Source organism: Lissotriton helveticus, chromosome 3_2 (genome assembly GCF_964261635.1).
Source record: "Lissotriton helveticus chromosome 3_2, aLisHel1.1, whole genome shotgun sequence".
Classification (NCBI taxonomy): Eukaryota; Metazoa; Chordata; class Amphibia; order Caudata; family Salamandridae; genus Lissotriton; species Lissotriton helveticus.
Window position 1 is genome coordinate 295,237,426 of NC_136062.1, and position 72,089 is coordinate 295,309,514.

A 72,089-nucleotide genomic window follows, 5' to 3' on the forward strand; every position below is an offset into this window, starting at 1 on the left:
AAATCCCAAATAAACAATGAAGGGTGCACTAGGAGGCATTATGGTCCCTACATGCAGTCACTGTTGCAGTGCAATCTAGTGTAAATGTTATTTATCCGAATTTTGTCCCTGTTTTGTAGGACTCTAGTTTCCTCTTAATTTGCAACCCTTGGATGAGTTCTCTGCAGGTTCGGGACAAATTTATTTGGGTTGGCTCCACAGAGGTTGCTCTCAATGCAGACAAGCTTAGAAGGCCCAGTCGCTGTTGCTCAAGGTCATACGATTTAGCTCCCACAAAACCCTCCAACTATCTTCTGTGTCTGTAGCTACATACGTATGCCGGATGGGCCTCATATTTGGCATTGTTCCACCCTCTATCAGGAGCGGGCATTCATTAGCTGTGCACTCGTATGATGTTCAAAAACAAAGGTAAGTGAAGTTGCAGAAACATGCACTCACACTGGCTCCTAAGGCCACAGAAATACATCATACAGGAAGCTCAACTCAGTTATAAAATGTGTTCATATATGAGGATAAGTTATATAAACAACTAACTGCCACAGAACACTAAAAGTTTTCATTTTGCCAAAAATGTTCACAAAACAAGGCCCGCCATTGCAGTACTACTGATCGGGATAGTTTGAGACAGGGACCCAAGCTGTATTAAAATATACCAATATGCCATTGACTATGCATGGACAGTGGGTGATGCAACTGCTAATGCACTATTAAAAGAGCCATTTTTCCAGGCTGCAAGCTGCAGAGGACGGCGGCCGGCAGAAGACGGCACAAGTAACTTCCCCTCCAACAGCCAGAGCTGCGTATGTCTAATCGTATGCCAGTAATGGAGACTACCTCCGAAGCCTGTAAAGCACACGTATATGTACGCAACTATGGCGGCAATGCGTCCTTGGGACAAACCATGTCCCCGGTTTTTGCAGGTGGGACGTATTTTGGCGGAGCTGCTTCACTTTTCCCCACTGTGGTCGTGGGCCCCTGGTTCCTCATTACGGCGCACCGGGGTGCTGCGGCGCACAGTTTGGGAACCACGGGCCTAGTGGTAGCATCATTCATATGACAACATTTTTATGAGGACATTTGCAAACAGAGTGCCACAAGCCATCATATGTTGCCTCTAGGTGAGCCAAGGTACGGAGGGCAGCTGCAAATTGTAGATTAAACATGGAGTAAAACCTATAGACCTAAAACATGATAGGCATGTGAATGTAGATGAGCATTTACAGTTCAGTAGGTCTTGCAATTGCGAATTTGAGCTAATGGCAATGCCTTTAATATTAAAAGGCATTTTCATTTACAATACTAATAGTTCAAAGTTTTGCAAATACAATACCTATTGTATTGCAGAGCGCTGTGTCCCTGTAGCGTGTGCCACGCTCAGCATGCAAGTTATAGCAGCATAGCGCTCTATCAGAGAAGCTGCCGCCATTGTCCCCATCAGTGTCATTAAACAAAATAGTGTTCACACACTTATAATGCAGGCCATGTAACAAGCCAAGTAAAAGGTTGTCGTTAGGGGCAACAACAAATGCAGACAAGGCGGTACCAAAGCGGGAACAACAAGCCTATTTACAAATCAGATGCCAGCTTTCAGAAAGAATAGTGACACAAGCCAATGACAAACGTGGGCGGAGAGTGGGCAGGGCTTACAGTGCATACTCTAAAGACAGCATGCCTAGCAGAGTGAGCAGAGTATGCGCGCTGCCGCTAGGCTCGACCTAAATAAACTTGTTTCAACCATAGGCTCTACTCTTTGATTTGGTTACAATACAGGGAAACAAATATCAGCCAGAATTTAGAAAATTGCATAAGTGTGCATATTTATTCCATATCATTGTACAACGTATACATGTTTGCTTCTAAAACAAGTGTCAATTAAAGTGAGGTCATACCAATTTACTATCCCCAAACACCAATAAAATACACTTTAATGATCTCTCCAAATTCTAGACCCTCCCAAATGTAACGGAACACTTCTTTTCACTGGTTAAAACACAATGGAATGCAAATTCACGCTCGAACATGGTCCTACAAATTTTAATGAGGTGCAGGTACACTTTGCAGGAATTTAGACCTTTAAGAATTCGGTGGCAACAAATTCCTTTTTTTGTACCTACAGTCACAGATCAAGTTCACAGCTGAATAAAACCCATAAAAACATCTCTGCTGAAGAAAACTATTTTATGAAGCTCTTGTCATTGTACAATATCAAAAGGTTTTACGACAATCTTGTCTTCCGTCTGAAGTAGCACCAATCCATGATTGATCTGGTTTCCTAAATCAACGCCGCCCCACATTTATCTGGTGAAAGGAAAATGCTGGAGCCGGGGATTACAACCGTTGCCTCTTGATTCCTGAACGCAGTCTGCAAGGATTCCGTTGCAACACTCTAAACAAGCATTAGGCAACATCTCTCAAAAGGGCACATTCAATCTGGAGCGGCTGAACTCCGACTGCTTGCCTTTCAGGGCTCGCCCAGCATCCCGCAAACTGGACGATTGGCAGATGCTCGTGAGAACTAACTTGCTTTTCTTTAATAAAAAAAAACAAAAACGTACTGGGACTTTTGGCAAGCAGGTGTAACAAAAAAAACAAGTGTGGCGGTAGTAAGGGCAGTTTTTTCACAAGTTATTTAACTCCAGTAAAGTCTGGTCCAGCATCTGGTGCATGCCAAGGTTCTCTTCTTTGGCATGCGCCACTTTCTCTGTGAAGGAATTAAAAAAAAAAAATCCATGAATATTGCATTCTTCTTTTACTTCCAAGAACGCCTATTCTGACGACCAAAAGCATGCAATGGTTATTTTCAAGTGCGTGCGCATGACATTTCTCAATTCCACACAGTCATGCATCTACTAAACCCACCATCATTAGTATGATCTAAAAAACTGCTGGAGGCTTCTTGGAACTGCTGTCCCCCCAAAAAATCTCACGTCGGAAAGTACACCAACTAGCAACTGAGAAGGCTTTTGGCGACATCCAATTTCAGGAATAAGGCAAACCTCCAGAGAGCAATTTCTATAGGAGGACACATCTTTCAGAAGACTTCAAGCTTTGGAAACTTTAAACAAACTTTCTGAAAAGTGAGATCTTTTAGGGAGTGTGCAGCTGTACCAAACCAACCCCCCCCCCCCCCCAAAAACAAAATTACACAACACAAAATGCATGCACAATTCATTTCAATAGCAACATTGGATTAAGTAATTAAACAAGCCCAATTAAGGCCTTTGTACACAGTAGCAGAAACACCGCTCAGACGTGCAAGTTTGCCTTACATTTAACAATAATTTGTTTTTAAAAATGACCCCCACATCATAAACCACCATCATTCATATTCAAGAAGCAAGTATTTGGGAACCTGTTTAAAGTCATTGTAAAAAGTAACTTCTAGGACAATGAGAAATAAGTTACACATCCAAATAGGACAACCTGTTGAAATTATGTTTACCAGGACATAGCGCGTCATGAGGTACTGGACAAAAAAAAAAAAAAAAAAACTATCCTTATGGCAACTGCACTCCATTAACCTCCCACCCCCTCCATCATAGGGCCTGCATCCCAAAGTTCCAGCAAAGCACCGCACATGCCTTAGTACATCTCGCTAAGATAAACTCTAGGCAAGTCGAGCAGGTTATGCATTACAGTCACAACTCATTGACACTGCAGTTTAATCCTCATTCAAGGCCAGTTTTAGTTCATTAGTCAGACTCCTGTTTTGCTCAAGTTGCTGGTAGAGTTGGTCTGTACAGTCAGCAAGCAGGTTAAAGGAAAAAAGAAAGAAAGGCAGGAGCAATGATTAGATAGCAGAAACCAGACCAACAGGAAGTGTAATAAAGACAGGGAATTCAGATTACAGAAAGATGCAAAAGACCACACAGCAGGAAAAAAGATGTTACCATGGTTCCAATTTGGCCACCAGACTTCCCTGTACAGATGGAAAAACGCCTACAGAGCAGCTAAGAGTTTGCACAGTTAGAAGTTGTCAAGATACAAGTGGGAAGAAGGCGAAAAGGGTTACAGTAAAGTGAATAAATGTAAACCAATACTTACCGCTGGTGCTCATTCACTTTATGCAGATTGCAAACCAATGGCACCAGGCTCATGGGTAAGATGGGTAAGATGACCCCCAGAATAAGCTATTAACTGGTTTTACATTTAGCCTTATCTGCCCACTCCCCATTGATGATCATTGCTATTTTGGTCAAAAGCTTTCTAATTCTTGGCAAAGCCTCTGCTAAAAAAAAATAAAAAAAAAAAATGGGCATAATAGGTCGAAAGCATGGGCTAATATCAACTGATGCATGGACAGACTTACGATTAAACACTCATGGCACAGCTATAAAGCAATCGAACTTCTAATCAGACAATGGAGAATTTACAGGATCAGGAGATCACGGAGGAAAGGCCAACTAAAATACCCCCACCTTCCAATGCACTAAGTACGCAACGGAACACTTAGGACAAGTTCCATTTACACCAGAATAAACATGGATCAAGCAGATTTCATAGGGTCTGATGGGCTTCCATAAAAAGCAAGCACAATTACTTCACTTTTAAAAGATGAACGCAGACCAAGCCAGAGGCAAGACTCAGCTTCAACAGGGTTACACAAACAGTAGAAGTACTGCAAGTTATTCATGAAGCAAGACTCGTTAAGACTATTAAACAAAATTTAGAGGAGGAAAGCGGTTGTTAACTAAATTAAGCAATAGTCTTTTATTCCACTTCAGCTGAGGTGCAGATGGATTTCTACAAAAAGGAATTGGGCAACTTGTGTTTCTTTTCTGTATTACATAGGTAGCAAAATGAAGCATTATTTTGTACTGGTTTAAGGATAAAGCATCCGATCTTCCGAAAGGATAATAAATAAATTAAAAGACGGTTGCATCCGGTACGGAAGGCACTGTCAGTTTGAATATGAAATCTCAGAGTTCCAGACCAAAGTATTTTGCTGCAAATTCTCAGTCTTGTGAAATAATTGCTGGCCTGTTCTGTGCATTAGTGAACTGAGGAAGAACCATTTATAGATCAAACAAAGACAGAATAAGAGGCAAAATTACTCAGATTGTACATGCAGAGTAACCTTACGCACTGAATAAGTCTGTGAGGAAGGGGGGCAGGGCAGGGGAGAGGGCGAAGAGGAAAAAAAAAACTGCATGAAAGAAGTCCCATTCCTGACACCGAAATCTACCTTAAATAGCCCACCCCGTAACACATGCCTAGACACAGCAGGACGTGTGGGTGTGTGTGTGTGTGTGAAGAGATTGAGGGCGGGGGGAGAGAAGTTTAGAACCCCAAAAACAGAACTGTACGTTAGGAAAGGGCATACATACCAAGACTCCTAAAGCTGGATGTGAGAATCCAGATTTAAAAAAAATATATAAGCTGCTGGTTTACTTTAATCCCATTCAAAACTTTTCACTTATATATTCATTAATAGGAAATTAAAATCCACCGTTTTGAAACCCCATAACAAATGTTGCCATAATGAAAAGCAAAAGTAAAATGCGTAAAGAGCATGGCAAAAATCTGATATACCTAAAAGACTGGGTCACAGGTGTTCTGAAGAGATAGTGGCGGACACAGATCGGGAAGAGTAACTAGGAGGGATTGGGACAATAGTGTTAGAAGAGATTACAAACCAAGCGTAGTTTGAGAGGATAAGGCGGCAGAAGCAGGCATTAAAGGAATGTTAAATTGTAAATCGAAGTGATTTCTGCAACAGGTCGTATCACACAGAGTTGGCTTCATAAAGTTCTCCAAAAACATACGACCTTTTATGTCATACAGTCTCACTCGTACCATACAAAGGCAAGAGGCTCACCTAGTGTGCCTGCAGACCTAAGCTCATATGAGCTTCTATGAGAAGTTTCCATGTCATATTACTTGGTCACATGGCAGCAAGCTCAACATCCAATTACAACTGAAGACTGTCAACGAAAATTGATGAAAGGCTGGGTCTTTATTAACCAACAAAGCCGCCATCTTGAAATGGGGGGGGGATCATTTAACACCATACAAGTAGGGAAACCAAATTAGGTTTATTCACTATACTTTTAATAAATTACATAGGTTTTAAAAACACGCTGGAATTTTAAGTTCTGGCAATAGCACAAAACATAGCTATGGGATTCTGGTCCCCAAACATATCTATGAAATTTTTTACTGCAACAGTTATATAGTGGCAGAAAAGTACATGCTCCAGTTAGATGAGCTAGTAGGTGGAGCAGACACTACTAGAAAACCAATATCCGTACCAGATACGAACACAGCCATTACCGTATGCCGTAATGTCCCATGTGAACGCCCTATAAACTTGATATTTGTTGTATATCACTTTGTACTCTAACATGTAAATACCAATAAAAATGTATTTTTTTAAAGTGATAGAGACAAACGCCGCAAAAAAATACCCTGGTTGGAGTAGGGGGTAAGCGGGTGGGGCAGAGGGAGAAAAAACTGGCACAAGCTTATTCTTTGGAAAACAAGGGACCTCTATAGTAACAGCTAGCTATAACATAGGGAAATTGAAATAGTGTAGAAAAATAGCTAAATGCTGATTTTAAACCGTACACCTATTAAATATTACCTCTTAAGCAAGAAAAGAACAAGAGAACCACCCTATTCTCACAGATAAACCACCTTACTCACAAATGTGTGCACACACAATTTAGTATCAAAACAGATTCTTATTTTATATCGCTCATGATTAACTTAGTAAATCAAATATTCATATAAGATATCAAATTCATAGTTATTTCAAGAAATTGATTTCAGACCAACAATATTGTACATAGATCATATACGATAGACGTGAAGTTGATGGAGGCAGTGCGGCAGCTGTCAACTACGTGAGTTTCGGCATACGTGCCTTCATCAGGTAGCAGTCTATTGCACATATAATTTTTGAGTATCGTCGATGGTGTACTGTAGTTTTGATGTATCTAAATTCTATTGGCTGGGTGTATAGATCTGAAAAATCGCACAGAAAATGTCTCCCACGTTATCGGTATAATGTCCAGGAGTATAAACTTAGAGCTATATCCGGTGAATAAGCACAATGCTATCCTTTAGCTAAGTTCCGATTATGTGTGGTTCGAAATGCGTTTGTACAATTAGTGGCGCCAGGATGGATTAATAAATTGTGTCGGCTGTGATGTGACTAAGATATTGCCCTGATGGGTCAGATCGATTTAGTCGTCTATCCCTCTAACCGGGGCGCCGCAGGCCGGGGACATGCGCGGATTCAAAACATGAGCCCTTGACTGGCCGAAATGACACAGGCTGTTGAATAGCGACCACCATCGATCGCTGCAAACCGGGACCATGTAGTGAGCGGAGGTAAGTTTAGTAGGTGGGTGAGCCACACAAAAGAAAGGCATTCAGCCTCCATGATTAAAGAATAAGTGTGGCATGCGGAACAGAAACATGCTAACGCTTATGATGTGCTAGTTTAGAAATTTTTATTTATTTTTAAGTGTCAGGAACTAAATGAGACAAGTGAAGGTTACAAGTAATGGGTGGCCTGCTCCATGGGAGGGAACAAACAAAAAGGAAGGACAAAAGTACTTGGAAGCAAGAATGTTTAAAGGACGAACAAATTTTAAAATCAGTGAGCGGGCTGTAAGCCCACAAAGTATTTATTTATTTTATTTATTCAAAGTTTTATATAGCGCGAACAAGATCCTTACAGATATCAGAGCGCTTCACAGAGACAGGGGCAAGGGCAACAGGAATGAACAAGATAATGGGAGCAATATAGTAGTCACTAAACATATAGGATAACAATAATGTACAGAAACATATCAAAACCTATCAAAATACAGTCAGGTAAACAAGTAATATAAATCCAACAAGGAGTAGCATATATTGGTCGATAGGGCGAGAGTAGCATAGTAGTGCCCCTCTAGGTAGTAGGATAGTGCCAAAGGGCAGGGTGATCAGAGATACAGCGCGATGCAGAGACTCAGTTCCAGTCTCTAATGTTCAGGAGATCTTGGCCAGAAGGATTCTCTTCACCTCTTTCTTGAAGAGTGCAGTGGAGGAGATAAGCCTCGTTTCCGGAGGGAGCGCATTCCAGATCCTGGGTGCCATTCCTGAGAAGGAGCGCTTGTATGTTTTTTCTTTCCGGAATCTACTAGGTTTCAGAAGTAGATTTTTTGTACTACGATTGGATCTCGACCCTCCTGATATAGACAACTTTTGCGCGAGGTAGTTGGGTGCTTTGTGGTGCACCGCCGAGTGTGTCATTATTGCAATTTTTAGTTGAATTCTGGCTTCAAAAGGCAGCCATTTTAGAGATTTTAGGTCTGGGGAAATATGCGAATGTTTTGAGCCAGTAATGAGTCTCGCGGCAGCGTTCGGGGAGGCTCTTAGGGGTGCTGTTGTGGATAGCGGGAGTCCGCTGAGGGCCACAATTCCGTAGTCTATGCGAGGGATGACTAAAGCTTGTACAGCAGTTTGGAAGTCTTTGGCAGGGAGGAAGGGTTTGAGTTTACTCAGTGTGTTGATTTGGAAATTAGCCCCTTTTGTGGCTATGCTAACGTGCTGTTGCATGTTGAGCTTGGCGTCAACTGTGATGCCTAGGGATTTCGCTGAGTCCACGATAGTAGGTTGGACATTGAGTGCTGTTAGGTTATTGAGCCACGTTTGGGTGGTGGAAGTTTGCCGGGGGTGAGATGAGTAGGAACTCAGTTTTCAGCGCATTTAGTTTGAGGTGATTAACGGCCAGCCAGGATTGAGTGTTGCTAAGTGTGGAATTCAGTAGTTTGATATCTTCCGGGGATTGTAGCTTTAGGTAAAGTTGTGTCATCGGCGTACATATGGAATTGAACATTGGATGCTTGGAGCAAGGTGGCGAGTGGTTAGAGCGGCAGACCCTGATGCAGAGGTCTAGCCCGGGACCAGGGTTCAATTGCCCGCCTCGGCGGGTCTTGAGCTCAAAAATTCCACGGACCTGATAATTCTCGCCTCGGTGCCTATTCCAATCATGGAGTCCCACTCTGCAACTCTGGGCATAGCTTGCTTAATCTCCACAACGGCCCCCACAACGCTAAGGATGCCTGGCCTCCACCTTGGGGGTGCCCAGGAGTGGACACCTCACAGGGAAAGCCAGGATGGGTTCCACAGCGGTATTCGTACAAGCGCCTTGAGACCCTTGCGGGTGAGTAGTGCGCTATACAAGTATCAATTTACATTACATTTACATGACGAGGTTGAACAGTGTGGGGGAGAGGCAGGATCCTTGTGGGACACCTAGGTCTGCAGGCACTGGTTTAGATAGCACATTGTCGATCTTGAACTTCTGCGACCGGTTATGAAGGAAAGAAGCAAACCATTTGAGAACAGTTCCCGAGAGACCCATTCTAGTGCTTAGCAGCTCCAATAAGTTCTCATGTTTGACCGTGTCAAAAGCTGACGATAGGTCAAGAAGGATGAGGAGACAGGAATCATTGCGGTCAAGGATTTGGAGGGCGTCATCAATTATGTGTGTCATAGCTGTTTCCGTGCTATGTTTCGCTCGGAAGCCTGATTGACCAATTTGACCTTCTCAACACTCACCAATGTGTTTTGTTAGTTGGACACATTTCTCCAGCAGTTTGGCCAGGGTGGGGATATTGGTGATAGGCCGGTAGTTGTTCAGGTCAGACGGATCAGCTGTGGGTTTCTTGAGTATAGGTGTGACTTGCCCCAACTTGAGGGAGTCTGGGATGAGACCTTGTTGAAGAGAGCTGTTGATGATTTTGGTCCAAAGAGGGAGGAGCAAGGGGGTGAAGTCTTTTACTGCATTAGCAGGTAGGGGGTCTGTGAGGTGATTAGAGGGCTTCAGAGTGCAGAGTAGTTTGTATAGATCTTCTTCCGTGTAGCTGTCGAAGTGCAGCCATGATGCATTGTTTTTAGGTTGAATGTTGGACATTCTGGTGTGATTGGGGAATCGGCTTAAATCCATGACGAGGTCATTTCTTATGTTGTCGGTCTTTTGCTTAAAGAAAGCAGAGAAGGCTTCACAGTGTGGGGTGTCGCTTGTTGCTTTGTTTGATTGTAAGGGTTGTGCCTTTGTTTGAGTCTTGATTAGTTCGAACAGTTTCCTTGGCATGTTTTTTGCTTGGTCCAGTAGACGGCTAAAGAAGTCCGACTTTGTGCGCTTTATTTTCCTGAAATAGTCATTTCTCTTTTTTTTAAGCGTCTTTAGATGCAGTGATGAGGGGTCAGATCTCCAGGTACGCTCTGCCATTCGCATAGTGCGCTTGTCGTCATTGAGTCTGCCATCGTACCAGGGGTTAGAAATTTTGTTGGACTCTCTTCAGTTGCAGTGGAGCGACTTCTTTGACTATTAGTTTCATAGAGTCAAGGTAGTGGTCGGTCAGTGCTTGGGCATCCGAGACACCTGGAGGGGGAAGGAGGAGATTGTCTAGGTGGGGAGGGAGTGTAGTGGGGTTAAGACTCTTCATGTCCCTTTTCCAGATTTTGGATTTGGTGGGCTGAACCGGGTTAGGTTTAACTTTTTCGTTAATAGAGAAGGTGATAATGTGGTGGTCTGACCAGTCACAGGGTTTGATCGGCTCCAGTTTGGTGGAGTCCTCCTTGGCGATGATGAGATCGAGTATTGCGCCTTTGTCGTGTGTTGGTCTATCACATATTTGGGTGAGGTCAAGCACATTAAGGAAAGTTTTGAGACTGTTCACCTCTGTGTCTTTCTGATCATTCCAGTGGAGGTTAAAGTCACCCAAGTAGATTTGGGTGATCTGCCGACCGGCATTGGAGGTGATCGTGTCCATGAGTTGTTGGGTGAATATGAGGTTGTCGCCAGGCGGGTGATAGATGAGATGTAAAGCACAAACTTGTTTGCCCTCGCTGGTGATCGAGGCAGAGGAGTTCACAGGAGGTGAGGGAGGGGGAGGCGGCTTTAGTGACGGAGAGGTTGCTCCTAAAAATGCATGCAATTCCCCCGCCCGTCTTGACAGGCCTATCCAGTCTAATGATGTGATAATTGGGGGGACTAATATGTCCATTATCGGGGTAGAGGCTTCAGTAAGCCACGTTTCCGTCAGAATGGCTAGGTCCAGTTCCATTGCTGAGACGAGATCAGCGATGTCGGAGGAGTGTCTTTGGGCCAATCTGCAGTTGAGTAGGATGCATTTGAGTTTGGGAGTGAGAAGGGTGGTCGAACCTTCTAGAGAGAGGGGGATTTTTCTGAGGTTGCTAGGGACGGAACCTCTGTTGCTATGGGTTGGGAGCCTCAGAGGGTTTGAGTGAGTTGTGGGTATGGGGATGCGTGTGTTGGATATGTGTTTTACAGGACCTGGGCCATAGGAGTGTAGGAGAGAGCATAGGTCGCGGTCAGACAGTGAGTTGAGGACACGGCGGGGGGAGTTATTGCGAACGGGGATAGTCGGCCATCTCGGGGATCGTTTGAGGCGAGTGTATGTAGGGAGGGTGCGTCGTTTGTAGGGTAGTGGGATGGTGGGAGGTAGGCTGGGCCGTGAGAGGAGGAGGTCTTTGATGTCGTGGACATCCTTTTTGACTTGTAGGAGATCCTCTTTGACTTGGAGGGTAGATAAGGTCGGGTCCAGAGGAGTAATGGAGATGGTGTTGGTGGTGAGAGCGATTGGTGAGTGGTTGAGTAGTGGGCTAGAGAGCGGGCAGGGTATCGGAGGGGGGGATATGCTGGCGTTGTTGAAGGGTTCTGCGGTGATAATGAGTGGGATGTTATTCGGAGTGTGGGCATATTTGTGGACGATGGGTGTTGGTGGAGTAGGTGGAGAGTGTGAGACATAAGTGGTGTCAACAGTGGGAGACGGTGCAGGTGAGTTAAAGAGAGAGTGAAGGCTGAAGACAGTGGGGGTGGCAGGAGGGTAGTGGGGGCTGAGAGTGGGAGGAGGGGGGGGATGTTAAGGTAAGAAAGGCGGTATGTTCTGTGGGGGTGTCGTGAGTGAGTGGGGAGGGAGCTGGGGGAAGGAGATGGATCTGCCTTGGGGGGGGAGGGAGAGGGAGGGGAGATAAACTCCGTACAGTGGCGTATTCAGAAGCGTTGAACAACATGTCACGAGGAGTGGGGGGGGGGGGGATGGGGGAGAAAGACCGGCCTGATCAGCGCATTATTAAAGCTGCCGTTTAAAAAAAAAACTAAATGAAACAACTTGCAGAAGAGATTTATATCAACATTTATTTCTTGCCTTCATGACGTAATTATAGTTAGAATCTTCACACATTCGGAGTTTAAAAAAAAAATAATAACTTGTAAACTGATGCTATCTTTTTGCAACAAATATCCAACTTCTTTGATTTGGGTAATTTTGCAGTAGGGATTCTATTTTTATTTTTCATGTTTGCAAGCCTGCTGTTTCGCACAAAAGACCTAGGTACCTAGAATGTAAGTGGTTTGTGGAAAAGGTGATGGGGGACCACGTATTATAAAGAAATAAAGTATCCACTGCCACAGATTAGGATACTGCAAGTCACATCGGAGCACAGAACCTTAAAAGAATTTGGTTTTCAGCCTAATTCCTTTATATGGAAAAGGATCGCCTCAGTGACTTGCAATAGGCTTATAATGTACGATGGAGGAATACTTAATACCATTCATCTCTCCTACTATGGTATGTTTGTCTCATGTACAACCTAGTGTAACACAAGGACATTCAGAGCAGGTTGAAAACCAAATGTTTCCAATTATGTTACGGTCGTGTTATGTAGTTGGCCAGGCAACTGGATACCACAGAGCTTGGGTATAAATTGACATGCAAATCTACCAACCAAAAGCTATGAAGAGACCACAGACCCATGGCACAGTTAGTGGCCTCTTCGGACTGAAGTAATCTACTCTAGAATAGATTGAAACAAGGAACATAGAACGTGATTCACATAACACCCTTTTATAAAGCTCAATTAGCGTCACTTTGGCCCTCACAGATTTTCTTCCTTACCAACTAGCTAAATACCTAGTACCTGCAACTAGGTCATGTGTTGCCCAGTGAACAAACAAAATGTTCGACCAGAGATGACTCCATTATGTAAAATTTAAGCTGCAATTACAGCTTCTCCAAATAGTGTCACTGCCATCAACTGACAAGTTAGTGCTAGACTCACATTTCGGGAACTATGGTTCATGCGCTGCACAAGTCTTAAAGTCTCTGCCAAGTGAACAAATAAAAAAAATTAAACTTGGGGCAGTGCGAGTTGTAAAGAGGAAGCACACTGAGCAATACAATTCGTTCCGCAAAACTTAGTCAATGGGTGATTTAAAGTTAAACAAAACCAAAAACTGAAGCATATTCTTCAAATGTGTGCTCTTTATTTCAAGCTTGGTGTATTGCGCAAGTGCAACTTGTTTAACTGCAGATGAAAGAGGACACATGCATAGTTCAACAAAGAAATATCCATCGATCCCTTGCATACATATTCAGTCCTCATCATTAACGTTTGGGATTTACAAGTGATGCATCAGAATACTATATTAATGACTGCAAACAGTCTATTTTTTAGAGTACTTTATAAAGCAAAGAATTGTATTTGTACTGTATGTGAGGAATCTTCAATTGCATAATTGAGTCTCTTGCTTGAGCCCCTCATTTGCTTAGCATTTTAGCATTGCCTTCTCCTGGCACAATGGTTTTCCAGCGATAGAACCGGCATCAGACTCTAAAAGATACATGGGTTCCATGCCCCATCTACTATGAGATTTGTGAAATATTTATGGATTAATGAACCCTCAACTGCTATTGACAGGTGCACAATCCGTTCTGATTTACATCCTGCTCGCTTTCTGGAGGTACTTAAGAAAAGCTGAAAGAACGGAGAAGAAATAATACCCATAAACACCACTTTGTGGGAAAGACACTTGCAGTTACATTACACGTGTTCAGGCCAGAGACTAGAGTGCCTCAATTTGGAGAGGATTTAATGGCCCAAAAAGCCAGATGTTGAGTTGCATCTATGCAGGCATCACAACATCATGTAACAGTATATAAGAGCCTATTTGGGCATGAGCTAGACGACTGACAAACATTACCTGGAAGCTACAACAGGGCCAAGATGTGATTGAGACTGGCCAAAGAGACGCAGGATATATGTAGGAACAATGTGGTTCAGAATTGTGGCAACCCTCAAGGCTTGTTTGACCAGAACAGTGCTGCGAATAAGGAGGTCTTTGAATCTAGAGTAAATTCTACTCAAAACACTTCTCTCCCTTTATTACGAAGTTCAGATCCTCCCAATAGGAATTTTGTAACAAGCGGCTAGACATCACCCTTCTTCGGATACAGCTTCTTTGAGCAACAGGGAGTACACAAAGAATACACTAGGAGCCAAGCATTAAAAAGGACAGCAGAGATACATTCACTTAAGAGGAGATAAAGTATAACCGTATTGGAACGTATGACAGTGTTATAAGATAGGAGTTACTCCAGGTGCCTGAAACATGCAAGCAGTCCTTAAGTGACAGACTAGCCCCAGTCATCGGGTTTCAATCAACAACATTGTATCCATAGGTCATTTGCATGCCTGGTCCTAGGCCGCAGATGGGTCATGGGAAAATTGAAAGCATGGCCGGAGTATCAGGAGTAAGATAAAATTCGAGTCTGCCTATCATATCCAGCAGGAGCTCGGTGCAGATTTGAACAAATACTGGTAGGAGGAAGACAAGCCCTCTTCACCCCCACCCCCCCCCAAAATACATACATAAAGGCATTATTGACTAGGCCGACCTACGGTGCAGAGGCGAAACAGGAATAGCATCTTTACAGCAGCAGGTTTTGCCTAAGAAGAGTAACGTGTCGAAGTCTGACATGCTACGGAACAGAGGACAGCTGAAGATCTAAGAGGAGGTGTGCGTGATTTGTATGTGAAAACCAATATTTTATGTATCGAATCATGCACTATAGGTAACCAAGAACGCTGCAGCCGAGAGCAGATACACCCAGCCCAACGCAGAACCATTTTAGACCTTCAATAATGTGAATTTTCCCATTGGGCACGTATTAACTACAACACTGCCTGAAGTACGTGGAACAAAGATCCGGCAAGACCAATCACAGCTCTGCGGATGCATTAAAAAAGGCTTAAGATTGCCAACGGGCTTCACATGATCAAACATTTTCTAAAGCTGCATACATCTCCCAACCAAAAGCATTTTTTTTGCCTTATTGCCGTACAACAGTAATAAACCATGTACAAAAAAAAAAATACAACACACCCTCTCAGTTAACCAAAACAACCCTCCAATTCAAAACCCGATATACACCAATGCAGTTACCCCCGCCCCACTAGATCGCAATAAACAAAACTTGATGTACACAATTGGTTTCCCTTGCAAACCAAGGAAAATAAAGTTTGGGGGATAAGCTAAAGACCTCGATCACTTTATCAGTCGATGTCCTTTAGGTTGGAGAAGGAAATCATCATCATAGAGGTATCAAGCAAAGATCAGATCAAGCATCTATAAAATCCAGCAACACATGTATACACGTGTGACAGGCAGACCTGCACCAGCAAACAAAGCAGAAACATTTAATGAGCCAAATCGTCTTGGTCCTTTTCAGATTAAGGAGTGCAAGGCTTCTGTCACAGCACAGAACAGAAGTCTCTTGGATAGTTGTTAGAGTAAGCACTTGCTGGGAGGGAGATACTCAATGGGCAGGATAGCTGGAATTTTAAAGAAAGATTTAGAACTACCATCTAAAATAGGCTTCCATTGCACAAATGGTAGAACCTGAAGGCCTATGCATCAGCCAAGTAATAAAATGGAGGATAAGGATGCCAATGACCCCACTCCTAGTTAACCGCATGCGGCGGTTATTTTTGCGCTGTGCGGATTTTTTCTAAAAGCCGCGTTACATGACAAGCTCAGCTCGTCATCAGCGTGCGAGCGGCACAACTCATGACAAGCTCAGCTCGTCATGAGCAGGCAAGGGGTTAATACTATTAGGTGCAAGAGTTTGTGGCCACGCAGAGGGTTGACTGGATGCAGAGATAAATTAGGCCAGCACGTGCCCAGCAAATTGCTCTGCTGATTACTTTGACGTTGTGGCCAAGGAAGAGAGGTTTGTACTGCTCATTTATTTTCCAGCCTGCCCCACGGAAAAGACCAGACTATGGGCTGATTTCTGGGAAGTAATCACCCATAAGCACTGGAAGGATCTTCAGATCTTCAAACAAATTGAGCTCTTCAGTTACCGCAAGGATATTATTTCTGTACTTGGGAATTCATTTGCACTCTAGAAGGATGTGCACAACATCACTCGACTTCCCAAGAGCATTATGGCTCAGAAGACTTATTCCATCTGTGACTTCTTTTGAGTATCCTAGACAACGTAATCTTGCTACGGTAAAGAATATGCATTTACCCGTACTTGACAAGGTCAAGAGATGTGGTTGCTGTTGGAGATGCAGTTCAGAAGCTTCAAGCCATGGGACATTTTCAACGGTTTCCTAATTTTCTTGCTATTGTTGATCCCTCTGAGTGCAGCACGACAGGCCACCCAACATGAATGTAGAAGAGAGGAACTGATGTAGGGGGTAAGTTTCATTTTCTTACTTCGGGTCACTTAGTCTTGCTTATTAACTTTCACGGGGGCAGATGTATACTTTCCAGCACAGATCTATCGGAGAGAATGAATATGCTGTGCGGTTTATCCCCATCACCTTTTTTGGACGTTTAAGCTAAACGGGGATGGGTATGCGGTCAGCATGCAACACAGATGTTGGGGTGGTATCGACTATGGTATCTGGAGCAAGGATTTCCAGTTTTGTGAGGATCTCAAGCCAGCCTTTCTCCACATCAGGTCTTTGTGCCTTAGGTAGAGATGTAGATCTTCCTTACCAAAAGCAAAGATGGCCTCCAAGCCCGAACACATCTAAAACCTCACGAGAAGCCAAGGATACATTAGCAATAGCTTCCATCTTACCAGATGACTTTCCCAAGGTGCAATTTCCTGGAAGTAGACAAAGCAAAGGTTTACCCAAAAAGGTGGCAACTACTTCTAGTGCTTCCCCTTAAAAAGGGTAGATAGTGCCGAGCTAGTCTTCTACAATAGCGGTCCCAAAACCATGATTTTGGGATAGTTTGTGGATTGAATTACCAATACCTTTACAACTATTTTCTGTATGTTGGAGAAATTGGAGGGTTTTCACTAAGCGCACCAGAAGCAATGAATTGTCAACATCTAGTAGCATAGGGACTTGGAGAGTTTGAATTTTTAATGTTATGGGATAAGCAGCTGAAATCTGCAACATATATGCCATTAGCTGGCCAGACAGTATGCAGATGTTAACTCAAAACTGCGCAGTATGACAAGCAAATCAGACTAGAAGATGTAGCCCAAAGGTGCACCACAAACTGGAGGTATGTGGGAGAGAAAAAAGCTGGGAAAGCAGTTTATATCGAATTAAGACTCGAGAGATTGTGGCATGTACACTCCATAACAATGGCTGTGTAACAAACTAGTTTCCTACAAAATGTGCTACAATTTACTGAACGTGGATTTTAAAGGGCTTTATTCATCAAATAAGCAGGCGAGTACACTAGCACTATGTGTGCCTTGTTTTATTGTGCCTTGCTTTTACTGTGCTGCTATTGTGATAGTTTTTCATTTTGTGCCATTTTCGCCCCTTGTGGGCTCCCCTTGCGGACACGTTGCTGGTGCTCTGGAGGCACGCCAGAGGCAAGCCCGTCTGCGCCTGTCCGCGCCCAGCGCCAGAACCCCTGGACCCCAAAGCCACCACAACACCAGACTGCACTACGACTCCAGCACCCTCCACACACTCAACCCCGGACGAGATCACTCCTGCTACCGGGCCACCCCGAAGCGCACCCAAGGGCCCTTCACCTGCCTGAACTTCAGCTTCACCAGCATCCGGCCTGCCAAACCATCAGCAAGAGAACCCAACCACCTCCGATGCATCCTCCTCAACACCCACTCTGCTCGCAAGCACGCCATCTAACTCTGGGACCTCTAAGACTCAACCAGCCCCGACGTCACCTTCCTGACTGAAACCTGGCTGACCACCACCTCAGAACCAGACATCGCCATAGCCATTCCAGAAGGCTACAAGACCTCCCGCAGAGACCGCACCAACGGAGTAGGAGGGGGAATCGCCATCATCCACAATGACACCCTCAGAGTCTCGACCAACACCGACGACATCCTCACCACCGCAGAGCACATGCACTTCCAGATCCACACCGACCCAAACACCCTCAGAGAAACACTAGTCTACAAATCACCCAGACCACAGTTCAGCGACTTCATGGCCGACCTCATCACGCAGGCACTCGCCTCCATGGACTACATCCTCCACGGGTACCTGAACTTCCACCTCGAGAACAACAACGACACCAACTCCACCACTGATCGACAACCTCGGACTCCAACAACTCGTGATGACACCCACCCATGCCGCTGGATACACACTGGACCCCATCTTCTCCGCAAGTCCCCCACGTCTCCTTCAACCACATCCCCGAATCCCACTGGACAGACCACAGGTGCGTCCACTTCACCTTCGGGAAACAAACCACACAGCACCGCACCCAACAGATGCCACGCCGCTGCTGGGTCAAGGTCACAGAGGATCAACCGCCGACCCCACCACCATCAACCTCAAACAGTGGATCAACGACTGCACCAACACCCTCGCCCCACTCAAGACCTTCGCCACCAATCACACCAACAAAAAAGCCGCCTGGTTCACTGAAGACCTCCGTACCTCCAAGCGCACCTGTCAGAAGCTGGAGAAGAGCTGGCTCCGCGACCGAACACCAGACAGCTACACAGCCCACAACACCACCAACTCATCAGGACGGCCTTCAAGTACCGCCTAGACGGCAACGCACACAACAGCAAAGAGCTCTTTAACATAGTGAAAGAACTCTCCAACACCAACAACATTCCACCATCACAAGACCTGTGCAAGTCACTGGTCACCATCTTTCACCGCAAGATCACCGACATCCACAACAGCTTCGACACAGCCACACCCACATCCACCGCCAAGACCACCCCACCTGCGACCGCCACCCGCACTAGTCGCCTGACCACTTGGTCCAACGTCAGCAACGAAGACACCATCAAGACCATGAACGCCATCTACTCTGGATCTCCATCTGACCCATGCCCACAGAGACCGCCCTCATCGCTGCAACCGACATCAGGATCCTTATGGACAAAGGAGAAACAGCAGCCCTCATCCTCCTGGACCTATCAGAAGCCTTCGACAAGGTCTGCCACCGCACCCTAACAGCATGCCTCCATGATGCCGGAATCTAAGAGAATGCCCTTGCCTGGACCACATCCTCTCTCTCTCTCCGGCAGAACCCAGACCATCCGCCTCCTGCTCCAAGACCACCGAGATCTGCTGCGTTCCACAGCGATCATCCCTCAGCCCGACGCTGTTCAATATCTACATGGCATCACTCACCCACGTTGCAACATAGCCTCAACATCAGCTCCTACGCCGACGACACCCAGCTGATCATGCCCCACACCGCCAAAGCCAACCTCCACAGAGAAATGTAGGCCGTCGCCGAATGGATGGCAGGCTGAAGCTGAATTCAGACAAGACGAGGTCCTCATCCTCTGCCCCACCCCCTCAGCCTGGGACGACTCCTGGTGGCCAACATCGCTAGGAACAGCCCCAGAACCCACTGACCACGCACGCAACATGGGGGGGGGGGGGGGGGAAGGGGGATGTTATCCTCGACTCCACCCTCTCCATGACCAAGCAGGTCAACGCCGTCACCGCTTCTTGCTTCAACACCCTCCGAATGCTCCGCAGGATCTTCAAATGCATCCCCTCCGACACGAGAAAAACAGTCACCCAGGCCCTCATCACCAGCAGACTGGACTACGGGAACGCCCTCTACGCAGGAAGAACCAAGCTCCTAAGACGGCTGCAACGCATCCAGGACACCGGCACAACTGATCCTAGACGTTCCCCGACGCAGCCACATCACACCTGAGGCCTGTATTGGCTCCCAGTCAACCGGATCACCTTCAAGCTCCTCATCCACACACACAAAGCCTTACACAACGCCGGACCAGCATACTCAACGACAGACTCCGCTTCTACACCCCCACCCGCAGCCTCCGCTCTACCCAACCTCGCCCCAGTCCCACGCATCCGGAAAACCACCGCTATCAGCAGATCCTTCTCCTCCCTCGCCGCCAAGACCTGGAACACTCCTTACCAGCCTTCGACAGACCCAGGACCTGCTGCCCTTCACAAGACCTCAAGACCTGGCTTTTTGATCAGTAGCAGCCCCCCCCCCCCCCCAGCACCGCGAGACCCTCACGGGTACGTAGCGCGCTCTACTACTGAATGATTGAGTGTTGAAAACGTTACATGTAGCATGACCGGTTTAGAGGACTGTCCAGGAGCCTGAGGAAAGGAGTCTTAGACAGCCAGGCAAAACAGCTGAAAGAGGTGCTGACCTCTGTAGAACTCTGCCAAATGGTGGTAGGGTCTACGCATGAGATGGGCCACAGTAGATTTAATTATTTTAGAGGTTTTATATAGCGCTGGCTGGACCCAGGGGTATCAGAGCGCTTTACATTTTTGAGACAAGGTCAGTAAGACATGGGTCATACATAGCATAAATGAGTATAAACATAAGTCTCCGCCATACATATTTCAAAATGATAAATATGGGAAATAAGAACACCGAAAAGTGGGAGATGTGATAATCAAAAATAACCAGGCATACATTGAAAATTGCAGAGGAGGATAGGGAGGTTGGTGGTCAGAATTGGGTTTGTAAGGGCGAGAGCTGTAGGGTCAGAAATGAGGGCAGACGGAGGACAAGGGAAGGGGGGTGAAGGGTGGAGTGAAGGTGGTAAACAGGGAGGTGGAAGTGACGAGGAGGAAGGGCGAAGTAAGGCTGAAAAGAAGGGAGGCAGATGTATCTGAGGTCGGACAGAAGTGGCCAGTGGAAGATGGCAGATAAGGATTATGGTCCCCAATATTTATTGAGGAGATGTAGTTTGAGTTCTTTTTTGAAGCAAGGGTAGGAAGGGTTGTAACGAAGGTCAGTTGGAAGGGCATTCCAAATGTATGGAGCGTTGCCGGAAAAGGACCGAGACTGGGTGGTTTTCTTTTTTTGAAGGGGGGGGATAAGAAGGAAGGTGTTTGTGCTTCTCAAGGAACGGGAGCAACCGGCTTTTGTGAGTTTGTTAGCGAGGTAGGTCGGTGTATTCTGATGGAGAATTGTGTGTAATGCAGGCTGTTTTGTACGTGGATCTACCTTCAATGGGGAGCCATTTAAGGATTTTAAGGGTATGGGAGATGTGGTCGAATCGCTTGCAGTCAGAGGTAAGCCTAGCTGCAAGGTACAGCACAGATTTAAGCGGTGCGAGGTGGATCTTGGGAATTCCGGTGAGAATGGCATTGCCATAGTCGATGCGAGAAAGAACAAGGGATTGGACTGCTAGTTTGAAATCATCGATAGGGATGAAGGGCTGGATTTTCTTAAGGTGGCGGAGAGTGAAGAGGGCTCCTTTGGCAGAATTATTGATGTGTGTCTTGAGGGTTAGGAGGTCGTCAAGTGAGATACCTAGTGATTTGACCGAGGACAAAGATAAGGAGCAGTTGAGGGCATTAAGGTCAGAGATCCAATTCTGAATAGGGAGCTGGTTCTTTTTAGGGGAAAAAAGAATTATTTCAGTTTTTTTAGGGTTGAGTTTGAGGTGGTTAGTGTGGAACCAGGCTTGAATCTTGATGAGTGTTGTTGAGGTGAAGGATGTCAGCATGGGTTTTAATCTTATAATAGAGTTGGGTGTCATCGGCATAGAGATGGTAGTTGATCCCGGCTTGTTTAAGAATGAGTGTGAGGGGTTCCATGAAAAGGTTAAAGAGAGAGGGAGAGAGGATGGATCCTTGCGGAACTCCTAAGGAGATGAAGGTAGGGTTAGATTGGGTCGTCTCACCCGTTGTCCAGCCCTATTGTCGTCTCCCCTTGCTCCTGGTCGGACCATCATCTAATCCAGGCCCGACTCTCCCTTCCCAAACGAACGGCAAACGCTCTGCCAGAGTGGAAAGTACTGCGGAGTTGGAACAAGATTAATGCAGACGACTTTGTAACCACCCTACTTCACTCCGATCCATCATTGACATTAAAGGGAAACTTGGAGGCGGATTGTGTCCTTAAGCCTCAACGATAGGGTGGCAGCATCGACGTTGTGGCACCAGCTCACAGGGTTAGAATCCTGGACAAGGGAAAAGGGCACCTTGGTATAACGATGCACTTAGAAAAATGAAACAATCACTACACCAGTGTGAGAGAGCCCAGACAGCCTATGTATCAATGTTCGCCTCCTACAAAAAGGCCATCATATTACGGAGGCTGAATTTTACGAGACTAAGATTGCTGCAGCCGTCAATGCCCAGAAAGACCTTCAGGGTCTTGAATGAAGAAAGGACAAGGGGCAAACTCCCTCCTTTAGCCTGGAAGACTAATAAATGCCAGTCCTTTTTCTCCGGGAAAATAAAGGAGCATTTGACGGAAATTCATCGCACTATGACTCTACCCTGTTTTACAGGCCCTACCATCACACCCCCTCTAACCACCCTGCCACCACTCACCAAGTAGTTCCTGACCATCCTGGGCGGGTGAAATCAGGCTCACCAGTAAACCCCTGTCTACCTAAGATTTTCAATATGGCCTTTCTGGGAATTGATTAGGTGCTCTCTCTCCTCAATCATTCCCTGGAATTGGGGTTTGTCCCTGCTAGTTTCAAGGAGGCCCGTGTTAACCTGCTTTAAAAAAATGGGCTCAGACTCCAGGAATTAAAAAAAAAAAAAAGTTTGCCAATCTCACAGCTGCCTTTTCTGGCCAAACTACTGAACAGCACGTTCTACAATCCCTCTCCCGCCATCTTGAAGACAGACCATCACGTCTTAGAATCTAATCAGGCCGGATTTAGGGCCCACCACAGAATTGGTCATGCTTTCCGTGCTGGATGACCTGAGACTCAGGGCCGATAAAAAAAATGCTGTGTGCCCTGGTGCTGTTTGACCTATCCGCGGTATTTGACACCGTCAATCATGAGTGTCGCGCATCTGGGAATTCGAGGCATGGCCCTTGCTTGGCTCACCTCCTTTCTCAAAGACCGCTCCCAGAGTCCAGCTAGCTGACCTGGCGTTCGATCCAGCCACTCTTTCCCCAGGGCTCAGCACTATCGCCCCTTCTTTTCAATGCTCATCTACAGACCCTGATCTCCGCACTGAATCAGATGGGAGTGTCGGATTTATAACTACGCAGACGACACCCAAATCATTATCCAGATAGACAGTTAATCTATGACACATCTAAGGATGCAAAACATTTTGAAATCTGTCAACTGGATGGCGGCGAACTCTCTAAAGATAAACCCTGATAAAACAGAGGTACTGGCGGTTACCACAGCTTCCAACCCATGGAACGACCTCTTCTGGCCAAAAGAACTTGGGCCTTTCCCGGAACCAACCGTGGCAAGCCTGGGCATCAAAATTGAAGCCAAGCTATCCATGATACAACAGGTGGCGGCAGTCGTGGGAACTTGCGTTGGACTGCTGAGACGGCTGCGAAAACTGTCCCCACTCACCTTTGCCACACTCAGACAGGCGGTCTCAACTATGACACGGTCGAGTCTGGACTATGGCAACTCTTTGTACTCTGGCATCCCGCAACAACTTCTGTCCACACTACAGGTGGTCATGAATGACGCTGCCAGGCTCATTTTTAAAAAGCAGAGACAGGCACACGCCACGCCTCTATGCGACCTACATTGGCTCCCGGTCAGGCAGAGAAGTTCAAAGGTCTCTGCATTACACATAAAACCATCTATGGCCAAGCCCCAAGATACATCAAGGACCGCTTAGCCACCTACATCCCTAGTAGGGCGCTTCGGTCAGCAGAGGCCAGCCTACTAGTATGCCCCCGTTTCAACCGGTCTTCCATGGGCGGGAGAGCTTTCTCAACATCAATCCCTCAGGTGTGGAACAGCCACCCGGCAAACCTGCGCAAGGAAGCCAACCTCCTCCATTTTAGGAAGAAGCTGAAGACTGCTTTTCTCAGGCCTAGGGCAATACTCAAGCTAGCCCCCTGGCCATTCCATCGGTTTTAGGTGCTCCCTCTAAACAGCGCTTAGAGACCTGAGTGATAATGCGCTTTATAAACCTAAAATCACAATTTAAGATGGGTAAAGACTGTAGATCAAATTGCTAACTGCACCAGATGTATCAAGGGCTACAGTACGATTAGATTAAGTGACAAAACAGATTAAATATTGCACTCTGAGAAGCTCCAGTAGGACTGCAACAGAAGAACATATCAATATGTGCAATGAGAACTTGCAGAACTATATCATGATCCGTTTAATGTCCCCGGGTGAGATTTTGGAACTATTCTATAAACATTAAAACCTCTAGATTTAAATGACAGGAAGTACATCACATACCTCTTGAACATCTAAACCGGTGTGCTGAGCACACAAAATTATAAAGTGTACAGCAGGCTTCACAAGAATGTACTTGCTAAAATGAGTTAAAGATTACCAGTAGGCTAATTACAGCAACAAGTCAACATTTCCATGGAGGTTGGCATGCAGGGATGACAATGGGTGCATTGTGGCAGCACATGTACATTTTAAAAGTTGTGATTCCCACCAATCAGAAAACATAAAAATATGGGCCAACTCCTAGTCATTGCGACCTGTACCAACATGTGCATGGACTATTACTGAATAGCAACTGTTCAACACCTACAGTCATTAAGACAATACTACTTTGCTTAAAAGAAAAAACAAAGAAAAATAACTTACAGCAGGCGATCAAGCTTTTGATTTATTAATGTGAATCATTTAGTAATAAATAATCAATAAATAGCAAACCGATACAGTTTATACAAGAGGTGGTTTATTTTACAGTGAATGATATTGTGCTACTGTACAATGGAAGACACAGCAAGGCCCCTGGCGTGAGCCAATGCTGCAAAGTAAGACAACCCAGAGAGGACAGGCTAGTAGAACAGAGCAGGAGAGCAGCAGAGAGCCCATAAAAGATGGTTATCCAATCCAGGCGAGGAGGCCTTTGAAGGAGATTATCTGGATGAAGATAAAGGTGGAAAAATATTTCATGATCCAGAGACCATTTAGATGGGGCAAAGCCAAATTTCTAGGGAAAAGGCATGCCAGGAGGGGGGGGGGGGTTCAGATTAGTGAGCATCACAGCACACCTGTAGATGTGAAATACTGTCAACAGGAAATTGGGAAACTCGGGGGGCAGGGGGTGGTAGCTTACAGGGGTGAAGTAATGTGATTGGGTGCCAAGTCATACGTGAGTTCAAAAAGCCACAGGATGACGGTCCAGGTGTGAAGCGGAGACCATTCATCTTGCCAGAGCAAGAACAGGGTAGCAAGATTCAGTAGTGGTTGATATCAATAGGAAAAGTCCACTTCCAGGTCAGCAGCGTGTTAGTGCAATAATTACAATGCAAGTGTACTTGGACTCAAACCGACAGTTTGAATGAAAAGAAAGGAAAGGTTAGAACTGAAGGCAACAGAAAGTTTGTGGATTAGTCAGATTTTAAATTTCGGCTAAAAACAAAAATGTAAGTGGAAAAATGAAATGCAAAACCTTCACACCACGTACACACTGGCTCCAACCAAATTCTTAATACCAATATTTATCTGTCCAAATATGGTGGATTACAAAAATAAACATTTGGTGAGAGCCATAGGTTTAGGTTTTCGCATTTTATTGTTTTCTTTTTTACAAAATTAGTGCATGTGAGAAAAGTCAGTTTTGCATAGGTTGACTGTTTGCATATAAAGGAGAACGTTTAGTCGACTTCTGTTCAGCATTTGACAATAGCAGTATGAAAAAAAAATCAAAGTGCCATCTAATTCACAGCCAAGACATTCCCCCTGACAAGAAATACCCAGGAATCTATCCATCTCATCCTGCGTTCCCCAGACAAGCTTCCTACTCGGCCTGCCACTGCAGACATTAACCCACAAGTTACATTGCAAATTGCTTTCTGCTCCCTCATTTAACTTTCTTGGATACATTCTTCAAAAACCCCAGTTTACTTTGGGGCTAACCACCTCAACAGATACTAAGAAAAACTGAAAGGGTAGTTCTGTTTCTCATGCGGAACAGAGCACAGTTCGCTCAGCCGTAGCATCCTACATTAAGTGAAGTTAGGGCCAGGTTTTCATTCCTTCAGACTTTGCTCTGAGGCCATCTCATAAACCCAGCTGACTTGGTCAGGTTTTGGGTCAAAAAAGGGCACGTGCACATTTCAAAGTTGCCAAAACAGAAGTGAACTAAACTGATAAAATAATGAATGAAACAAGGAGGATTTATATGGAAACACATTAGAGGTAAAAGGATAGAAGTGAGTTTATTAGGCAAGTATGAGGGTACAGAAGCAGGCAAGCACAGTAGGAAAACATTTACATTGAAGTCATATCGTTGAGAGCATGGTCCAGCTCCTCGCTGATTGCTTTGTACTTCAGTTTCTGAGCATACAACTCGTCTACAAAGACGCACGGAGAATGGAGGAAAGCAGGAAGATGCAGAGGGGAGGCCAGGTGATGGAAGGAGGTGGCAGTGAGGGACGCCATCGAGAGAGGCAGCAGAAAGGGAAAGTGCACAGAATGGAGCGGTGAGGCAGTCAGCCAGGACAACAAGGTGAAAAACAGAAGTAAAGAAAAAATAAATTAGCAAATGGAGAAAATATTGCATGAACAACCAGTATGAGACAGAAAACCCTCCTCAGAAACTGAAACCATGGAATAGAAAATACAACCAGCTCCTTAGGAAAGACGTGCAAGACCTAAGCCACAGTCCTAAGGGGAGCAGTGCATGAAACCAAAGTGCTGCTTCCAGCAGTTTGATTCCCTGTACAGGCCTCTTGCACTCCTACGTATTTGGCCAACAAATAAAGTCTCATTAGGCTTATAGGCCTTGGGACAGCCAGTTGCTTCGAAGAATTTCCAGGGTACCATCTTCCTGGGAGCTCTCCGTCAGCTTAAATGACCACTCCTACCAGGTAATGATGTTCACTGCATCTAACCATTAGGCGACTGAATAATCAATTTATCATCAGTGGCTATAAAAAGATTACTTGATGGCTCTTTGTATTTTCCCTATAGTAATCAGGTATAAACGGGGCTAGATTACATATGCAACGTACTTCTCTACAGGGGCAGCGAAGGCCCTATGCAGGAGCGTGGCAATTAAACACTCATTAGTTATTGGAGTTTACACTTGTATCAAGAATGGGCAACATTGGTTTAATGCGTTAGACATCTGTGCAACGGATCTGAACACTTCTGCAGAACAGTGAAGCTCTAAACGGACAAACGCTCAGGGAAATAATGCAGTAACTACAGTATCTGTGTACCACTTGATGGTCGACGTTTGCACAACCGGGAGGAAGACACAGCATTGGTCCTTTCTGGAGTAAATTCAGTGCATACCATAAGTGACACCACCACCTACGGGTAAAGGACTTTAAACCGGCTATAAGCATCAGATACCCGAAGGAAGACCCATTTTAATGATGCAACAAATTAGCAATGGAGAACATTTAATGATTGTAGTCCTGCCCTTGTACCAGTTTAATTCAAAAGAGTCGTTGCTTGTTCCTATGGACAGCTGCCATTTACAGTAGTCTGACTTCTAGGGGCATGGGAGCTGGAAACTAGCATTAGAAGGAGCCCAAACGAAGATATACATGTGAAATTGTAAACAAACTGAGGCCATGGAGGATCAGCAGACAGTTTAACCAAAGAAGACCCGAACCACAGAATACAAATGGAGAAAACATACCTTCCAAGTCATCAATGCTCTTTTCCAGTTTGGCTACCGTCCTTTCTGCAAACTCTGCGCGGGTCTCAGCCTTGGAAGAGAATGCCAGACCAAACATTAAAAAGGTTTGGAGCAAGGAAGCGGGCGCACACAAACAAATGCACTGCTAACATTCTACAGGATGCATGTACAGTCATACCCCCCCTTCCACAAGAATAAGAACCCAATAACATTAACTGGGTGGAGAGAGCAGGAACCAATCTAGGTGACCATTAATCGGAGTACTTGGCAACTGTCGCGAGGTACCTGCATCGGTGCTGATTACTGAATGGGCAGATTAAAGATCCTCACACCCTTCTGTGGGAGATTTAGATTTTACTGAAATAAGCACCTACTTTACACCCCTGCACCTCCAAATATATGCTGTGCCCTTGACTGCAGGACATCAAGACAGGTCACTCACCTCCTTCAGCTTGTCGGTCAGGACCTTGATCTCCTCCTCATATTTGTCTTCCTTCTGGGAGTACTGCAGGCACATAAGATGAAAGTTAGAAAAACTTGAATCCCAGTGGCCGATCACACATTGAGGACCAGATTATAATTAGGGGCACACTACAGGGGCACAGGGACAACCCAACTAGAGCACAATATGGAGTTAAAAAGCAACTGAACTAGGAGGAAGACTATACTTTAGCACAAGACGGATCATAAAACCTAAAGGCCAAGCTCGGGTGAACTCTGATCACGCTCTAGTCATTCATGGTGCACTGGGTCTTTTAAAAATGTGACACCCACCCATCGCATCTCAGAGTTAACATTTTACATATGAACCCAGAGATCACTAAATGTGATTAGGGACTGCTCATTAGAATTAGTCCTAAGAGCCTGCATGTGCTATTAAAGCACCAGACTCACTTTACTAAGGAGGCTGGAGAGCAGAGGGGCTCACTCAAAAGCCATCTCATGGCTGCGAATCAACAGCACCAGGTACATGAAATGTTATTCCTGCACTGCAAGCGAAGACACCTCCGACCTACCTTCTCAGCCTGAGCCTCCAGTGACTTCAGGTTGTTGGTCACAGTTTTCAACTCTTCTTCAAGCTCAGCACATTTGCTGTTAATTTGCCCCAAAGAGAACGCAGAAATGGGAGGGTGGAAGATACAATCAAGGACAGGAAAAAAAAAAATAGAGAAAAGATAGGGAGAATGAAAACCATTCACAGAGCAAAAGGAGCCAACACCGTTGCAAGGAAAACCAAAACGTAAACCAGAGCCTGCAGGAAATGCAGGCGCCAAAAGTCCGACGTTTTGCCTTCGAATGCAATGCTGCAGCTACAGTATGAATGCACAAGATTATCGTTCAGGTATTAAAAAAGAAGCAAGCAGCCAAAAAGCCAGATGCGAGGAAAGCAAACAGATGCAGTGAGGCCAATGGATTGAGTTTAAGTGAATAAACACCAGATTGTGAAGAGAGTAAGAGGTGCAGGCTTGCTGCTCGGTACCAGTACCTTATTTTCAGAAGCCATTAAGGATTTCAACGTTTGATCCATTATTCTGAACTGTTCATCCAGCTTTCTGCATTCGCTGTTAGTGAACACATGAAATGCACAAGGCCATTCATAAAATCAGTGTGGGGCACAGCATGCAGTGGAAAACTCAAGACATTTACTTTGGTGACTACTTGCTACAAAAGGAGAGTAAACTATGTGGTGTGGGCTCAAAACATATGCTGCGACATTGCCATGCAGTTCGTTACCTTTCTCCTGCATGAGGCGGCAAGACAACAGATTACTTACCCTTCAGAGAGTTCTGCCCGTTCCTCTGCACGCTCCAGGTCACCTTCAATAATGACCAGTTTACGGGCAACCTACAGGAACAGCCGATCACAACATTTTAGGATGCAAAACCATAAAGGGAACAGACAAAATATTCGTGGCTTGAGAATAGACAAGAAACCCAATGCAAATAGAAGAGTCAAGGCTGCTGGCCTCCACAGAATGTCTGGGGTGCACTGGTGTCAATATCCCTGATCCAAGGAAATCCTGGACCAGAAAGAACTAGCCAGTGACCTTTCCAGGTGGGATATGTAAATGGGGAAGATATTGGCAGAGATCAAGGGCATGTCTGGTGGGGAACGAATTTAAAGTGAAATTGTGATGCAAACAAGGACAGAATGTCAAACGCAAGTGATTTGAGGGGCGAGGTAGGGGTAAGAATAAAAAAATACAGTACTCCTGCATAACGAGGCTGCAGGAGGCCCACCCTGGACAAGCTACTTTTGCAGACTCACTCACCTCTTCATATTTGCGGTCAGCCTCTTCAGCAATGTGTTTTGCCTCTTTGAGTTGGATTTCTTGCAGCTCCATCTTTTCTTCATCTTTTAAGGCTCTGTTCTCAATGACCTTCATGCCTCTGAGAGTCAACAAGAAGCAGTAGAGTTATCCTTTGCACAGTGCCCAGATAGACTGTCAATCACATCCCCTCTAATCCGACAGAAATCCTCACCTTTCGCTCTCATCAGCTGCCTTTTCAGCCTCCTCCAGCTTCTGCAGTGCTGTGGCCAGACGTTCCTGTGCCCTGTCCAACTCTTCCTCAACCAGCTGGATGCGCCTGTTAAGGGAGGCGACATCAGCCTCAGCCTAGTGAGGGACCAGAGGTGTGGTTAGAAAAAGCACTCAACACGGTGCATAAAGAAAGTGGTGCAACAACGAGCATGTGTCACAACAGTTCATACAGGTTCCCTTAAGTACTTCCTGGAAACTTAACAGTTTTAAGGTCATGAATGGTAACAGACAAATACATAAAAATTGAAGCAGTGAAAATAAAGGCCGGACCACAGAAGTGTGGCTGCTGATCAAGGTACAACCGATCAAAACTAATACACTCGGGCATACATCTTTAGGCTGGATATTCCTATCCCTATCATGCAAACACTAGCTCTCATTCAGGACTGCATATAAACAGGCCGGCTGCGGCACTACAACTGGGAGAACAATTCACCTAACGCACTGAAGTTAAATGTCCTCTGAACCATAAGCATCATATCTGCTCAATTATATTAATGGCTGCGAAATCTTCCTACACAGAAGGGTGCATCTAGGAATCGCCTACAGTGGCTTCCATACACAAGTTGATTGCCACGGTCAACCCTCTGAAGTCCACCTGCTTCATACAAGGATGTTCTGTCGTTTGGAATTCAGGCAATGGGTTCCTCAAAAACAAGTGTCTTTATGAAAAAGGAAGTGATGGACAATGAATGAAACGTCAATAGGCCATTATAGATTGAATTGTTAAGTTCTTTGAAATAATACCTAAATGACCCCTCCATGTGTCCTCAATCTATTAAAAAACTTAGTACCGGAGGGGTGCGTGAACACACTGCATGGAAAGTACTTTGACGAGGCACTGGGGGACCCTAGGCTCCCCAATATGCATTTAGCTGCAGTGTTCTCCACATGGATCCTCCCCGTAGCCCTGCCACTTTAGTCCACTGTGGAACCCAGGTTATCTGTACCCCATTAAGAGCCTGCAGAGAACTGTAGTCTGCAGTTACTCCTATAGTGTACAGCTTATTACCTGAATTACTGGCTACTGAGTGAATTTGAAGAGCAATTCACTCAATACCTCCCAACTCAGAACCTACCGAAGAGAAAAGCTTAAGACAGAAGTGCTGGGTCAACTGACCTATAAAGAAATACCGATTAGTTTATGTGGAAAGAAAAAAAAAATCAGTAAACTTAGGAGCACGTGTAGCAAAGTTATAACAGGGAAAAAACCCTGGGGCCCCGCTACATCTCGGGCAGAATTGACATCACAAGCTGCATGGCATTCTCAGCCGTTCAGCCACATTTCTTTATAAAGGGCAAGGGTGGAATTTAAGGGTTCTGAGGCTTGATTGAGGCCAGATGTTTAGCAGAAGAGCTAAACTGTGCCTCGGGGAAAAGAAACTCATTTTAATCGCAGCGTGCTGCCTTTTAGGAAAAAAATGCTTTTCAACAAAACCAATCCCGACACGCTCTAGTTCTAAACGAATAAAATGTTAGCTGGAGCAGCCCAATAGGACTTCAGCTGAGAAATGCCTTTTGCAGGAGACGCATACCTAAAAACCAGAAGGACGGCCTGTCATGTTATAATTTCCTGTTTTATGACCAGGAACTTACTCAGCTGCCCCAGACACAGGAGTCGGCAGCAGGGCTTCAGCCCTTATAAGGCAAGGAGAAGGGAAGAGTGTTGACATTGAATGGCACTGCCCGGCCCTTAACAGGCTTCTCACGAAGGCCCATTCATAATGCGGCTTCCAGGGCCCTGTGTACACCGTGTGCTTAGTTAGTGCATGGGGTATCGCTGGTCGCTGTACAAAGATTTCACCTAATTGACGGAAGGCGTACTTGACAAAATAAGCACACTTAGGCCAAAACGAGGCATTTAACTGTGTGGTGGTGGGTAGGGGAGAGAACGGGGTGCAGTTTGCCCCAAACTGCAACACAATAAAAGCTCAACTGAATCTAAGAAGAAAAAAATAGGCTTTTAATTTATACAACTCTGCAAATAAACCGAGGAATATCGCTGAACAGTAGACGTTTCAGTGTGCACTATATCAGCGCTAAAAACTGACAGCAGAAAAGCAACGTGCTCCTGTGAGAGGGGTTAAGTCTGGGGCAATCGACTGACTGGCACTGCATGTCGGGTCTTATCTGTGAGCAACTTCAAGATTTGACCTATGTTCAATGTAAAACATTAAATGTCAATAGACGGTGCTAAAGCGGAGTTTGCTATAGACGTCATAATGAGGCTGGCCATAGTGTGAACAAATACATATACGGAAAAACACCTTATAATCAGAGGGTACTCCACCACACTAGCACAACGAACCTGGAGGTTGCTTTCCTACCTGGACTGTAGAATAATTTATTGTGCAGAGCGGAAGTCTGCGCTCCATAATGTTCGAACGAAGTCCAAACAATCAGCAAACCACCCACTTTATATCACTTATACCGTGACATTAATTTGCTCCTTGGTGGAAAACGGTCACTGAAAATTATTCTCTCCCAGAATACGTACAAGAAAGTAAATTCTTTGCTTTTAGGAACGAACAATATGAAATAAGTGTGACGAATCTAAAGGATAGTGTGTGTAGACTATCTTCAGTGAATCTGTTTAGTTTACATTCTTCCGATACAGAACCTTCAAGTAAACTAACAAACGCACGTTCAGTGTAATGCTCCTATGTTTTTTTCGCTGCTTGAATAAGCAGCTTGTTTCCCCTCATTCTAGGTAAAACTGTGGCATGCCCAACTTTTAACTCCTACACTGACTGATGCCGCTTGCGCACAACCAGGCTAAATGGGCAACATTTATTGCTGCATTAAACCAGAGACGCCCAATGGTTATTCTGGAATGGACGTCCAATAATCCGAGTACATGCACAGGGCGTGAGAGAAAGTGGGTCAAAGCGATTATGAAGCAAACTGGGCAGGTACTCGACGGTGACTGCATGTTAGGAGCCGGAACCAGACGTGTGCCACCAACGCCCTGGGTGCCTGCCTCAAAAATATCACAAAAGTATTCAAAGTCGAAGAAGTAGTTAAAAAAAAATTAGTAAAGAGCTCAGGTCACATGTGACATTCATTCCATGACGGCCGGCACGTAAACCAATTCGAGGTTTCTAGACGGCTGGGAGACTCGGGGCGGAAGGTCACGCCCGCTACCTAAGTGCCGGCAACTTACCCAAGTGCAGGCAACCCGGAATTTTACGTTCATGCGAGACTTTCATGCTAAGGAACTCGACGGCTACCGTCGCGGATATTTAAGCATCAACTATACTATGGTGTCTGCCTCAAGTTGTTTGCAGTGTTAAACGAAACAAGCTAGCAGTGCAAACCTGCTTCGGGTACTAAGTATCAAAAGCGAGTCAGACCATGAACGTATCAAGAAGATACACTATGCTACAGCTGCGGTTTAAGTGGAACTTGCTGGCTGTCCACTGTTAAGCGTATCAATGTTGCTTTTGGTTCAGTCTAGTCCTCCAAGTAGTTCAAGCCAGTGGCACTGCCCACAAAAAAACTCCATAAATAACTGAAATGGGTACACAAAAAAGTCAGTACAACTGCTAGGTAAACGAAAAACCACATAAAACCCAACCAGAAAGCCTACACTGCAAAGGATAAAAGGTTGCTAAAAGGCACGTCCATAAACATCGGACACCGATTAGTGAGCTTAATCAGTGGAGACAGGAATAGGAAAACTGGTGACAATACTCTCACCCCTCGCCCCACCATTAACCGGTATAATCCCGTGAGTAAACTCACAACAGCTTCACTCTAGTGTGCACCCCCAAACCACACCCCTCGGTGAAATCTTGTGAAAATGCACACCACTGCATGATCACCAGATAGAATTCACAAGAAGCAGCTACTACGAATAAACCCATTACTGACAGTCCAAAGAAACGTACTATAAAGCATAACCCATGTGTAACCTATACAATGCCCCCAAACGATTTAGCACACACTCCGGGGAGCGAGTCACCCTCGGATCCTCCCTACCAGTCTCCACGACTAGAGTACGCAATTTAGAGTAAGCACCAGGTCCAGCAGTCTTAGGGACACTGGGCAGCGGATTCAGTCACGATCCAATATTATATATGGGCTCACTGATCCACCCTTAATGACTTGCAGCACCCCAAAACAAGCAGTGATTGCCTACATCTAGGTTTTCGATCCGGCCTTTTACTAGATTACTGTAGGTCTGTCATGAAGCTCGGTCTTTGAATGGTACTCCGTTCCCACCCCCGCCGCATCCTCTGCCCCTCCCCCATGTCCACCCACCCGCCCCGTGTCCCCTGCCAGATGCAAACTAACTCACGCACCTCTGGGGCCCCTTCTTTACCCCCTCCCCCGCACTCTAGCGCCTTACCGCCTCCCGCAGCTGCCTCTCGGTGTCCCGCTCCCGCTGCAGGCTCCCGGCCCGCGCCTCGGCGTTGTCCGCCTGCTCCTGCAGGGCGCGGATCTTCCGGCGCACCGCGTCCAGGGAGGTGCCCCCCCCAGACATGTTGCGGGTTGGGGAGCAAGGGGACCTCGGGTGAAGGGACTGCCCCGGCTGCTGCTGCGTCCACACCGGAAGAGGCGAGAGAGGAAACGTCCGGGACAGCGCCGCACGGAGGACGGCAACGCAACCTTTGAGCTGGAAGCGTCCGCGCGGAGAGCCGCGCTCCAGAGGGGCGAGCGGAGGACGGTGCGGTTCCGGGTCGCTCGTCTCCCTCCCGCGCCTGTAACCGCGCTGCCCTCTGACCTCACGGACGCTCGCACCGGCACCCCAGAGAACCTCGGCTGCGGGCACTTTATGGGGGCGCCACGCCTAGCTGCCCAGAGCGACGCGGATGTGCATTCCTGGAGGGGGCGGAGCCGCAGGAGCGACAGAGAAGAAAGACTAGCGCGCTCCTCATCCCTGCCGCCTCCAGGCCTGCGTCTCAATGCCGCGTACCGCTAAGAAGGCCCGCGATACCCAGATAGAGGTGTACATGAAACTCCTATAAAATGTCTCTTAAAAATATCCAAATATAATCATGTTTTTACTAAGTGGGCATACCATACCAAACCTGTATTAAAGATGGTTTAAAATATTTTGTGAATAGTGAACTAAGTAATACTATGTTGATTTCTCCAAATTAAAGTATGCTTTGCGAAAGTAAACATTTTAACTGAATGGGGATTCCTCGCTTCATGCTTTAGCACTCAAGAAATGATAAGGCCACTTGAACATGGCTTGCTTGTTGGCAAAGTGGAGAAGCCACACTGGCCACGCATTTTTCCTTTTCAGCTAAATGTACACTTGCCAGGCGACTATTGATTAAAATACCAGCGACCAGCAGTTCATACCTGGCATAAGGGGAAGTTACCATTCACTCATATTAAGTGGATAGCATTTTTTCACTTGAAATTAATATCTCCCATTCCAAGATGGCCACCACTCCTACTCGTGGGCTGGGATTAGTGAGGACTTTTTAGACGTGGGACTAGAATGTCCTTGGCCCCAGGTGAGTCACCTGTCTGATCTGCCACATCTCCAGGAACTTCACTAAGTCTCAACGCCCCATGAACCCAGTTAATACCCAGCTAATTCTGAGTGGAATATTTAAGACACCATTTCCTTGTGTAGAATCATTAGCCACTTTCTTGAAGTTTTTTTCTTCTATTGATTTAGCTTTTAAGCATGATCCGCAGTGCCTGGAATCCACTGAACCGCATTATTGAAGAACATACATCATTTTCAAATAAAGTGAGCAGCATATGTTCACGTTCTCGTTAAAAGTGAGACTTTGCTCTTTCAAAGACCTGATCGTGAGATACTCCTCCTATCATAACATTATCATTGCGAAGAGAAGACACCCGCCTAAACAAACACTTAAGGTCTCACTTAGTGTGCGGTGTCTACAGTCTGGTTGTTGTCTCACTCGCTGAGCGAGACACATACTTTGGGACGCAGACAAAGGCAATACGTTTCCTTTTCACTTGGTGCAGAGTCTCATGAGAATGAGCTTCCCGCATCGGATTCTCATTCATTGCAGGCGTGTTTCATATCTAGGAACAAACCAAATATGTTCTAAACTATAAAATTGAATAAATAAGTAAATTAGAGCACAGGCAGCCTCACTCATTGGCGTAGGTCTGGCATCCTGTAGCAGCAGTGGGCATAATGCAAATTCCTGAAGCTGCAATGAAGGAGTTGCAGCGCCACCTGCTGACTGCGCGTGCTTGAGTAAATGTCATTGAAGGCTTATTGCAATCCGTTTGGCATTTAGGGCTGAGGGAGTGAAACTGAGTGATTATGCAAGTCTGAATGGAATGCATTCTCGGCGTCAGGTTTTGTAAGGTGATGCTTCACGAACGTGCTTGTCATTGAAGCTATACATCTGAGTAACAAACCGGCTTCCTGCTGAGATCTGGGAGTACAAAAGGCATCACTTTTCTTTTACCCAACAATACCCGTAGCGTTCCTTAAATACTGCAGCGGTGCTATGAGGTGTTGGCGCTGTCCCAGCAGAGTATAACGCCTTTACTACAAAGCCCCAGCTCTGCCACACTGAAGTGTAAAGCCGCCGCTGAGAACGGCGGGTACAGTCCTAACAAATTGGGCCCCATCCAGCCTAAGGTCAATGAATTACTCTGTGGTATGGGAGAGTCAGGGGCGGGCCCCTCGTCACATTCTGCTGGCGGGGGTGGGGGGCATCAGTTTGAGTTACGCTATTGGTCACAATGAAGAATAGAACATTGCCTAACCGCGCCATCTTTCCTCTACTATCCCATTTCAGGCGTAGCAACGCAGACGGAAGATGCACGCACTGTCATATTGGAATTTTACCAGCTATACTGAAAATAGCCTGCACTGTCCTATTAAATATAGCCCGCGAGAAGAGCTGCTTATGTCCATTCACTATACAGCAGTGCTGCTAACATCTGCAAGTGCAGCTTGCTCCATTAACATCACAGTAACCGTGCTGAGAAGTAATGGCACTGTGCCCCCTATAAATCCTCATAGCACCACTGAGAAGTGCCAGTACTGCTTCCTAGAACTGTAACCGTTCCGGCGAGCCGAGAAATGCTGTCTCTGTTCCTTAAAACGACCACGACACTGCTTAAAATGACATATACCAACCACCACAACCCTGATGAAAAAGTGCCGGTATCTTCACATGCAACGATACCAAATCTGATAAGAAGTGCTTGCATTGCCCCCTACAAATGATCACAACCCTCATCAAAAGTGCCAGTGCTGTCACATACAACGATCCTCGCTCGTATGAAAAGTACTAGCATAGTCACCTACATTTTATCACATTTGAGATGAAAGTGCCGGGGCTGTCACATACAACGATCCTACCTCGCATGAGAGGTACTATTGTCACTTACACATTATCGCAACCATAGTGAAAAGTGCCGGTGCTGTCACATACACCGACCCTCGATCTAATGAGAAGTACTGGTATTGTCACCTAAAGTGCCAGTACTGTCACATACACCGATCCTCGCTCTAATGAGAAGTGCTGGTGTTTTCACCTAAAGTGCCATTACTGTCACATACACCGTTCCTCGCTCTAATGAGAAGTTCTGGAGTTGTCACCTAAAGTGCCTGTACTGTCACATACACCGATCCTCGCTCTAATGAGAAGTGCTGGTGTTTTCACCTAAAGTGCCTGTACTGTCACATACACCGATCTTCGTTCTGAGAAGTGCTAGTGTTGTCACCTAAAGTGCCTGAACTGTCACATACACCGATCCTCGCTCCAATGAGAAGTGCTGTTATTGTCACCTACACATTATCACAACCATGGTGAAAAGTACCAGTACTGTCACATACACCGATCCTAACTGATGAGAAGTGCTGGTATTGTCACCTACACATTATTTGTATTAATTAATAACGTTTTATATAGCGCGAACTAGGCCCTGGAAAGGTATCAGAGCGCTTTACAAATGTTACATTATCACAACGGTGATAAAAAGTGCCAGTACAGTCACCTAAAACGATCGTCACCCTAATGAGAAGTGCTGCCACAACCAGGGGGAAAAGTGGCAGTACTGTCACATACACCGATCCTAACTGATGAGAAGTGCTGGTATTGTCACCTACACATTATTTGTATTAATTAATAACGTTTTATATAGCGCGAACTAGGCCCTGGAAGGGTATCAGAGCGCTTTACAAATGTTACATTATCACAAGGGTGATAAAAAGTGCCAGTATCACTTAAAACGATCGTCACCCTAATGAGAAGTGCTGCCACAGCCAAGGGGCAAGGTGGCAGTACTGTCACCCAAAGAGTATCACAGCCCTGGCGAGAAGTACCAGTGCAGCCCTTGAAGATTTTCCAACAGCAGACACTCGAGGAACCTCATGATATAGCTAAGTGCAACAAGGACACAGACACTTTATGACTTGAAAGGTAGTGCATGTAGTCTAGGGTTTATTTGAGGGATTAAAAACGACCCGCAAATAGAAAACGCCATACAATTTTTAATTGTCCTGCGTCCGACTGCAATATAGCGTAAAGATTTTGAAGGACATTGCTTAAAATAATATGATTGCTTGGGGAATTCAGAATACAAATCTATCAGTTTGTAATACTTGTATTTTATTTCCTGGCTTTCATTCTACTAGGGTCGATAACATCGAAGTCAATTTGGATTGGCTAACAACCGAATCTAAATCTTATCAATTAAAGGTATTTGGGTGAAAGTGCAACTCCAAGGACATACAGCATTAATTATCTTTGTTCACACGAGGCACCAGAGCCCCCCAGAGCCCCCCTCGGTCGGGATGCCTCGCTTTTTCCAGCTGGAAAGGAAGTCGGCTCTGGCCAGGTTTCTCCGTCCAGGAGGGGGTGTAATGTGATCCTGGCTGAAAGGGGGAGAGCTCCTGGCATGGGTGGCCCCTGCATTCCTCCATCCTACAAATATTCCCCCTAGCAGAACAAACTCTGCGTAGGGACAAAACAATGGCCTATTCATGCCCCCTCCCCTTCAGGGCAGAGTCAGGCACAATGGCGGAACAGGAACGGCAAGGAAGCCAGGGAGAGCCACAAAAAGGCAAACGATTTTATGGGAGAAAGTGGCTCCAGAACAATCTCCCCCTTTTATTGGCGCATACAGGCCGCCAATCCCCGCTGTCTCTTCCCTTAAACCACGGGCATGCTGCAAAGAGCCCGCACTGAAGGGCGTGCGTGTCCCGGCCGCGGCCGCCTGCCTTCCACCGGGAGGCCTGGCCAAGGAGGCCGCATACATTTCCTTATAAGGACTATCTAGGCCGGGATCTATATGCAGCGTCTTAATCAAGTTAAACAAACCTCCTCCGAGGGCAGCCTGCCCACAGCACACACACGGGCCGGGCATTCCAAGAAGCCGGTGTTTTTTTAGGCCAGCCATGCGCTCACGGATTCCATGTCGACAGAATACCGCCGCTGCCTTTTCAAGCTCACATGTATTCAGGTTGTGAATACATTTTTCCACTATGTCTTTTAGCAGGTCAATTGGGGCTCCATCAACAGATGCCCTCCACCCCAAGCGTGACTGATGGCAGCTGGAATTGCAAAGTATGGGCTAGCATATTTATTCGTTAATAGTCCTGGATTTTAATCCTGGCTCAGCTAATCTAACTGACAACGTTGATTTTGGGCATATTTTAATGTATCCAATTTTGTTTAGCATGCTTTCTATTGTTGCCAACATTATGAGAACTTATACATTTCTAGGGTGAATTACTGTAACCTGAGATATAGAAATGTCGTAGAAAAAACGAAACTTGATTGTATTTTTTGCTTTTTTCATGTCCTGTGCAAGGGGGGGGGGGGGGGTGGGGAGGAGTTAGGGGAATAAACGTTGTAATTTTTTTAAATAAAAATATATATATATAAAAAAAAGAACTTATACATTTGCTACGTGTTAAAATTCAGGGCTAAATAAAATAACTCGAAATGTCATTTAATTTTATTTCGGGTCTTAGTAGCCTGTGTTCTCACTGAGGTCTAGATATTTTAATTTGAGAACTATTCTGCGTAAAATGAAATAACGTTCCTACTTTAGGCTACTTAAGGCATTCTGGGGGGCGAGCAGGTGGGGAAGGAGCTCTCAGACTAGACCATATAAAGCTAAAGACTATATATATCCCCGGCCTCCTTGCCTGTCTCCTCAGACTGCAGAGCCAGCAGGTGTCATCTTCCGCCTTGCTGACTCTCACTCTATTTTTTCTCCTTGGCAGATGCCAGGGCCGAGCTCTCATCTCAAGATACACAATGGAATGACAGCTGCCACCCCCCGTCTGCCGGGGCCTGTTGGGTGCGTCCGAGCCTCCATGTGTCCCAGAAGCCTCAGCTGCTGTGCACTGAGGGGCACCGTGGTGGCCAGACCCAAGCCCAGCACTCCACGAGCGCCTCAGGTGTTTGAAGAAACAGGACTGCAAGTGCTTCCTTAAGAGCGAAGAGGCGCCCTCGCTTGTTGGAAGCAGGGAACTGCAGGTCAGGCCCTCAACAGTGAGACCAAGGTCTCAATTGATGTGTGTAAAATCACAAGATGTGCCAATGTAAACCAGGCATGATTCAATGTGAAAACAGACTATAAGACACATTATGCAAATATATAAATAAAAACAAAACAGACACTGACGAAATACTGAGTTTACACCATTCTAATTTTGTATTTTAACTCCTGCTCTAATATATTTTTGGCAAATGCTTGATGGTGGGACTAAGCACAGGTGAACTTTTTTGTAGAGCGATGTTTGGATATGGTCGACATTTTAGTAGTCTATGTTTTGAATTCTATATTTTCCCAGTATGGTTTTGCACTCTGTTTTCAGATGCCACCCCTGAGATTGCTCTGATTTATGCTAGGAGCTTTCATCAGCTATCCACCCTCGTGTCCTTCTGATGTGCCGATCATTGTGTTAACTACACTTTTTCGCGTCATTAACCCTTGGACAGCAAGTTGGTTGGCACATGGGCACTGGGATGGCAGCAGCACAGGGAGTGCTATATTGATGACTAAAAGTGAAAATTATGCAAATTAATTGGGCATAAAGTGACCAATGCTATTAATCGACGATTATGATACATTATGTGAGCTAATAAAGCGCTGAGAAGCCTAGGAGGCAAGCATACACTCTATGGCCAGGGACATCTGGACTGCAAGAGGCCACATCACAAAGAAAGGCTCTGCAACCTCATATTTAGGTGCAACACAACAGACATGGATATCGCCTGACAACTATTGGCCTCACTAAGCCACCATAGTTTGCACAACCAGATGCATAGTTGTATGTGTGTGTTATCACCTGCCAAGTATTGTCCTGACTAAGCCACTGTAGTCTGCACCATTAGATGCCTAGCTGTATGCGTTATCTCTTGATAAGTATTGTCTTCACTAATCCACCGTAGTTTGCACCACCAGATGCATAGCTATATGTGATGTGTAGTCACGTGAGTCTCATGTGATGTGACAAGTATTGTCCTCACCAAGCCACCATAGTTTGCACCATCAGAGGCACAGCTGTATGTGTTATCTCCTGACAAGTATTGTCTTCCCTAAGCCACCGTAGTTTGCACCACCAGAGGCACAGCTGTATGTGTTATCTCCTGACAAGTATTGTCTTCCCTAAGCCACCGTAGTTTGCACCACCAGATGCATAGTTGTATGTGTGTGTTATCACCTGCCAAGTATTGTCCTGACTAAGCCACTGTAGTCTGCACCATTAGATGCCTAGCTGTATGCGTTATCTCCTGACAATTATTGTCTTCCCTAAGCCACCGTAGTTTGCACCACCAGATGCATAGCTATATGTGTTATCTCCTGACAAGTATTGTCTTCCCTAATCCACCGTAGTTTGCACCACCAGATACATAGCTGTGTGTGTGTGTATTGGATGAGGGTGTATCAGATGCCCAAACAACACGTTCACAGTCCGCCTCGGGCATTCTTTGCATGTACCTGAAACAGAGATTGGTTATCAATGCATGTCAAAGGTTCCATCTTGGTGCCATGTGAGGCATGCACGGGTGCAAGTCCCCCTCGCGGGGGTCCAGCGGTAGCGGTGTTCGCAGGGGGTGTCAGGGGGAGGGAGTGCTCTACTTACGTCGGTGGCTTTCTTGTCGGCCAATTCCAACTTCTCCTGGGCGTCCTTCAGGGCTTCAGAGTACTTGTCCAGTTCATCCTCAGTACCCTTCAGCTTCTTCTGCAGGGCTACCAGCTCGTCCTCCAGCTGGGGGCGGGTGAGGTGTGCAGGGGGTGGGGGTGCAGCGGAGGCAGCGTGGGTGAATAGACAGAAGAGACAGGCGGACAGACAGACAGGGAGAGGGCGGACAGAAAGAGAGGAAGGGAAAGAGAGAGAGAGAGAGAGAGAGAGAGAGAAAAGAAGAGCGTTAGAGAGTGGCACTGCGGAGGGATACCTTAGTCGCCGTCTCATCGGCGGTGAGCAGTCTCTCCTCGGATTTCTGGAACTCTTCCAGCACCCTGTCCCGCTCGTCCTCCGCGACCCGCAGCTGCTTCTCCAGCTGCACAATCTCCTCCTCTAACTACAACCACACAGAATCACAGGCACAGGAGAGCTCAGCATGATATACAGGCTAAGATGCACAGACAAAAATCAGACCCGACACACTGCATAATACCATGGGCCTTGCTCAAGGGGAGAACTACAGGCGCACTGTGCGCAGGGATACCTCAATCTCACACCCTACACGTTATCACAGGCGAATATTGCACAGACAGGGCCCAGACCTGACACACTGCATAACATCACAGACCCCAAACTCACACACTACACCTCATCACAGGGGAGAACGGATGTATGACATTACAACACATGCTTTTACATCGCATGCCTTTACAACGTGGTTTTTACAACGCATACCATTACAACGCATAATGCTTTTAGGCGCTGGATAGTGAGTTGTTTAAATTACTATTCCAACTCCAGTCCCCGTGGATAGTAGGGAAGGTGTTGGATAGTACATTAAACCTATTCCCTATCCTAGAGCGCCCCCCCAGTGCAATGCGTTGTAATGGTTTGCGTTGTAAAAGTTGCGTTGTAAGGCACTGCGTGGTAAAAGTTGCGTTGTAAAGGTTGTTTACAGGGGAGAACTAAAGGCTGCCATGCAGGAATAGATCATACTTCACATACTGCACAACATATCAGGCGAATGGAGAGCTACAGGCAAACACTGCAGAGACACACCCCACAATTCACTAGGTAACATCACAGGCCTGGTGAATGTGCGGACAGCTACAGGCACACACTGCACAGGAAAGCCCCAAACTCACACACTACACGCCATCACAAGTGAAGGAAGGGATAACTACAGGATTAAATGCATGGAAAGAACACAATTTCACACACTGCATAACAGCACTGACCGGCGAATGTGGTGACAACCAAACGTAAGATTTACAGCCTCACACACTACATAACTTCAGTCAAAAAATGACAACTACAGGCAAACACAAGTCATCCAGACGACCAATTCACATGCCACATATCATAAATGGCAAAGGAGGGGTGCCCTGCAGGCACACAGTGACCAGGGAGACCCCCCAAACTCTCAAAATACATAGTACCAGAAGACAAGGAGGAGTGAGCTGCAGGATATCCCTGCCAAAGGGACCACTCATAATCTACCAAAATGCCTACAGGAATGAGGGCACAGCCATCTCTCTGATGCACAACTTTACTCAAACACATCAGCTTTATGCAGACTCAACCTCATGGAATGCTTCTATTAATGGGGCTATCATTGTCACGCCCTGTGGCTTTACTGTCCTCAGTAGAGAATTTATCCTCCGAGCCTGCAGACTCGCTGTCCTCGATTGAGCTTTCGTCTACAGGACCTGCTGACTCACCATCTCAATGGAGTTTGCGTATACTGAATTTATAGACTCTTTGTACTCAATGGGTCAATGGGGTTATTCTACACTGTAGGCTGAGATGGTGAGTGGTGCTATAGACCCGCTTTCCTCAATGGCGATGCCCCTAAACAGAGCCTACGGATCCCCTGCATCCTATGGCGATTCCTTCTACAGGCCCTATCAGCTAGTTCACTCACTGATTAGTTCCTATAGAATCACTCTACTCTAGATTGTTCATTTACATGTGCCCCATAGGCACTATACCCTATATTGTTTCCCTATACCTACTCTATAGTGTTTCCTGTGTGTACCCTCCACAGTTACTTTACTCTATGATTATTCCCTCTACGTGCCCCATAGAGTCTGCACTGTGTATGATTTCCCTATACCCAACCCCATAGAGTTTCTGTGCTCTATAGTGATATATTATTGGTATCACAAAGAGTCCATGAACTCTATATTCATCTGCTATGTACAGCGCCCCTCATAGTTTCTACACTCTATGGTAACCATTACCGCCCTATAGATACTACACTCTTTGGTGATCACTACCCCTCTATTGTAATTACTACCCCTCCTTAGTTACTGCACTCTGTGGTAATCACTACCCTGCCATAGTTACTGCACTTACTCTACAGTTACAGTGCACACTGGTAATCCCTACACAATCCCCATAGTTACAATACACTGTGGTGATCCCTGCACATAACCCATGGTTATGGTACACCCTGTGATCCTCTACGCAAACACAAGAGTAGCTTTTCTGAGGTGTTGTATGTTAAACACATCACAGGGTTGTGTGCCATATAGCGATGTCTTACACATATCTCGTGGTTAATGTATTTTGTTAGGATGTCATATACACTCTTCTCTTTTCCTAGACGGGGCTGCTTCCCCACACAGAAGACCCATCTCTTCTCAGACACTTCACCCCAAGCACAGAACCATATAGTAATTCACCACTAATCCTTTTAGGTTCAGGAGTAGCGTGCTACTCGCCGAAAAGCGCCTGGATGCTTTCTCAGGGGTAGACAGGCATATATAAATGCAATTACAAATGCTCCCCTTCCTCGCAAGCACAGATCCCACCGGTTCCACGCAGCGCCCCCCCTCTACATCCCCACTCCATCCGGAAGTTCCCACACAGGGCTACTCTCCCCTCACACAAGGGGCCCCCTTCACACACAATCACAGACCCCCTCTTCCACACACATGGCTTCCCCTCCTCGCAAAGAACTCTCCTGAAACACACTGACAGGGCTCCCCTTCTTCGCACATACAAGACCCCCCCCCCTCCCCACATTTCACTTACCACACAACCCCCACCCACGTCCCCCCACCTGGGACTTCCCGCACAGGGATGCCGCTCGCCCACCGCCCTTTCTAGCCTCACATCCGGTTCGTGGGAATTCCTGTCCCCTTGTCGATATTGGATTTTGCTGCTGAACAACGACTCCCTGGGGGGCTACAAAGAGTAAAGCTGAAACGACAAGCGAGGGGGCGGACCCCCCTACAAACACCCAACTTTCTAGATCTCTCTTTCCAGGAACATTCTTTTATTCTTGCCGCTTCGAGTTACAGCAATGTCAAGTCGTTGCAAAACAGATGGCCTTCTAGATAGAGTGCACTCTGTTGAGGCGGCGACCCTGTTACACACCGGTCAAGCATGGTCAGGAGTGGTAGGCGCTATACATGTTACAGGATCCCACCCCCTCCTCAACAGAGGGCACTCTATCGAAAAGGACATCTATTTTCAAAGACTTGACTTTGCAACTCTCGGAATAACGCCTTTTATGGGAAATAAATCATGTTCACCCCCGGCGCTCACTGCGAAGCTGTAGAGGGCGGGCGCATCCATGTACGCGGCACCCCTCAACCCTGCGAGGGAGAGCCGGTGGGGGGCTGCTGGTCAATAAACGTCTGCAGGACCCTTTATCACCAGAGACCTGAAAGGGAGACTACACCCAAACTGAAATATATTTCACCAAAAAAGGTTTCCACAGACAGGATGAGATGAGTACATCCCACAGACCGGTCTGCCTTCCCTATAACCAGGGGGTGAATCACACACATTCCAACAGATCGAATTCATCTGCCACAACTAACCACAGGCACTTAAAGTGCACAGCTAACCACAGGCACATAAAAAAGTGTACGAATCCCCAATCCGCACGGTCCACTGCCATAGTTACTCGCAGACGGGATGACATCAATATATAATTGTATTTTTCTCCATTTCTGGAGCTAAGCACAGCCAAAACTGGTGCAATGTATCTCAGATTATACACTTTCACACTCTTGAATCACAAATTGAAGACTTTTAGAGTATCCCAATATTCTGCCAGAAACACACCACGTGGAAAACAATCCCAAAACGTATTCTAGGTGCCTGGGTCCATTTATAAAAAAAACAAGAAGAAGAAATAGAACCAGTAAAGTGATAAAAATCCACTATTTAGACTCTAGGTGCTGGGCTCCATCCAGACCACAGAAGCAGCCAGTAAAGACGTCTTTGGGACCTGACCATGGTGCTAGGGTGCTTAACTGCAGCGAGGATGCTTGCTGACTGGATCGCGCCGGTGGAGGCTGTGAGCCGCCTAACTTTTCCTTAAGTGGCTTGTCAGCCCGGCCGGGGTCCCCAGCGCCCCCCTGCCCGGCGCACTATTTCTCCTAGCCGGCGGCGGAGGGATACGTGGGTGCAGACCTGCTTGCTCTTGTCCTCGGCCCCCTTCTTGTCGGCCTCCGCCTGCTCTGCCCGGTCCATGGCATTCTCCTTGTCCAGCTTGAGCATCTGCATCTTCTTCTTGATGGCGTCCATGGCGGCGGCGGGTGTGGTGGGCCGGGCGGCGGGAGCGGAACGGAGCGCGGTGCGGCTGGTGCTGCGGCGGCGGAGGCGGGAGCGGAGTGCGGGGCCAGGCGGGCCTCCCGCACTATAAGTACGGCGGCAGGGGGGGCCGGCGCATTCCGAGGGCGCTAGACTTTTTTGGAAGCGCCGGCCTGGCCCCGGCCCCCGCCGCCCCCCGCCCGCCGGGCCCCGACGCCCATTCGCTGCCGTCAAACATTTGACCGAGGATGTGACTATATATGGGGCCGAGGGCTGGTGGAGGGGGCCGGGGCCGCTATTTCTAAACTTCGGCCAGGACGGGTCGAGGGGGGAGGGGGTGTGGCGCTTCGCCTCGAGCTGCCCCGGAGGGTGGGGCTTGAGGGAAGCCCAGGGTGTCACACAGACCCGGAGGGTGGGACTCTAAGACCCTGAGGGTGGGACTCGCAGACCCTGGGGGTGCCTGCCTTTGGGTGGGGGAGTGCGTCCTATAATAATGCTTTAACTATGGGACTTCGGACACCCTGAGAATAGCTGGATTCTTAGCATGAGATTTCCACCCCCGGGATGCGGCCACGAGCGTGGCATTTACGTCACTGTGGAAATGGAGATTAAGCACCCCGAGAACCGGAGTGTCATGCCGCGGGGGGTGGGTCTCACCTTACAGGGTGGCAAGGGGATATAAGGCACCCCGAGGGGCGGGGGTAGGAAGGTTACGCGCCCCTGAGAATGGTGCTTACAGCGCCCTGAGGGTGCAAGTCTTGCAGTGAGTGTCCTGACAGGGCCCTCAGTATGACAACTCTGACAGTCCGTGCCGATAGTGGGGTGCACGTCTCGAATAGAGAGGGGGCACATTCAGCCCTTACGACTTTATATTTAAACACACTGCGTTCGGGAGTCTTGAATGGTACCCTGTGAACATGTCGTGCAGCACCCTGAGGACGGAGCTATATGCGAGGTGGGGGCGTTGTATGAATTAGATGGTACTTGGACTCGGCCAAATAGTAATGGTATGAATTGTAAAACATACCCAGTGCTTGGATGGGAAAATAGAAGTGCAGTGACCCCATACCGGGGTACCTATTAGCTTCTGGGAAGTGCCCTACTCTTCAGGTGCTGAGATGTGCACCTATTCTCCCTCTCAAAATAAAGAAGTGCAGCTACTCAGTACCTGACAGTTCTGGCCCATTTAAAGCTCATTCCCTGAGAATAAGATGTGCTATTATTGTAATCCCCAAGCACGGAGGTCCAACCATACCCTCAATGTGGTCCAAATATCACCACCCTAAAGGAGGAGAGCTTGCAGCACCCTCAGGGTGGGTTTTACACAGTGCTTAATTTGTAAAAAAACATAAGGTCCCGGGCTCTCGTCAGGAGGCCTTTGCAGCTTGTACAACACATTGTCCTTGCCATGCTGCCTATGCCTAACAACTCAACTACTGACCATCACACTCTTAAAATTGTGACAATTCAGAGTATTCCAGGCCCCCAAAGCTACAAGATTGACTTGGGTGGCAGGTAATAGTCATTTGTATTCATTTATATTGAATCAATTATTATTGGTTGTTGTGGTCATCTATAAATTAGCCAGACAACACTATCATGTGGCAGACTGTCACATGGCCAGTGTTGATAAATAAGCACTGGTGCCGAGCACCAGAAACCACCGGGTCAAATTAAGCTCTGGTTTTGGAATAATATCAAGAGCAGAGACCTTGCATAATCGAAAAGAGGGTTCTACAACACCCTGAAAAACGAGTGTTTTAGCACCTAGATAGTGAGCGGTCCTACTACACAACGAGGACCAGTCTTACAGAAGCATGACAATGAAACCTATAGCAGTCCCAGAATGGAGGGCTTACAGCACCACGGGGCAGTGTCTTGGAGTACCCAAAGTCCAGGATTTGCAGCCCTGGGGTGACATTCAACATACCCAAGGATAGGGATCACAACAACCGGAAAGATGTCCTTAGAACTCTCTCAGACAAATGGAGAAGATCTGTAACCTACTTGTGGCAAAGTTTGTGCACTTGTAAGCTGGCAAGGATGGAGTATTTCAATAGAGTGTTAATGCCATTCTTTAAATTATACCATGCTAACAGGGGTCACAATGCCCAGAGTGGAGGGGATATTAGGTCATGGAGTGTTACACCACTCTGAGGGGGCAAAGACAGTCTTTCACACCATGGAGTCATGATGGGTCCAGGTAGGGACACTTAAAACTTAAAGGATGGTGTTTTTCATTACAATTATACCAGAGTTCTCTAAATAAGGCCCTGAGAATTAGTCTTACAACACCCTGAGTTACATCGCTTGGAGGTTGAGGGACTTTACAGTCTTCTAAAATTGTGCTGTACAACACACGGAAAACAGTACTCATTTTATTATAGCCTGAAATTAAGGATCTTACTTACATCTATATCCCGCTCGGGCTGTTAAACCATGTCCAGAAAACTAGAGTCTTGAAATAATAATAGAAACATGAAGGATTTTATCCCAATACCCTCAGAATGGGACCATTATAATAACATCTTCTAACATGAGTCTTACACCTAGACCCTGATAATGGAAGTCGTACAACAGTGCACAACCTTAATATTGATTGAAAAATATCATTAGTCATTAATATCATTGCAGTAATAACATGTTGTCTATTTTATTGTGGTATCTACTATTGCGTGTGAAAATATCGGTTTTTAACATATTTTCAAATATTATATTTGATATTGTTTTATCAAATACCATGATATGTAATGGTTATTTTATTTATTAAGTTAATTGTGTATTTAAAAAAAATATTTTTATAATATTTTTTTTACTTCATTTGTTAAGGAGCTGTAAGGTTAGTAGGAGAATTGGGTGGGAAGCATTTTTTAATATCATTTTTGTATTATTTTTTATAAATGTGAAACATTGCATTTGCTTTTGGTTTGGTACATTTTTTATGTGTATTTGATTTAAAAAAAATAATTAAGACTTGGATGTGGAAAAATATAGTAATTAATTTAACATTTTAAGTTTCTTTTGTAATGATTTTTTAATAATTTTTTTATTTTTTTCTTAAATAATTTGCATAAAAAATATTTATTTAGTTTTGAAATACTTTTTTATTAATAGGTATAAGTGTTTTTGAGATTTTTAATTTTAAGAAATTGGATTTACTTTAGCATTTTTTAAAATCTACTTTATTTCTTGAGTAGGTTGTGGTAAAGATTGTAATTTGATTGTTCAGGGGAATCACTCTCCCCAAAGTCCATTATTTTCTATATTGTGGTTAAGTTTGAAGTGGGGTTAGTCAATATGACCATCCCCGCCAACAGCAACACTTTCTCCAATGTGGTTACATTTGGAGAGGGGAATGGTAAATCTGCAACCCCCTCCTCCTCCCCTACCCCTCCATCCCCCCACTCAAAGGATAACGTTTTCTCAATGTTAAGTTTGGAGTGGAAAAACTAAATTTGCACCCTGAAGGTCAAACGCTTTCCACAATTTTATTAAGTTTGAACTGGGACTTTAAATCTAACTTCTCGAGTTCCCAACACTTTCTTCAATGTGGTTAAGTTTGGAGAGGGAAAAGTAAATCTGGCCCTCCGAAAGTCCAACACTTTCCCCAGTGTTGTTAATTTAGGAGTGTCAATAGTTATTCAGACCTTCCAACCATCCAACATATTCCTCAATATGGTTACATTTGGAGTGTGAATAGTAAATCTAATCCCACCTAAGGCCAACAATGTGCTTCAATTTGGTGTGGGAATAATAAACCTGACACCCCAAAGTCCAGCTTATTCAACAATTTGCCTCAGGTTGGAATGGAAATTGTAACTCTGACTCTGCCAAGGTAAAATTCTTTATTTAAAGTGATTAAGTGGGAATAGTAAAGTAAACACTCCCCTCTCCCCACCAAGGCCAATGTTCATCGCTTTCCCCAGTGTGGTTAAGTTTGGAAAGGTGTTAGTATATGTGAACCCCACCCCCCCAAAGTCCTATTTCCCCCCAATAGGTTGAAAGCTCATCAATAAGGGGCAATGATCCAAGAAAGAGTGGCCTAGATGCTCACACTTTGGTTCAGAAGGTTCAAGCAGATGTTTTGATCAAGGCAAGATGCACTCTCGCCTTGATCAAACTAACTGCACATTGGTGTATGTGCATGTAGTAGGAGTAGACCCTCGCATCACCATATCTGGTCCTCTAGACATCTTCGAGCCTGCAAGTCTGCAATCAAACCCGGAGTCTCACCGCCAGCTTATCAGCCACCGTTCCAGGCAAAGGCAGAGTTGAGCGATTAAGCTCTGTATCAAGTGCATAATAAAAGCACCACCCTAAAATCAATGCACCAGCGTCCAGGTGGCCAAGAGGCATGGAGAATGGATGGAGGAATGTGACCTGGTCATGTTAGGTGCATATACACTTCTCAGAGTAACATGTGTGCCATAAAGTCTGCTTGTAACCAACGCATATCATCATTCCTTACCTATTGTGGTTGTCACCTCAAATGGGACCCGTGCCTGCACCCAGAGGAGAGCCCCTGTAGGCTGAGTACTTTGTCACAAATATCTTCCCCCTCCAGCAGTGCTGAAATTGCATGATCGCAACCCCATCAGGTTTGTTTCTTGTTTGATAGCAATGCGCATCCCGCTACATCTAAGGTATCTGTGTATGTTGTGGCGCTTAGCCGCAGACCCCATTCCCCGAATGTTCCATGTCAGGAGTATGAGACCTCGGCGTGTGTCAGCCATTACGTACGTCTACCAGTGCTCACCCCATCAAAGCCTCCAGGGTGAACCCCTCCTTGCTACCACAGCTTCCAACTCAGTATGCCAGTCAACCCATGAGACAGAAAACCGACAGACAATCTCCAAACATCCAGTCCCAAGGGCAGTTCAACAATGACTGTCCATCCAAACTGTAAAAAAAAACAACTGCGGTACAATCATGGCTTCACTCAGCCCCCTAAATTGCCTAGTAAAGTAGGACAAGTACATAGGCGGGAATCAGCATGGCATCGGCCTCAGTGTATTTTGCCTGCCCATGGGGACATCCTGCCAGCAGGAGCAGTTCAAGGCCCCCATCACAAACAAAGGCATTTAAAAAGGGGGGGGGGGGGGTGGCTCCAACAAGTCCAGGAGGCTGGGCATTCCATGTCTCTCCTTTCCCTGCTGCTCCATAGGCCCCTCCCTCTAGCCGGACAGCACATAGTAACAGGTCCCCTCCCGCCTACACGTGTAAGGGGCAAATAACAACAAAGGATACCAGCAGGCTGGGTCAGGCAGTAGGCTGCAGCTGTTTCAGCAGCGCAGAGCCCTCCATGTGGCTCTGCGGTGCTGCAAGCCACATAGGGCTTGCAGCACCCATTATCAGTATTTTCAGTATTCAGAGGAGTTCCACAGGTGTGGGTGGCATGACGACCGGAAGGCCAGCATTGTCGAGAGTTGAGCTTTCCGAATCCGATTGCTCAGAGCGTTGTTCTGAGTACTCACTTCTGACTGAGTCAGCCGCAATGTGTACGGTGATCACCGCCACTGCCAGGAGCACCCCAGCCCTGTCCATCTCCGTGTGGGACCTTGTTGGTTTATTTAACACCAGTTGCTGGTATGCGTAGTAGGTAACCTTTCTCTACCTGCGATTAGTGTCAGTGCCCCCAGTCCGGTCCTCTTCTGGGCGGTTCCTGGGCCTGTAAGCTTCTCCAAGCCTCCGCCGGATTAGTGCAAAAGTGGGCATTGACATCTAACATTATTTTGAGCAATGCCCGGAACAGCAATGAGTACTGTAGCCCTTCATTGCGCAACGCCCACTTCACTTCCAAGTAGGAGGCTCTCTTAGACTGCACCACTGCAGTGAAGTCTGTGAAGCATGACACTTTACTGTTCCTCGCCTGTAGAGAGCAATCTGAGCATGCCTTCTGCAGCAATACATCTTTGTCCTTATAATGGAGTAGCTTGGCCACCACTGGTCTAGGTGGCTTTTCTGGGGCATGTAGGCGGGCTGACACTTGGTACGCCATCTCCAATGCGAAGAAGGAGTCATCCGCATTGGGGCCCCCTCTGTCTTCAACCAATGCTCCAGGTAAGCCACAATATCACCTCCCTCAGTGACCTCGGGGAGACCCATTAAATTAATATTATTGCAGCAGTTGCGCCCCTCTGCATCGTAAGCATGGTTCTCCAATACTTGCACTCTCTCAGCCAGTTCTGTTACTTGTGAAGGCAGCGCTTTCTGACTCGCCCAAAGCTCCTCAATGTGTGCTTCAGTCCCTTTAACCCTGACGGGCAGTTTATGATGGTCCGCACGCAGCAGCCCCAATTCTGCAGACACTGTAGTGATGTGACTTTGGAGGGTGTCCTTAGTATCCACAATGTCTTCCAAGATCCTGTACAATTGAGCCTGGACAGGGGCGGTAGAGAGTCCAAGTCCTCCACATGGAGTTGTCGCTCCAGGAGTGCTCAGCAGCACTTACATTTGCACGTCTTTGCCGATGGAAGAAGCGAGAGGTGAGCCCCTCATCAGCTTAACTCCGCCCAACTCGTCTTGTGCACCTATGTTAGTGCTCCTTTGCTGGGCCATGCCTTGACGACTGACTGTCTCCTGGCGCCGCACGACTTAATGCCCACCAGGGGGAGTCAGGGCCTGCATCTCCATCAGTAGGGCCCACTCTGCCATTCTGCCCCCAGCACCAGGTAGGATAGTCAATGCCCATCAGGGGCTGTCTGGAGCCAGGCGGGGAAACAATCAAGGTACCTCCCCATGAGCTGTCAGTGCAGCATCCCCTGCGTCGTGGTTTGCACCCCCACTCTGCTTTACCTCAGGGTGGTCAGGCCGTCTAGTGCATTATGCAGTTCTATCCCTGGGCCACAGGACCCCCCAGGGTCACCTCTCTGTTTTACTACAGGCCCCACTGTCTGCACTCTCATGCGCCATGTTGCGGAAAGAATACGTATGCTACATTCGGCTCGGGCCCTCACTCCATCTCAGGGGCACTACAGAGGTCTCCAGGCCCCCGGGGTCACGCCACAGCTTACCACTGCGCGGTCTGCAGAGCACGGGCGGCATTTTATTCTCTCGAGTTCCGCAACAGCTCTAATCCCTCCAAATCTATCTTTAAGGCTCTTAAAGATTTGATGGCAAAAAAGGCTCCCATTAATGACACTGGTTCAATTGCACATTGTGAGGCATTGGCAAACTTTTTTCTTGAGAAGTTCCAAGGCATCCGTCGTTCCTTTCCTACTTCAACCCTGGACATCGGACCGTCTCTTAGGCCCAAGGAACAATGGGTACTGCATACCTTCCCCTGTCTATCGCTTGAGGTCTTTAATCAATTGGCCCAACAGACTAAGTCCGGTTCTCCGGCCGATCCTTTGAGACCGGCTCTCTTCAGGGACCCGTCGTCTTTTGATCTTTTACCGGTGCGCTTGCTGATTAACCTCTCGCTTTCTACGGGCATGGTGCCTGCCAGTTGGAAGCATGCGGTTGTTACGCCAATTCTTAAGAAGCCTGGTTTAGATCCTCTCAAACCAGAGAACCACCTTCCGATATCCCTTCTTCCATGGCCGACGAAAGTAGCGGAGTCTCATGTGAATAGAGTCCTTTCTGACTACCTTCTGCGGGCAAACATCTTAGACCCTACGCAGAATGGTTTCCGTGCTGACCACAGCACGGAGACAGCCCTTCTTTTCATGGTGGAATATCTGCGCATGGTGTTGGATTCGGGTCAAACGGCAGCGCTTGTTTTATTAGATCTTAGCGCCGCCTTTGACACCGTTTCTCACAATATCCTTCTCTAGCGCTTGGAAGAAGCTGGTATCTCAGGGACTGCCCTCCAGTGGTTCCGCTCTTTTCTGGCCGATCGAACTTTTTGCGTAGCTATTCCTCCCCATCAGTCCAATTTCCATCCGCTGGACCAGGGGGTCCCGCAGGGATCCTCGCTGAGTCCCACGTTATTTAATCTGTACGTGAGGCCGCTGGCTGATGTCGTCAAGCAGTGGGGCCTGACTATGGTCTCATATGCTGACGACACTCAGCTGGTGGTCACGCTCAGCGGGGACGCTGACTTGGATGCCCCTAGGTTCCAGAATGGGCTGAGGGCGCTTGCCAGCTGGATGAATTCCAACTATCTCCAGCTGAACGCAAAAAAAAACGAGATAATGATCATCGGCAAGAAATCGGAACTCTGGGGCGACATATGGTGGCCTCCGGAACTGGGGCCTACCCGACTCCGGTAATGGAGACAAAAAATCTTGGAGTGTGGCTAGATCCCGCCCTTAGTTTTGTCTCCCATACCAAGAGAATTGCAGCCAGTTGTTTTGGCATTCTGCGAGGTCTAAGACCTGCACTGAAATTTTTTGATGCCTCTACCAGGCAGTTGGTACTACAAGCAACGGTGATCTCTCGGCTTGATTACGCTAGCTCTCTCTTGGTTGGGGTTAACCAAGCAGAAATTGCACGTTTGCAGCGTGTCCAGAACGCGGCAGCCAGGGCTGTGGTGGGCCTGCCCAGGTGTTGTTCCGCTGCCAATACTCTACGTTCGCTCCACTGGCTTCCAGTCAAGCAGAGGATTCAATTTAAAGTACTCTGCCTGTCTTTCAAAATTCTTAAAGGCTCCTCTGCCCCGATTCTCACGAATCTCTTAACGACTTACGTCCTGGCTCGCTCCTTGAGATCTTTAGGTCAGGATCTAGCAGTGGTCCCTCGGTTTAAACTTAGCCGAGCTGGAGGCCGCTCATTCCGAGTTCGGGCTGTGGTCCTGTGGAACTCTCTTCCTTTAAAGATACGAGCTTCCGACAATCTCTTTTTATTTCGTAGAGCTGTGAAGACTTTTTTGTTTCCTTGAGCCTGCTTCTCCTAGTCCACTGTTTTTAGTTGTTGTTGTGTTGGGTACCTTGTCAGGCGCCAGGACGCTCCTTCGCTGGAGCAGCTGTGCGCTGAATAAATTATCATAACATAACATAACATAACACTGTCCTCCTTTTGTCATGCCTGCAGGATGCCTCTACACCCAGGCCTCGCCCCCAAGGCCAGAACCTCCTTCTATTATGGTTACCCCCACTTTTTACCAGGTGTTAGTGTGTTTTTGACTAGCCTAACTGGGACCCTGTTAATCAGGACCCCAGTTACCGTGCTTCTTCCCTAAAATTGACCATGGCAAGTACTTCTGTACCTACACAATTGGCTAATGTTTTTTTTTTTAAGTTCAAGTTTATTGAAACCAAAAACATAGTATAAAATATAGAAGAATAATACAATCAATCATGAGCGATATAAAGGCTACACAATAAAATGTAAGCAGGTATAATGAAACGGAATAAATAAACAGCTATAACTAAGTCCTGAGAGAGAAAAACAGGGGAGGGAGCAAGAAACAAAATAAAAGGGGGAAAATGAGTATGATAATTCATAAAACATAACATTGTATGCAATTAATGAATATAAATAAAGGATATAAGATAGACAGCAAGTAATAAATAAGCGAAAAACATTGTAAAATTGAAGTAAAAAGAAAAATAAGAAACATCATGGCGGTTTGTGAACATCATCAGATGGATTCTGGTGATTAGCAGTAACCTTATGAAGAGAGGGAGAAGTCTTAGAAAGGTAGGAAGTAAGAGGAATCCATAACATATCTCGCTTAACAGCTAAGGAAACGGGGGTAACATAATTTGTATCAAGTCTATGATGAAAGCAAATAGCATTCCACCAAGCTGAATAACTAACTTTAGTAGAATCCTTCCAGTTGGAGGTAATGAGATGAAATGCAATGGCTAAAAACAAGTCAAGCAACTTGTAGTGAGAAGGGGAGAGTGATAAGTCAGGTGATAAGGAACCCAAAAGGACATTGGGAAGGGAGAAAGGGAGTGTAAAACCAAAAATCTTGTGTAAGCGGGACCAGACTAATTGCCAAAAGGGAGCAATATTGGGGCAATGAAACATCATGTGAAGTAGGTCTGCATGTTGACAGGAACAGGACCAACAATTAGGGGAAAGATCCTGGGAAAAAGTGGCCAACTTCTGTGGAGTAAAAAGTAAACGATGATATAAAAAGTAAAGAGTTTGGGTAGTATTAGCAGCTCTAGACGTTTTGTGTATTTTTAACCATAACTTATCCCATAAAGAGACAGGCCAGGATAATGACAAATCCCGTTCCCAGGCCAATTCAGTCTTTGATTTGGGTCGATGAGGCAGAGTCATAAGACATTTATAAAAATGTGAAGCGGGCGGAGAGGAAACCAAAAGTGGGCTAATGGTAGAGTAAGCGGAGGGTATATCAGAGGAGGAAGGAAGAGATTGAATGTATTGAAGAAGAGCAGGAAGTAATAGATCATATTGCTTTCTAAAGGAAGTAGGAAGAAGAAACCGAGTCTGAAGATCTGCAAAAGAAAGAGGAACGTTATGTGACAGAAGTTGGGAGATCCAGGATAAACCCTTGGATTGCCAAGATTTCCAACAAAAGGAGCGATTCTTGATACGAAGCAACTTGTTGTGCCAGATGGATTGGTGAGATAAAGAAGTAAGAGAAGGATAAGAAGAGAGTAAAAGGGGTGATAAGAGGCAACGGGTGTGAGCAATGACAGGGGATTTCAAGATTGAAACGCTGACGGAAAAAGCAAGAACCTCCAAAAAAGCAAACGGGGAAATGAGGGGTTTCTCCAGGGACAGCCAAATTGGAGGATAAGTAGGAGTATCTGTGGAAAGCCAGCGAGAGGCTTGTTTAAGGTTGAAAGAATAATGGTATGCCTTAAAGTCTGGAAACTTAAGACCTCCATATTGTTTATCTTTTTTAAGGGAAGACAAAGCAATCCGAGGAGGCTTATTTTTCCAAAGAAATTTCATCAAGAGTGAATCTAGTCGTTTAAAATAATAACCGGGTATACGAACAGGAAGCATGGAAAGCGAATATAGGACGATAGGGGCTAACATCATTTTGATGGAATCCAAGCGACCCCACCATGAGAGAAAGAGGGGGTGCCATCTAGTAATAGAGTCGTTCAATTTTTTTGTAATATAATCAAAATTAGCTTTCAAGGTGTCAGATATGGAAGGGGAGAACCACAATCCTAAATATTTTACTTTAGTCGACTGCCAAGAGAAACCAGTGTGATCAAAGTAATGACGCATACATAGAATATTTAGAGATAAAACTTCACACTTGTCCCGATTGAGACGATAACCTGAAACCCGCGAGAAGGCGTCAACTTGTAGCAAAAAGGCAGGAAGGGGGGACTCAGGATTAGAACAATAGAAAAGAATGTCGTCTGCATAAACAGATAATTTAACTTGATTGGGGCCAGGATTAAAACCAGTGATTTGGGCATCTAGACGTAGTTTAGAGAGAAAAGGTTCCAAAGCTACAATAAATAACAAGGGGGATAAGGGACAACCTTGCCTGACACCTCTAGAGAGGGAGAAATAATCAGAAATTTTTCCGTTAGCAAAAATAGAAGCTCAAGGGCCGGAATACAAAAGGGAGATGAGTGAGATCAATTTAGGTGAAAAGCCAATCCAATTGAGGGCTCGAAACATAATATCCCAACTAATCCTATCAAATGCCTTTTCGGCATCAAGTGTGATGGCTGCAAGAGGGTAAGAAAGGGAAGAAGCTTTACTAAGGATGTTAAAGAAAACTCTGGAATTATCAGAGGACAGACGTCCCTTCACAAAACCTGATTGCTCAGGACCCACAAGTTCAGGTAAGACGGGATCAATACACAGGGAAAGTAATTTGGCGAAAATCTTGTAATCCGTATTAACAAGGGAAATGGGGCGGTAATTTTTACAAAAAGAAGGATCTTTGTTGTCTTTGGGGATGAGGCAGATCATAGCATCTTGAAAAGTACCTTGGGAAGAGCCGTTTGCAATAAATGAATTAAATAAAACTAGCATGTGTGGAAGAAGAAGTTTCGAAAAATGAGAGTAGAACTCAATAGAGAAACCATCGGGACCAGGAGCTTTACCGCGTTTTAAAATTGATACTGCGTGGGATATTTCTTGAAGGGTTATATCCGCTTCAAGTGAAGCAAAATCAACATGGGAAGAAGGAGGAGAAGGGATGGAGTGGAAATAGGATGATAAATCAGAGGGAAGCGGAGAGGATTCAGGAGTGTAGAGATCTTTATAAAAAGTGACAAATTCCTGCAAAATGTCATCATCCTTAAAATGAGAAGTACCAGAAGAATCGATTATGGAAGAAATCCGAGTTCTATCCCGGCGCACTTTCAAATAATTAGCTAAAAGCTTACCCATTTTATTTTGGCCTCCATTATAACGAGCGCTACTCTTTAAAAGATAAGATGCAGCAGCATCAGTAGACAATTTATTGAAGGTGACTTTAGCAGCAATGAGTTCTTTTAGAGAAGAATCTGAGAAGGAATGAAAATAGGCGTGTTCTAAATGTTTAATTCGGTTCAAAAGTTGGGAGGACTGTATTTCGAATCTCTTTTTCTTTTGGGAGACGTAATTAATGATGAAACCCCTAGCGGTTGCTTTAAAGGAGTCCCAAATTATGGTAGGAGAAGAGTCTGGGGTGGAGTTGATAGCAAAAAAGTCAGCAACAAAAGAACTGAATTGACCAGAGAAGTTGGGATCTGCAAGGAGGGAATTATTAAAACGCCATCTGCCAGAGGGAGGGGTGAAAGGGACTAGATCAAAATCAACAAAAACTGGGGCATGGTCAGAGAGAAGGATGGAGCCTATTTCTGAAGCAAGGGTGTATTGGGCTAAGGATTTACTAAGAAAAAGGTAATCAATGCGGGATTGTGTCTGATGAGGAGGGGAGAAGTAGCTGAATTCTTGAAGATCAGGATGGCAAAGTATCCATATGTCAACTAAGGGTTTACGACGGGTGGTTGAGGTAAATTGATTATGCATTTTGGAGTGAACAAACTTAACAGGAGACTTTCTATCAAGAATGGGATCATGAATTTGATTACAATCTCCACCAAAAATGATATAATCATCGTCGAGGGAAACCAATTTATCAGAAATAAGGGGCCAAAAAGTGTGGTCAACAATTACTGGGGCATAAACATTAAAAATAACCAAAGGTACATTGTCAATTAATAATTTTATAAGCACCCAACGACCATCAGAGTCAGTTTCTTGCTGAATAACAGAAACAGTGAACTTTTTGTGAACTAATATAACCACTCCATTCCTTTTCCCTAAAGCTGGGGAAAAGAAAACATTACCAACCCAGAGTCTCATTAGTTTAGAGGATTCAACATCAGAAAGATGGGTTTCTTGTACCATAGCAATATCTGTCTTTAAATTAGACAGGTGAGATAACACTCGCTGTCTCTTAATAGGGTTATTTAATCCTTTAACATTCCACGAGGTAACTCTGAATGTAACAAGATAAAAATAGTACAATAATACATAAAGCATACAAATAACAGAACATCAATGAACCCAAACAATAGAACGGGTAGAAGAGAATCAAGCAATAAAACAGAGAGGAAGAGAAAGAAAAATAATATAGAGGGAGAGAAAGCAAGAAGAAAAGTGCAGGAAGAACAAGAAAAGAAAAATGGAAAGAGGAGGGTAAGACAAGATAAAACATTAAACAGGAAGGGCAAAGAAAAAAGTAAAAACTTACATAGACTGTAGATCAAACGGAGGGAGGGAGGGTGGGAGGCCATACGAGGGAATGACGCTTATCCGAACTCACAGAGGAGAAGCGAGGAGGGAAACAGCACCAACGAGCCACTAATGTACAATAGGAGAGGGAGGAAAAATGGGAAGACGACCTGTGAAAAGAAGAAAAACATGTTAATTATAGAAATAGAACAGGTAGCCAGAAGAAATAGAACTAGAGAGTAAGGAAATGTAGCAGATAGAAAAAGGGGAAGGGAGATATAACCAAGAAGATGAAACTGCGAGAACAATAAAGAAACGTGGGAGAAGTAAGAGGTACATCGTAGAACAAGATGAAAGAAAAAACACAGATGCAAATGGTAAGAATGCAGCAAAAGTTAAAACATATTATGGAGGAGCAGATGAAGATGCAGTATCCATGGATTCAGCACTGAAGGAGTAGAGAAAGCTCTTAAGTTTCAGCGGGTCTTCGTAAGAAGTAGTCTTATTATTGATGGTAACTCTAAAGAGACAAGGATGATAGAGGCCATATCTGGCACAGATGGAGCGTAACTGGGGTCTCAATGCCAAAAATTCTTTGCGACGATCTGCAGTTGATTTAGCATAATCCTGGACAAAAAATAGAGTGTTTCCGGACCAAGATATTTTCTTCTACGCCCTGGCGGCAGCTAGGACTTTCAAGAGGTCAGTATACTCAAGAAAATAAAGAATCACTCCTCTGGGCTTATTCATTGAAGGAGCAGATGGTTGATGCGGCAGAGAACCCAGTCGATGTGCTCTTTGAATGTTCAGCGGAGGGCTATCTGGAAGTTTCAAAAGTTTAGGCAAGAAGGACTTAAAGAAAGAAATTGGATCTGATCCCTCTGAATTTTCCACCAAGCCATAAATACGAAGGTTGTTGCGACGATTTCTATTTTCCAAATTTTCAATTTGTTTGTGCAAGCTGGAGACTTGAGAGCAAAGGGAATCCACTTTGGAGGAAGAAGCGTTTAAAGAGTCAACATTTTGTTCCAACATTGTGACACGACTTTCTACAGATAACCATTTGTTAGAAAGTTCCTGAAGAGTAGAAGTGGTTTCCTGAAGAGTAGTAGTAGTTTCTTCCACAAAGGGACGCAGAGCCCTGATTTCCTCAAGGAGCAAGTCCATAGTGACTGAAGAGGTTGACGTAGGAGGAGATGGCGGGTCCTTCTTTAGCCTCTTGGAGGAAGCTTTACCACCAAGAGTAGTTGAAGCATTTGCCTGTGAGGAGGTCTGCTTAGGGGAAGCAGACGGAGGTGAGGAGGTATTTGACTCTTCCATGGATAAGCACTGATATCGTGAGCTTGTGTGAATCAGGAATTTACGGCCAGTGGCTTTAGCAAGAGGAACGTCCTTAAGCAATTTACCCATAGGTGAGGTCCAATATAGGAGAGTAATAAGAAGCAGTGTTGCGCAGAAGATATAGGGTGAAAGCAGTGGTTCCAATCACGTCAGGAGACTGTGCAAGTATAGGCCAGTTTAAAGAGTCACATTCAGGTGAGATAGGCACAGACGACGTGAAGATAGAGGCATAGAGATTATCAGTGTCCAGAAATAACCAAGCCTGTCAGCAGAGTAAGGGCCTTTAGATAGAAACAAGGAAAGCACATAATCCTGTGAGAAACGATGAAAGCAGCAATAAAGGCTTTATCTTGGACCAGCAAACAGTTTCTCTCAAAAATGACAGCAAAAGAAACATGAAAAACCATTTGCAAGCATTATAAAAAAATAAAAAAATAAAGAAATGAACGCAATATATGCGTGTGGATACGAGCAGAAGAAAGCTGGTCATGAGGAGAATGAGAAACAGCGTCTCAAAATGGCGGCCATGGGCTGGGAACACAGTAGAAAACACCCTCAGAGGACGAGCATGCCAAGTAAAAGGGGGAGCCTCAGAGGAGTAATTGGTAATGCATCAGAGAAAACGTTGAGGCTGTCCGGGGGAGAAAGCCAAACGGAGCTTAGAGAAAGGTAATTGTGCCGATATGAGGAGAAGCGCGAAGAGCGCCGTTCCGAGTATCACAAGATGGCAGCGGAATAAAGTCCGGAGCCGCGCTGTGTGAGTAACTCGAAAACGAGCAAATACCTTTAGCTACCAAGGCTGGGAGAACATTCCCTGCAAGTTCCAACAGGTGTTCCTCCAATTTGGGCTCAGCTGATGAGGCGAGAAGGCATCGTCAGTCCGTCTCCGCTCCCGCTGTCACTGGAGAGCTACGGACGAGCTGCCATCCACGTCGGGCGCAAGCCACGCCCCCCTCAATGGTTTACCCTTATAAGTCCCTAGTATATGATACTGAGGTACACAGGGCATAGGTAAACCAGGGGACTCACACAGGCTGAAGCATGTATTGTGCCAACAATGGTAGAGTACTCAAACTGTGACTATAAGCCTGCCATTGCAGCCAGTGTAAGCCGGTGCTTACGACAGATACACGTTTTCTTATATCCGAGGTCACTAGACTTAAAACCTATAAGTCACCACTAAGCCAGGTCTTTCAATCCTGAAGGTGGGGTGCTGGGTTATAAGTCTGTGGGTGCCCCTGCATGAGCAGGGCACCCCTACAAACCCTGCAGTCGATTCTCAAGGCTTTGTAAGTATGTACAGCCATTTTAATACATATAGTGGCCATCCATCATTATGCACTGGCTAACTAGTGGCTTTGCCAAACCCTGGCATGTTTGGTTTCAAACATGTTGGAATCATACCCCAACACATTTACCGGTGTTGGAGGTATGATTCCATTCACTGGGGGGCTCCTCCGGGAAGCCCCCAGTGCTCCCTGTAACCGACTTCCAGGGTCTGCCGGCAAGCTAGTGCTGCTGCCGACCCCAGACACGATTCTGCCCTCCTGCTGCTGAGCTGAGCTCGAGCAGGGGAAGGTAGAGCATTAGGTTTCCTGTCACAGGGAGGTGTGAACACCTCCCAGACAGGACTTAGTGTATTGGGCTGGGGTGGAGTGCTTGCCAGAGCCACCAGACTGCTTTGAAGAAAACATTTGCCCCAAGATTCATCAAAGTCCCGTTTTGCGAGTCCTTAATAGCGATTATTAAGGAATCGCTATTAAAGACTCGCAAAACGGGATTCATGTAGAAATCGCAATAATTATAGCGATTTCTACTGCCTCCTTATTTGCGATTCGCTAATTGCTAATCGCAAATAAGGAATGGCTTTCCCATTCATTCCTATGGGCCTGTAGGCCCATAAGAATGAATGGGGAGTCATTCCTTATTTGCGATTAGCAATTTGCGAATCGCAAATAAGGAAGCGATTTCAAGGGTGCCAGGGTGTCCAAAGGACACCCTGTAGCACCCCTGAAATGCTCATGTACACTGGTGTTGCGCACACACATGTCCAAAGGACATGTGTGTGTGTAACATACAACTTAGAAAAATGCACTAAAGTGCATTTTTCTAAGTTTTCGCTATTTACCACGAAGTCAGACTTTGCGGTAAATAGCGGCCCCAGATTGCGAATTCACAATTTTTAAATGGTTCATGAATTGCATTTAAGGAATCTCTAATTGACATTCCTTAAATGCAAATGGGAGTATCCTGCCCCCTGTCCAGCCCCTCCTCTGGAAGGGATCCCTGAATCATCCTAACCCCTTTCCTAGGGTATTTAAGGGCTTACCTATAGGTGGGTCCTCAGATTTGTCGTGGGACAAGACTCAAACCTGAAACCATGTCGCTCTCCGACCGTCTAGACTCTTGGACTTCGCTAAACTTTGCCTGGAACGGAGATTGCATCACAGAAGACTCCTGCTGCTCCTGGTCTCGCTGTTCTGCTAGTCTTCTTCGGCATCTAAGTCTATGCTTCTTCCAGGATCTTAAACAGATCTGTGGGCATCAAGGACACCCAAAGTAATCTCCCTTGAAGCGAAGGAGTCACTCCCCTGCATCTGTAGGCACCGCAACTAAGCTGACTGGTCTGCTGCTCATGACTCCCACAGACTTCAAAAGGCTCAGCAACACAGTTGGTGGGTCTGCAACTCCTTCGAGGCCTGACCTGTCCTCTCTGCAATTCTGAGGCCAGTATCCCTCGTCTAACCCCTGGGACACAGCCCCTGCGCACCGCGTCGACTTGTCGTTGCCAAGGCTTGTTGGCTCTGCACTCAAGAGTTCTTCAGGCTACAAGAAGCTCTAGCTTCCAGCATCTCTTCCCGCCAAGAGCAGCATCCTCACTACATCCACTGCACTGTTGGCCTTGATCCTTGGTGAGCTGCTCAAGGTTTTCTTGCGATTCCTGTGCCTTCGGCCTATGGTTCTTCTTTAGGGTCTTTTCCTGCTCAGTGGGCTCCCCTGCTTGCTCGGGGTCTGCTCTGAATCTCCTGCTTGTGGTGAGCCCCTTGGACCTTGCTGGTCCCAACATTGCTCCTTCTTCACTTTCCATGCCTGTTGCAGCTGCCCAGGCTTGTTGGTTCTCCCGCCGGACACTGACCTCCAGATTCTTGACTTCCAACGTGGGACAGCTTGTGCACGGCTCCTCAGCGTCACCTGGTCCTCACAGCTGCAGCAACATGGTCACCGTCATCACTTCTGAACCTTCAGAAATCAGTGGGCATTGCTCTCCCGTGCCTCCTCCGAGTGGCATAAAATCTGTCCCCTCTGCTTGCAGGTTCTCCTCTTCAAGAACCAACCCTTGTATCCACCAGACTGTTCCACCAGACTGTTTCACCATCTTCCCCAGCTGCATCTTTTTTTAAGTCCTCCATTATGGTCTACGGCGGTTTCCGATGTAAATTGCACCTATGCTCCCGGTTTCCCTGGTGTAGGTATCCTGGTTCCTGGGGTATCCACGGGTGGGGTGACTCTCCAATCTTCTGTCTTCCATGGCGTTTCTTCAAGGTCCACTTGGAATGGTCCATCTTCATCACAACTGAAGCAGCAACTTTCCCGTTGACTTCTTTTAGACACACAGTGTTTCCCCTCTGCACCCAGCTTCCATAGGATTCCTGGGTATTTACCTTGGGTGGTTCTTTGTGTCCCAAGCTCCTCTGAGTCTCCTGGTCCAAGTTGGTCTCAGTTCGCATTCCACTTTTTTAGTATATGGTTTGGTCTCTCCCTGGAGACGACTATTTTGTGTTTACTTACCTATTGCAATTGAAGTATTATTGCATATTTGTGTTTATATCTCCGAGTAGGAGATATACCAATGTGTTAGTGAGTGTTGTGTAATAAATAGACATATTTATATATATAAACCATGCGGTTCTTTTTCGTTTAACCTATACTACATCATTAGATCTAGTAAAACTAGCTGCTTAACAATAGATAAGCATGTAGAGTATCACTAAGAGAGCTTTCTATGGTTGTCTAAGACCACTAAAATCACCATAAGCGTTGCCTGGGTTAGTGCAAGGTGCTTTACTTAAATAAGTGTATAGCAAAAAAAGGGGAGTTCAGCCCACGGGACAAAAGGGTCGGCTGGGCCAATTAAAGATAAACAAAAAAGATTTGCCTACCCTTCATATATTTTGGTTTTTGCAATTACTGAAGCAACAATGATAAACACGTTTCTTCTGTTTATCATGGAAATGTATTTATCATTCCATTCGTTATTTTTATTTTTTAAACATGTATTTGTACGTGAAAAAGGTTACCATTGGCTTTTCAACTTCTACTCACATACCACAATCCCAAAATCAATAAATTATGTCTATAAAAGACAAGTGATTTTCATACAGTGAAAAATTAATCAAATTATATCTATGAAGGACAAATAATTTACATACAGTGAAAAAAGAATAATAGTACTTGTCAAAACACGTATGCAAGTTGATAAAAACAATTCACAATACATATACCACTTGTATAACATTAATACATTATAAACAATGAAGTTTTTTTAGACAGAAAAAAGACCAGCTTGTCGATTTACAATGAAATACGAATCAATGCGCCTTGTTGTACTACGAGGCTTTTGCCGACGCGTTTCGAGTCCAGGTAATTAATCACCAAACTCTCTTCAGGGCTTTATTATTCTGATCTGAATGAATGGTTTTTCATAAATAAGTGTGCACCATATACTAAGCGAGCCTCCTACATTGGTGGCAGCGGTGGAATTTAAGTCTGCACTGTTTTACCAGCTAATCTAGGTGTGGTTAGAAGAAAAAATATTACTATCGTTAGGCACATATAAAATACTGTTTGTAAGTAGTAAGTTCTACTGAACTTTTCTTTTTGGTAGTAGGGGGTCTAGCAAAACTGTTTCTCCACTTTTTGGAAGTTTAGACTTCACTAGGGTAGGTAGGAGCTGCCCCACACTGCACCTAGTTTAACATGTCTTTAGTTTGGGAGGCCAGTGAGCCCCAACCCTCTTGCTACAGTGGTTATAAATTCCAGGAACGTAGGACCCTGGCTGCATCCAGAGAGTTAAAAGACATGTAGTAACCCTAACAAAGAGCAGCTCTTAGAGATGCTCCTGCAGTATGATCTCCAGAATCTCCAGAATCCTGGAAGGCCAGACGAGCAGGATAACTCTGGGTTGGGGGAGGTCCAAGAAGAAGGGTTAGGGGTGGCTCACCCAACTGATCACAATTCTGAGACTAACCAGGAGGTGTTTGAAGACTCCACAACGATAAACTCTCATCTATCAGGGAATGGGTTAGATAACCTTGAGAGGCATCTAGAGGTAGTTCGCCCTTTGTTCCTCCTGGGATGGCGAAAAGAGTTCAGGGGAGGTCTAGGTCCTCCACTGTAAATTCCATGGCCTCTAACACTTCCGTAGGGACCGCCATCTCTAATTTGATGGAGGACTGCTTAGAAAGGCAATAAGGCTCAATAATAAGTAGTTGGCCCTTGAATAGGAGGCCCTGGAAGTACAAAAGGTTAGGAAGAATTTGGGACTAGGGTCCCATGGTTGCCGCACTTGTGGGCCTAGGGTCAGGGAGCAATCTTTTGATACTAGGAACCTGAGCAGGATAATCTCTCCTTACCAGGAGGGTGATGATATCCATAAATGGATCACTGCCTTGGAGAGGGCCAGTAAAGTGTAGAAGGTCATTCAAGGGCAGTGGGGAGCTATCCTATGGCTCTCCTGTGCTAGCAAAGGCAGAGACAAACTTCTCACTGTCAATGAGGAAGATGCTGACAACTACACAGTTTTGAAGATTGTCCTCATAGATGGGGTTGGTTTAACCACTGAACAATACAGGGTTACGTTTAGGGACACACAGAAGGCACACACCCAAAACTGGGTTGACAGTGCTATTAAGGCTCTGGAAAGCTGGCTTCATGGAAGTAATGTGCATGATTACACAGGACTGAACACTTTACTAGTGAGGGAGCACATTCTTAATAATTGTCCAAATCAACAACTGCACCAGTACCTGGTAAACTCTGATCTGACCTCTCCCCAAGAATTGGGAAAGAAGACAGACAAATGGGTTCGTACAAGAGTTAAGACTAAGAGCCAGATGTACGAACGTTTTTTGCGGTTGTGAGAAGTTGGCCTGATATATGATGCTCACTAGTTCTAGTGATCACCTTGTATCATGCCAAGCAACCCTTATGGTGGAGGTTGTAAAGTCAACCTTATAGACAAGCTATCCTAGGGGTAGCATGGACTAAGCAGTCTTAGGCTAAACTCTGTAAGGCATGTGAAGCAAGCTGTTTTACCATACACAATCCCCTTGAATACCAAATGAAAGGACACCACACAGATATATATTGAAAATATATATAGATTTATTTCTACAAATATCCCCTATACTCTTTATGAGCACAGAAGCAAATGCGTTAAAACAAAACACAGTTTAAATATACAAAAGTTGCACAAATATGGATGAGCCCTAGGGGCCACCTAAACCATATACTAAAATAGTGGTATAAGAACCGCTATGGGGGAAGTGAAGAGGCCTAGGGCCTGGGGAATCGCTGGAGCTGTTCGAGACTAGCAGTGATGAAGTCGGGAAAGGCCCGCGGTACTCGGGTGCTGTGCTCAAAGTGCACGCATGCACCAATGTTCAGTCAATGGTGCGTAAAAGTTACAAAGTTAGTGTTTAAGGAACCTTCCGATGGACCTACAAGGATAAAACTTTAGACACAGGTACTAGAGGTGTACACCAGTGTGGGAACACCGGCGTTGCTGAGTTACCTCACCCACAGTAAGCGGGTGCACAGGTGCGAAGTAGTGTCGGGTTTCGTCACGCAGGCCGATGGTGCTTGGAGCTGAAGATGCTGCAGGCGGGTCGTCGTGAAGAGTTCCGGTGGATCCAAGGGTGGATCTGAAGAGGTGAAGACCTGAAAGCAGAGGGGACAATGTTCAAAGTCACTAGCCAGTGACTACTGTGGAACCAGGAAGGAACCAGGCAATGTCAGGTGCAAACAGGTGAAGAAGTGAAGATTGTCTCTGCAGCCACGTGGACACGAAGAGGTCAAGGACGTCCAGGAGTTGATCACGAGCTGTCCCACGATGGCTCTCGCTGATGGCGGTGTCGGCAACTTTATTGGAGCAAACAGGCCTTGGCAAAAGCAAGTCACGCAGGAATCGATTCAAGCTTCTCACTCGGACCAGCAAGGTCAGAGCGGGTGCTCCTTTTCAGGGGAGCAAGGGCCAGTCTGGAGCAACCAGACCAGCAGTGTAAGTCGTAGTTTTCTTCGCCAAGATGGCCACTAGCCGCGTGGCAAGTGACTGGAATGACGCATCGAGTGGCAAAGTGCAGAAGGGCCCCACGCAGATCGTGGAGATGCTGGGGGGCTGATCTTCGGTGCAAATGCTGCTCGGTGTTGGGGCTTCTCAAACCCCAAAGCACAGCGTCGAGGGGGCCTCGGGTGCTGTGCAGTCAGCTCTTTGGGGGTCTTCCAAGATGTCCGGTCCCACGTCTCTCGGTGCCTCCACGGGTCTCTTCTTTGCAGGAACTGTGGATTGGGCTCTGAGATGTCTGGGAGTCTGGGTCTTGTCAGGCTCTGGGCTCGGGCTCCGGCGGGAGACGGCGGCAAAGCAGACGTCGAGTTGCTGGTTGGTGCCTGTATTCACAGGGTGGTCACTCCTTGGCCACAAGGGAGATTCTCTTCAGTCTTCTGTGCAGCAGAATGTCGAAGTCCAAGTTTCTTCTGTATTTCAAGTCGAGTTCAGGATGATCTGAAGTCTAAGGACACAGCTCCTCCTCCTATTCCAAATCTGGGGGCCGGATCACCTACTAGGTCCCTCCTCTGGGTGGGACCAGGAAGGGGGGTGGTTACACACCCTTTCCTTTGTCCAGCTTCGCGCCAAGACTGGGTCTGGAAAGCCCCAGCACCGGTTTGAACTGGCATATGCACAGGGACACCTTGTGTGCCCCAGGCATGTCTGATTCTATTCAGCCCTGTCCTACCCAATACACAAAATCCTGTCTGGGGTGGTGCTAGCACCTCCCAAGGCAGGAAACCCTGCTCCAAGCTGCCCTCGCTGGAAGGACTCCCAGCAGCAGGCGGTCAGACTTGTGTCTGTGGTGGCAGCATCCATTTTGTGATGCTGAGGCTCTGTTTAACTTTAACCGGGGTTCAGGCTAGGTACATGTCGTGTCCCTCTAGAAGGGTGGAATGCTACCCCCGTCGCCAGAACTGGCGAGGAGGTAGTATTCCAATTTGTATGACACCTTACTCGACATGTTTTGATAAAGCCAAACCAAAGATAGCATTTAACCGCGAGGTTCATAATGCACTTAAGAGTATATGGTATGGCAGTATCATGGAACAGCTAAAGGACATGGTTCCGAAAGCTGCAGACAGGCTCAGCTCATGCCAGAGCACCATCTCACGTATTTTCAAGCACTCTGCCTCCAGGATTGATGAGGCCTTCCATAGGAGTGGCTGATAGGAACATATGTGTCCATTTTAGGTTAGGCATAGGCATACTACACCTAAGTAAGGGGTGGTTACACCGACTTACCCCAGCTGAGTGATCAGCCAGTTGTGTCAAATATGGAGGCCAGGCCAGGGGTGGCACAATATGTGCTGCAGCCCCTGGTAGGCCTTGGAAGCACCTATGCCCTGGGTACCTGGGTACACTGTTACAGGGGCCAATAAGGTGAACCAGTTCCAATTTCGTAATGCACCTAAAGTACATTGGCAATAATTTAGAGAGAGAACAGCAGGCTGTGGGTCTGATTAGCAGGCCCACAGCATCATTAAGTCATACACCAGTGAAGCAAAAAGCAAAAATTTGGGGTAACCATAGGATAGCAGACCCTATTCTCCTACACAACCCCCCCCAAACGCAGGGACATTAGACTAACCTTGACCAGTTGTGTCTTCATGTTCTAAGTGGAAGTACCTGGAGAGACCATCTGCATTACCATGGTCAGTCCCTGGGCGGTGCTCCACTGTAAAGTCCATCCCCTGTAGGGAAATGGACCACCTGAGCAGTTTGGGGTTTTCACCCTTCATCTGATTAAGCCATAAGAGGGGCTTATGGTCGGTCTGAATCTTGAAGTGAGTGCCAAACAAGTATGGTCTCAACTTCTTCAGGGCCCACACCACAGCAAAGGCCTCCCTCTCAATGCTGACCAACGTTTCTCTCTGGGGGTCAGCCTTCTGCTAATAAAAGCAATGGGCTGGTCTTGACCATCTACATTAAGTTGTGAAAGCACAGCTCCCACTCCCAACTCAGAAGCATCTGTTTGGACAATGAACTCTCTTCAGTAGCCAGGACTCTTCAGGATAGGTGCAGAGCACATGGCCTTCTTCAGGTCATCAAATGCCTTTTGACAGTATTCTGTCACCTGAACCTTTTTGGGCATCTTCTTAGATGTCAGATCATTAAGAGGAGTCACAATGGACCCATAGTTCTTAACAAACTTCCTGTTGTACCCAGTCAGGCCCAAGAAAGCTCTGACCTGAGTCTGGGTAGTTGGAGGGGACCAGTCCTTTATGGTCTGGATCTTACTCTCCAGTGGTTGAACTTGGCCTCCACCTACAAGGTGGCCCAAGTACACAACCTTACTCTGCCCTATCTGGCACTTGGTTGCCTTGATAGTGAGGCCTGCCTTTTGCAGAGCCTCTAGCACTTCCTTCAGGTGGACCAGGTGATCCTCCCAGGTGGAGCTAAAGACAGCAATATCATCCAGATATGCTGCGCAAAAGTCATCCAACCCAGTAAGGACTTGATTCACCAACCTTTGGAAGGTGGCAGGTGCATTTTTCAAACCAAAGGGCATCACCACAAATTGATAATGCCCACCTGGGGTAGAAAATGCTGTCTTGGCTTTAGACTCCTCAGCTAACCTGATTTGCCAGTAGCCAGCTGTCAAGTCAAATGTGCTCAAGTACTTGGCAGAAGCCAATTTGTCTATGAGCTCATCTGCCCTTGGAATAGGGTGTGCATCTGTCCTGGTGACAGCATTGAGTCCTCTGTAATCCACACAGAACCTCATCTCTCGCTTTCCATCTTTGGTGTGAGGTTTGGGGACCAGAACCACTGGGCTAGCCCAGGGGCTCTCTGAAGGCTCAATGACACCTAATTCCAGCATCTTTTGCACCTCAGTCTTGATACAATCTCTGACATGGTCAGGT

General features: G+C 46.1%; 1 protein-coding gene across 15 annotated transcripts; it reads right to left on the bottom strand.

Annotated features, from left to right (window-relative positions):
- Positions 1-1,791: 1,791 nt before the first annotated feature.
- Positions 1,792-47,077, bottom strand: TPM1 (tropomyosin 1). 15 transcript variants are annotated; one of them, XM_078685291.1, is made up of 10 exons: positions 46,878-47,061; positions 42,718-42,843; positions 42,405-42,530; positions 30,288-30,421; positions 30,077-30,194; positions 29,579-29,649; positions 28,821-28,896; positions 28,247-28,309; positions 27,805-27,874; positions 1,792-2,701 (listed from the first exon to the last, which is right to left on the bottom strand). In XM_078685291.1, the coding sequence occupies exons 1-10, from the start codon at positions 46,989-46,991 to the stop codon at positions 2,619-2,621; spliced, it is 981 nt and encodes a 326-aa protein (XP_078541417.1). In that variant the 5' UTR covers positions 46,992-47,061; the 3' UTR covers positions 1,792-2,618. The 15 variants fall into 15 exon arrangements, with proteins under 15 accessions (XP_078541417.1, XP_078541407.1, XP_078541406.1 ...); XM_078685278.1 differs by lacking the exons at positions 1,792-2,701; positions 42,718-42,843 and adding exons at positions 24,861-25,070; positions 26,428-26,506 and having other exon boundaries at positions 46,878-47,052; XM_078685292.1 differs by lacking the exons at positions 1,792-2,701; positions 28,821-28,896 and adding exons at positions 26,353-26,506; positions 29,291-29,366 and having other exon boundaries at positions 46,878-47,064.
- Positions 47,078-72,089: the final 25,012 nt, after the last annotated feature.

Coding starts and splice junctions, on each gene's coding strand:
- TPM1 (XM_078685291.1), bottom strand. CDS start 46,991: ATGGACGCCATCAAGAAGAAGATGCAGATGCTCAAGCTGGACAAGGAG. Junction 30,195..30,287: donor GCAGCTGATGAGAGCGAAAG/GTGAGGATTTCT, acceptor GTTGACTCTCAG/AGGCATGAAGGTCATTGAGA. Junction 27,875..28,246: donor TGACCGACAAGCTGAAGGAG/GTGAGTGACCTG, acceptor TTCTCTTCCAAG/GCTGAGACCCGCGCAGAGTT.